This window comes from Pongo pygmaeus, chromosome 5 (genome assembly GCF_028885625.2).
Source record: "Pongo pygmaeus isolate AG05252 chromosome 5, NHGRI_mPonPyg2-v2.0_pri, whole genome shotgun sequence".
In the NCBI taxonomy this organism is placed as follows: Eukaryota; Metazoa; Chordata; class Mammalia; order Primates; family Hominidae; genus Pongo; species Pongo pygmaeus.
Genome location: NC_072378.2, coordinates 135,523,608 through 135,595,696, shown reverse-complemented (window position 1 = coordinate 135,595,696; position 72,089 = coordinate 135,523,608). Strand labels below are relative to the sequence as shown.

Genomic DNA, 72,089 nt, shown 5'->3' with positions numbered 1-72,089 from the left:
TTGATTCTGGTGATTAATACAACAAAGCGCCAATAAGTGACTCAATCCTCAATCCCTAGTCAGAAGATTTTATCAGGTGCTTGCTAAAAGCTTGCATGGAAATATGAATAATCGTTTACCTGAATAATATTCTTCCATGTATATGTAGAAAGGGGATGTGTTTCAGCATCTCCTGACTTAAATGAATACATAAATAGATCTATTTTATTTATTTATTTATTAAGATGGAATCTCACTCTATTGCCCAGGCTGGAGTGCAGTGGCGCAGTCTTGGCTCACTGCAGCCTTTGCCTCCCGGGTTCAAGTGATCCTCCTGTCTCAGCCTCCCGAATAGCTGGGACTACAGGCACATGCCACCACGTCTGGCTAATTTTTGTATTTTTAGCAGAGTTGGGGTTTCACCACGTTGGCCAGGCTTGTCTCAAACTCCTTACCTCAAGTGATCCACCTGCCTTGGCCTCCCAGAGGGCTGGAATTACAGTCATGAGCCACTGTGCCCGACCAGGTCTATTTCTTTTAATTTTCCTATATTTTCTTTGTCATCCATATTCTAGCAACATGCAGGGTCAATGAAAAGCTGCTCGTCTCCTTGTGAACACTGAAGAGTGGGTCATGTCTGCTGGCCTGGAGGTGTTGGGGTTTGCATTAGTTTCCTTCTCATCATTGTCTATGATTTGTTACTATTGTTAGGGATATAAAGTAACAGTAAAGAAAATTTGGAAGATGGACACAGTAAATCCCAACTATTTTCCCTTTTGAAAATTTCCATCTAATATTAGTTCTTCGGCATTCTCATTTGTTTACATGGTAGCTCATTTCATATGTGCATAATGATAGACCCTGTGTTCCTTTACTGAACATTTCACAGTGGCCATTTTACCTCCTTTATGTAGGCTACTATACATATATATATATATGTGTGTGTGTATATACATATATATATGTGTATATATATATAATTTTTAAAACATAGATAGGTTCTTGCTCTACCACCCAGGCAGGAGTAGGAGTGTAGTGGCATGATTACTGCTCGCTGTAGCCTCATCCTCCCTAGCTCAATCCATCCTCCTGCCTCAGCCTCATGAGTAGTTGGGACTACAATTGTACACCACTGAGCATGGCTAATTTTTTTAATTTTTTTTGTAGAGATGAGGTCTTGCTATGTTGGCCGGGCTGGTCTCAAACTCCTGGGCTCAAACACTCCTCCTGTATCAGCCTCCCAAAGTGCTGAGATTACAGATGTAAGCCACTGCACCTGGTCATATTTCAAATGGCTTCATTGTACCATAATTTAATTAATGCCTTATTGTTGAATGTATAGCTTGTTTTCTTCCTTTCTTCCAACTTCTTAACTTCAAATCCTGTCTTCTTCCTTTCTTCCTGTGCTAAATCCTACCTCTTCTTATTTATTTTGGCATTTTTATACCGAGTTTCCAGAAGTGGAATTATTATCTCAAGGCAAATAAAGATTTTTACTGTTCTTTATATAATATTGTTAAATTGTTTTCCAAAATATTAGTAGCAATTCACACTGCCAGCAACAGAAGATGAGAGTAGCAAAGTCCACACCCTCTTTTAACAGTTTGAATTGCCAAAAAATCCTCACACTTCGAGGCATATATTTTATTTTTAGTGAGGTTCATAATTTTAAGTCTTTTATTTACTAATTATGCTTCTTTTGTTGAAATATTCATTGATCTACTAGGATCTCTGTGTTTTTCTTACCAGCTTGTATGACTGTTTTAAATAGTAAAGAATTGCTGTATTTAACATTTTTGCTATATTCAGTTTTCACAGCCTCTTGTATGACTTTCTACTTTGGTTAAGGAAGTTTTTTTTTTTTTTGAGATGTAAATGCTTTCAACATTTCCTTCCTTCCTTCCTTCCTTCCTTCCTCCCTCCCTCCCTCCCTTCCTTGCTTCCTTCCTCTCTTTCTTTCTTCTTCTTTTTTTTTTTCGGAGTCTGGCTCATTGCCCAGGCTGGAGTGCAGTGGCGCAATCTGTGCTCACTGCAACCTCCGCCTCCCAGGTTCAAGCAATTCTCCTGCCTCAGCCTCTCGAGTAGCTGGGATTACAGGTGCACGCCACCATGCCCGGCTAAGTTTTGTGTTTTCAGTAGAGACAATGTTTCACCATGTTGGCCAGGCTGGTCTCGAACTCCTTACCTCAAGTGATTCACCCACCTCGGCCTCCCAAAGTGCTGGGATTAAAAGGTGTGAGCCATCGCACCAGGCCTCAACATTTCTTTTTTCTGTTGTTTTTTTTTTTTTCTCACTCTGTCAGCGGGCTGGAGTGCAATGGCACAACCTCAGCTCACTGCAACCTCTGCCTCTCAGGTTCAAGCGAATCTTCTGCCTCAGCCTCCTGAATAACTGAGATTATAGGCGCGCGCTACCACACCCAGCTAATTTTTGGATTTTTAGTAGAGATGGGATTTTACCACATTGGCCAGGCTGGTCTTGAACACCTGACCTCATGATCCCCCCACCTCAGCCTCCCAAAGTGCTAGGATTACAGGTGTGAGCCACCTCATTTACAGGTGTGAGCCAGCTCATTTCTTTAGCTAAATTTATTGACTTTTGGCATTCTGATTTCATCTTCTAAAGTTAATAAAGTAATCCAGCAATTAGATATTTGATAAATATTCAACTTTTTCTATAAATTAAAATAATATTTAGTTTTTTTACTATATCATGTAGCATATGATACAAGTATAAATGGATTTTTTACTCCAATTACTAACCACTAACCACTGTTCCTTTCTTTCCTGGTCATTTTATGCAGCCTCCCTTATGATATATTAAATTCTTATAAACACAGCGCTATCTCAACCCAGTGCTACATATGCATTTAGTGTCACTTTGGAATATGCTCCCTTATAGGGCAGTGCTGGCTTTCTTCTTCATCTTTTTCTTTTCTAGAATATTCTTTGATATTTAACATATTCCTTCTTTTAAATGAAATTTGAAATCACATCATCAACTTTAAAGCATCATGTTGGGATTTGGTGGTATTGCTTTAAACCTGAGAAATTATTTCTTGTGCTACCTGGGATAAAGTAACAAACGATGACTGGAATATTTTAGCAATGGATATTGTGAGCCAAGCTGGACTACACGAATTTTCGCTCAGAACAGCCTGAGGCAGATATGAATGGAGAGGCCAATATACATCATAGCCAGTAGGAGGATTGTAGATCCATATCAGAGAGAAATGTCAAGAATCAGGTCCAAGGGGAGTGAGTCAAGCCTTGAAAGGTATAGACTATTAAGACATTTAAAACCAAGGAGCAAGAATAGACCAGAAAACAGGTGCTACGTGGCCATCGGTGCATAAGCAAACCCTTGATTCTTCCTCCTGGAACTTTTCTACAACTCCATTGACTTTCCCTTCATCTTAGCAGTATTGTCCTGTGCCTGGCTATCATTTTTGTAAACTGGAAATAAGCTTTCCTGATCCATTGTAAACTGTCCTCATGAATGAAATCCAAGTATCTCTGAGCTTTCTCCAGCCTTCAATGTGATCTCAGTGTTTAATGAATTCTGTAAAAATCTCCAGCAAATTGAGAATGCCTCTTTCCTTGCAGCTACCTCATTCTGTATTTTTTTAATAGGTTGAAGAAACATTTGCTTTATAATATTCTGTAATATTTTGTTTCAAAATATGTACTCTTGGAATCACCTTTAAATTGTAATATATACCTTTAATAATTTTCCAACTTCAAAATTGCTTTTTTAAAAAAATAAAGAAGACATGATGCTCTCTTAACTCTAAACATTGTTTTCTAAGACTAAAATATTTTCAACAAAAAATTTCAGGTATATTCTATTTTCTTCAATCGAGATCAAGATAGCAGAGAATAGCCAGATAAGTTCCCCATAAATCTGTCTTTACTCAAATGCTGCTATGAGTTCAAACACATTTTATTTATGAATGGTTTCTGAAATTCTCCAGAGCTTTTTATTTCTATTAGAAACTCTTTTTACAAATGACATCTCCATGAGTAAATATTTAAAAGAACAAGTGTCATAAAGAACTGAATGTTGCATCCATTATAATACTGTATTCCAATGTTAGATCTCAAGACCAAGACTCCTTGAAACTTCAATGTTATCCGCAGAATTCCGGTTTGAAAGTGCTTTCATGTTCTTAATCTTTTAGGAGTATTTTTAGTAGACAATTATATTTTACCTGTCTATCACATTCCTTTGGAGGAACTTCTTCTCCTAGTTTTAGCCATGAGATCCAATGGTAGCAGCCATCATTTATGTCACCCCACATTCTTGGCCACATCGCTGTTCAAGAAGAGAGACCTTGAATCAACAGAGGATGCATGGAATTCCAAGGCACTTGAAAAAGCCTCGTGTAACAGACACTCTTGGTTCTTTGTGCCACTCCACTGGCGTACCCATTTCTGCATGCCTGTGCTCTTGGCTCTGTGTGCTTTGTGTCTAAGAGCTCACATCTGTGACTCTTTTCTGAGGTCTATCCTAGGCTACTGAAGATGCTTTGCCTTCATATGTTGCCTGCAGGCAAGTGCAAAGAGTCAGAAGCACTTGAAATTCATGCTCCCTGGGGTGGCCTTTAGCCAATGCCTGACTGCTTTGGGAGTTTAAAGCCCAGGAAACTTGTCTGGTGTCTGGATAACTCAGAGCATCATTTATACACTAGAGCGACCTTGCAGGATAAGCCTAAGACTGGAATTTTCCTGAAATCATGCCCTTGCTTGGCTTCTTCCCCATTCCCTGTCCTGTTCCCTGTACTTTCCCCGAGCCCCCTACCTCTCATTTCCTTTCTCTTAGAGCACTTTCATTATATTAGTTTGGTGCAAAAGTAATTGCCCGTTTTGTCATTACTTTTAATGGCAAAAAACCCCAATTACTTTTGTACCAACCTAATACATCACACTCGCACACACAGCCTCATGGCAGGGTCTGCTTCTAGGGAATCTGATCCAAGCAGCATGGACTCAGGCTGGGCCAGTGAGGGAATGTCTTTCCCTGAGATGTTCATACTTGGAGCTGGGAGGTAGCAAGCTTATCAGGATGTGAGTCTGAAGCTGCTGGTGGCTTGAGAGAATGAAGCTGACCCACAGAAGAAGCAGAAACAACCCTGACACTATTGTAGTCTCTGCCTCCAGCTGCCTTTGAGGCTATCCCCGTGCCTTCCTTCTGAAGATGTGGTTGAGATAGTTAAGTTAGGTTCCTGTCATTTGCATCCAAGAAAACCATAACTAAAGGGGTCAAGACTAAAGAGTTCTCAAATCCTAAAGACCCTTTTTGTGGAGAAAAGCACAGTTATACATAACTTTGTATGCAATCGCAGGGGTACACAGTCCCATTCCTTATAGTTCAGCTCAACTGTATTAGCATCTTACGTACACTTATGATTTTATGAGCATTAAATACTTATGGTTTGCTCATGACTTTTCCTGACAACAGAGTTTGCCTTGCTAATCTCTTAGACATTTTTGAGAAAAACAATAACCAGGACTTCTGTTTTGGGTTTTTTCCCAAAGTAAACACAGTCACCATCACAGAAATCACAACTGATCAAGTCAGTAAATAAGGAAGTTAAAAAAAAGTATGCGCAAGCAGAGTATATATTCAAAGCTGTGCAAATGGCCAAATGGCCAGGCGCGGTGCCTCATGCCTGTAATCCCAGCACTTTGGAAGGCGGAGGCGGGCAGATCACTTGAGGTCAGGAGTTTGAGACCAGCCTGCCCAACATGGTGAAACCCCGTCTCTACTAAAAGTACAAAATTTTGCTGGGTATGGTGGCGCACGCCTGTAATCCCAGCTACTCGGGAGGCTGAGGCAGGAGAATTGCTTGAACCCGGGAGGTGGAGGTTGCAGTGAGCAGAGATGGCGCCATTGCACTCCAGCCTGGGGGACAAGAGCAAAACTCTATCTAAAAAAAAAACAAAAAACAAGCAAATATTAACATGAATAGAAAATGCATGAAGACAAGGAGGCAGGAAAGATGTATCACTGGACCATTGGACTATCATCTCACATTCTTTTTTTTTAAAATTATTTTTTGTAGAAACGGGGTCTCACTATGTTTACCAGGCTGGTCATGAGCTCCTGGCCTCAAACGATCCTCCCACCTCAGCCTCCCAGAATGCTGGGATTACAAGCATGAGCCACTGTGTCTGGCCTATCATCTCACGCTGAGCAACATGGAAGTGACTGTAGTACATCTTTGGTTGGGAAAAAATATTTATACTATTGTAAGATCAATAGAACTATGACTTAAATCCCACAATTCCCCTAGAGTTTATGAATTTTGTCATTTTTTCATGTGTCCAAGTGAAAAAACAACAATTCTCTCAGCACACTTGGGAAAGCTCCTGTGTTCTCCCTGCCCTTCCCGCTTCAGCACCCTGACTCCACCCCCGACACAGTACATTATGTCAGAAAGATTAAGTAGCTTAGCACCACCAAGCCCAAAATGACAGAGTCATGTTCAGGGCCTACATTTCTTTTTTTCTTCCTTTCTTTTTTTGGAGATGGGGTCTTGCTTTGTTGCCCAGGCTGCAGTACAGTGGCACAATCATAGCTCACTACCACCTGGAACTCCTGGGCTCAAGCGATCCTCCTGCCTTGGCCTCCCAAAGTGCTGGGATTACAAGCATGAGCCGCTGCACCCGGCCCCACATTTCTTTTTTGAGTGCTAATTCACTTCTCAGATGCACCTCACATTGTTTTCTCTGAGCCTTCTGAAGCTCCCCTTCTATCACCAAGAAACCCTCATGGTGCTGAGCATGGCAGGTTATACCTGTAATTCCAGCACTCTGAGGCTGAGGCAGGAGAATCTCTTGAGGGCAGGAGTTTGAGACCAGCCTAGGTAACATAGTGAGCCCGTCTCTACAAAAAATAAAAAAATTAGCTGGGTGAGGCAGCACGTGCCTATCATCCCAGCTACTCCAGAGGCTGAGATGGGAGGATTGCTTGAGTCCAGGAGTTTGAGCCTGCAGTGAGTCATGATTGTACCACTGCACTCCAGCCTGGGCAACAGAGTAAGACCCTGTCTCAAAACAAAACGAAACAAAACCAGCCATGGGTTGGGGCTTCAGACCAGCCTGAAGCTAAGCCTGCTCACGGTGCTCTTTGGACATTTGCCTTCATCTCGCTGCATCTAGAGCAAACAGGAAGGTGTTAGGAGAGGCGGGAAGGCAGGGTTTCCATCAGCATCAGGCAGGAGGGGACAAAGGAGTTTTTCATGCCTGGCAGAATCTTCATTCTAAGATGGTAGGAACGTACAGTTACAGCTATATATCCCTTTGGGAAACTTTTTGGGAAGTAGGAAGATCTACCTCCATCTGACTGGTATTTTCTGCTTTATGAAAAGCAGAGATATGTGCTTTTCATGTAGCTTTATGAATGTAATCTTCTATCCTGTGACAGAAAAAGAAAGAGGAAGGAAGAAAGAGGGAGAAAAAAGGAAGGAAAGAAAGAAGAAAATGAAGGAAAGAAAGAAGAAAAGGAAGGAAAGAAAGAAGAAAAGGAAGGAAGGAAGAAAGGAAGGAAGGACAGAAGGAGAACTTGATATTTGATAACTGTGTTTGTGAGCATCTTTCTGGTCATCCTATCATCTTCTCATTTTGACAGGCACATGTCAAACTTCAGTGCTGCCTGATCTCTTTCTCTTCACTGAGACTTGATTTTATTTGGTGACAGTTTTCCTTTTAACCAGTTATCAGGAGTAGGCGGCTTGTATTCCCTTTCCCCTTTAAACTTCACACCTTTAAACTTCCTAGTCACACATGTTGCTACATAACATATTACCACAAACTTAGCCACTTAAAACAACCCTCCTTTATGAGCTCACAGGGATGTGGTCCACAGGCTAGGAGGAGAGGGCTGGTTTCTTAGGGTCTCACAGGGCCGAAATGGAGGCAGATGCTGGATGGAGCGCTTATCTGGACGTCCTGGGGAAGAAGAATCAGCTTTCAAGCTCCTTCAGGCTGTTGACAGAATTCAGATCCTGTGGTTGGTGAGGACAGAGGACTCCCTTCCTTGCTGGCTGTCAGGTGGGAGTGACTCTCAGCTCTAGGGGCTTCTCTCCGTTCCTTGCATGAGGACCCCTATATCCTCAAAGCCAGTAATAGGTGTGAATCCCCTCACGCTTTGAATTTCTCTGACTTCCTCTTCTATTACTTTCTAGAGAAAATTATTTTCTTTAAAGGGCTTGCCTGCTGGGCTAGGCCCACCAGTATCTTCATGCAGGGTGGCTGACTGGGGAGTTTAGTGACAACTGCAAAACTCTTTCATAGCTGTGCCTAGCTTAGCATTTGCATAAGTAGGGCACAGGACTCTGCATGAAGGGGTCATCTTTAGAATTCTGCCCACCACAGCTACCAACCTGGAAGCACTTTAGTCCCCTCTAGGGGTCCCGGATGAATATGGAGGTCTCCATGTTCCAGAGCTAGTAAGAGAATGTTCTCCCAGGGTGGCTTCCGCTTTTGGGGTTACTTGCTGCATATGGCTTGGATTTTGTCTGCTAGGCCTCTCTGTCCTCTTATTCTTTGTCTTCCTTGGGTGGGAGGTTTAGAGATTCCTCCTACATTTTTGCGAGGCTAAAAATTCTTTTTAAAAGTGTGTTTGTTGAAATGTATACAGGAGCTAGTTATATTGGACTAGGAGGGCATTTTGGAGTATATAATCCCGTATAATAATAGATTCAATGTCCACAGATTCTTTATTAGTCAAATGAATCTCTCCCTCTCCCTGTGTGTGTGTGCATGCGTGCATGCATGCGTGTGTGTGTTTATTTACCAGTGATATGGTATGGCTACTAAGCAATCAGAATGAACACCAACTATGAGTGACACACACAGCTAAATAACAGCCCTGCTCTGCTCCCAGTATCTAGGAGGCACTGTATTAAGTGCTATGGGAGACACCAAGATGAACACAAAAAAAGAGGTCTGACATAAAAATCTTGTGAGAAGCTAGACATGGTGGCTCATTCCTATAATCCCAGCAATTTGGGAGGCTGAGGTAGGAGGATCACTTGATGCCAGGAGTTTCAGGCTGCAGTGAGCCGTGATCGCACCACTGCACTCTAGCCTGGGTGATGGAGTGAGACCCTGTCTCAAAAAATAAATAAATAAATAAATAAATCTTGTGAGGAAGATGAAGTATGTGTATAAAGGGTAAAGAGAGATGAAAATATTCATAAACTGTTCTTTGAGGTGAGAGGGGAGAAGGATTATTTCTAGCTCAGGAGTCCAGAAGATTCCATGGGCTTCCTGCTCATGAGGAGAAGCCTGCAGACTAGGCACTCAGGACTTACACATCTCAGCTAGGGAAAAGCTGTTTCTCAAGGTTTCTCTAGAATATGCACACGAATGTACTGCAGAATATAAAAGGCCCTTTGATGTCCAACACAGGAATATCTCTGTTTTCTGAGTTAGACCTAATTTTGAATATTTAAAAAATAAATCATGACATCATGATGTCATCAATTTCATGACGACAGGAGACTCAGAGACTAGTGAACAGATTATCTATTGCTATTTTGTTCTCCATCCAAAGTAATATTATAGAATGTTCAGATGTTATCTTACTAGCCTTCCACCTGCTCACAAGATTTCCTTGTTTCAGGTTTCTCATCTTTTGATGAGCAATCTTGAAACTGGATTCTGTTTCAACAACTGCACTTATGCTTTAAAGGGGAAGACATGCTGACCCTTCTGGTGGCACCTTTCAGGGTGCAGAGGATTGCTGTGGTGCTCGCTTTGATGGATTGTTTGCAAAAGTGGCTGCAATTATTCAGCTCCCTCTGCAGTGGTGGACTCTGTGTCCACTCCGCTTGACTCTCAGCTGATCCTGTGGCCTGCTTAGACCAAGAGACTGCAAAAGAAGTGACTGTCTGTGCTGAGCGCTCATCTCTAGAGACAATGCATGCTTCCACCTGCTCCTTTCAAACTCTGCTGAGCCGCCTTGTGAACAGCCCAGGCTCCTCATCCAGCCCAATCCAGAGGCAGAGCGGATGGCAGTTGCTTGAGGGAAGGCATCTGAGGTCAGCAGAAGTGGAGATTCACCAGAAGGAATTTATGACTGTTATTTTAAGACACTAAGTTTTGGGTTGCTTTGCTAATATGATCATAGTTCCATTTCTCTTCGGAGTCAGGTCAAACGGATAAGTCCCACCCTGTTCTTGGGAGCAACATTAAACAGTAGTCTGGGACAAAGGTTTCTCACAGAAACTTCACAAGCATGATAGACTCCATATGTTTCAGTAACAGGCAAAGTATCTTTCTGTGAAAGTCACACTCAGATTTTGTGTAATTTATTGAAGAACTCCAGTTAAAAGCCACAATATTTTGTTTCCATCTTTTTCCTAAGAGTGGAAAAAAACCATTAAATGTATGATACATTTTAGGAGCTTCAGACTTAAAGGAGAATTTAATTGAGGGTCTTCAGGACCTCTGATCTTTCAAAATGCTCTAGTGGTGCCATTCATACAGCATTGACCAAATTTTGGGGGTCGTGTCTGAAACGTTTGGATAACAAAAAAGTCTTTTTATGTTAAAAATTATTTTACTTGATTTCTTTTCTTAAGTAATATTTACAGGGTACTTTATCTTTTTTACTTTATCTCTTACAGAACATTTAAACCTTATGACTTTAAGATGTAGGTATTATCCCCCAAATTCTCCCCCACAAAACACACATGATACATGAAAAAAACTGAGGCTCAGAGAGATGAAGTCACTTTCCATAATGGAAGAGGCAGGGCATGTTCTTATTACCATCTGACACCAAAACTCATCCTTTTTCCACATGTTAGTAAATGATCAGTGGTTTGGCATCAGATAGTATATTTCCTTTAAGGCCTTCAAAATGTTGATCATTTCTCTTCTTGCACATTTTTTTTTTTTTCCAGAGACGGAATTTCATTCTTGTTGCCCAGGCTGGAGGGCAATGGTGCGATCTCAGCTCACTGCAACCTCTGCCTCCCTGGTTCAAGTGATTCTCCTGCCTCAGCCTCCTGAGTAGCCTGGATTACAGGCACGCGCCACCACACCTAGCTAATTTTGTGTTTTTAGTAGAGATGGGGTTTTACCATGTTGTCCAGGCTAGTCTCGAACACCTGACCTCAGGTGATCCACCCACCTTGTCCTCCCAAAGTGCTGGGATTACAGGCATGAGCCTTCATACCCGGTCTAACATCTGTCTTTAATTTGGAAAATATGGAGTAAAGAAATCGTTAACTTATAACTATAAGCCATTAAATTTTTTAAAAAGGTCAAGTCCAGTTGCTCACATCTGTGATCCCAGCACTTTGGGAGGCGGAGGCAGGTGGATCACTTGAGACCAGGAGTTCGAGAGCAGCTTGGGCAACATGGCGAAACCCTGTCTCTACAAAAAATACAAAAATTAGCCCCATGTGGTGTCGCATGCCTGCAGTCCCAGCTATTCAGGAGGCTGAGGTAGGAGGACAGCTTGAGCCTGGGAGGCAGAGGTTGCAGTGAGCCATGATAGTGCCACTATGCTCCAGCCTGGGCAACAGAGCCAGACCGTGCCTCCAAAAAAAACAAACACATACACACGCACACACACACACACACAAAACCCCACAAAAAATCCCAAAATATCTCTCCAGTCTTACTTGTATGCTCAACTTTCAAATGTTTATAATGTACCACTAACCTTACCATTGCATGGCGTTCACCCTTCCTATCAACATTTTATTACGAATATTTTAAAAGTCCAGAAAAATCAAAAGTTTTTTCTTTTTTTTGTCAGAGTCTTGCTCTGTCGCCCAGTCTGGAGTGCAGTGGTGAGATCCCGGCTCACTGCAACCTCCGCCTCCCAGGTTCATGTGATTCTCCTGCCTCAGCCTCCGGAGTAGCTGGGAATACAGGTGCACACCACCACACCCGGCTAATTTTTATATTTTTAGCAGAGATGGGGTTTTGCCAGTGTTGGCCAGGCTGGTCTTGAACTCCTGACCTCAAGTGATCTGCCCGCCTCGGCCTCTCAATGTGCTGGGATTACAAGCATGAGCCACCGCTACTAGTGTCAAAAGATTTTTAAAGCAAACACCCATATACTTAGGCCTAGATCTGCAATTGACATCTTACACTACTTGCTCTAGCATAGCATCAAACCATCTAGCCATCCCTATCCATCCACCAACCTATCTGTATTCACCTTTAATTGGATAGGTAGGTAGCCCAGGACAAAAGACTGTTAAGAATATTGCTTTGTGAGCAAAGGTTTGTCACTTCACCTTGGCACCAGGTTCTGCAGACAAAACCACCAATGATCTGTAAGTCAACTTCAAAGGAAGGACACCAATAAAAGCGCCAACTGCAATCAGTTTCAAAATGACTTACATAGTCTGAATGGTGGCATTGCCTGCCTGCTCATAGGAAGGGTTGGCAAGAATGCAACTCCTGCCCGGTGGCCCAGAGAGTGTTCCTTCATTGAAGCTCTAATTTTGAGTCATATTTTGGGTCCGTCTTTATTTTCTTTCTTTTTTTTTTTTTTTAAACTCCCGGGGCTTCCTTCTCTATAGTGATACAAACAAAGATAAAAGATAAGGAAAGAAAATCATGGACTGGGGAGCTGTAGAAGGGTAGAAGATTATCTCACGGCTCTGCCAAAGGGATTAGTTATCTGGGACAGAGGGTGAAATCCACTGAGTAGAGAAAACTAAAAAACACATATAGTGGTGGAGAGAAGAGGTAAGGCAACTCCAGAAGAATGATTCAGCTATTATAGAAGTTAGGAGGAAGAGCAGTCAGCATGTGCTACAGAACTGGAGTTCTGGCAGAGTTCTGGAAGTGGGGCCCTGGAAATAACTCCACAACTGTTTTCAACTAGAATAAGGCCCACATAGCCCTATAATTGATTTTATGTCCCAAGCACATGCTACTTCATGTCCCAGACTACTCTCTTAAATAATAATTGAACCAAAGGGACCCCATAATCAGTATTATAAATAGATTTGAGACTTGTGACTTAGGGAGCTCCACAAATTTCAATATGTACTGGTTGTTTTTGTAGATGGGGTGGGGTGAGTTCTCTGGCTGCCTGATTGTGGTTGCTGGGAGCTTCTCCAGTGAGTGTAGTCCTGCAACTCCTCCTCTCCCTGCTAAAACCACCACCATCCTGCTTGGAGATAAGAAGATGTTTAAAAAATGTTAATGCCTACCAAGAGAGCACTCAGAGGAAAACAACCAGAGGAATGGGAAGAGGATGGAAGGAGGGAATTGTGGAGAAACTTACTCAATTGTCTTGCAGTAGTCAGTCAGGAAAAATTCTACTCCACCAAAATCTATTATTGGTGTAGTACTTTATTCATGAATCTCCCTGTGGACAAGATTACTGAGACTTTAGCTTAAAAAAAAAATGAGGGCCTCTGATACTAGTTTGTAAAAGAAAGAAAAAAGAAAAAAAAATTCGGCTGGGCTTGGTGGCTCATGCCTGTAATCCGAGCACTTTGGGAGGATGAGGTGGGCGGATCACCTGAGGTCAGGAGTTCAAGACCAACCTGGCCAGCATGGTGAAACCCCGTCTCTACTAAAAATCAAAAATTAGCCGGGTGTGGTGGCACATGCCTGTAATCCCAGCTACTCGGGAGGCTGAGGCAGGAGAATCGCTTGAACCTGAGAGGCAGAGGTTGCAGTGAGCCGAGATCACGCCACTGCACTCCAGCCTGGGTGACAGAGTGAGACTCCATCTCAAGAAAAAAGCAAAATTCAAAAATTAAGTCCAGATCAAAAACAATCCTGTCACCTCATTGGCTATGAAGATAATATGAGGCTGTAACCATTTTGAGAGACAGGGGGCGCTCTTAGTGGGCCTGCAGACCTGCGTGGGCAGAGGGAACAGCAACTGAGCCACAGAAATGAAGACTAAAGGGGAAATTGTGCCGTCAGAATCACTGCAGTATTCCAGCTAACCAACCTACCAGCTCAAGGCCTGAATATTGTTTTTTATGTTGTATTTTTTATTGAGACAGAGTCTCTCCCTGTAGCTCAGGCTGGAGTGCAGTGGTGCAATCTCGGCTCACTGCAACCTCCGCCTCCTGGATTCAAGCAATTCTCCTGCCTCAGCCTCCTGAGTAGCTGGGATGACAGGTGCGTGCCACCACGCCCAGCTAATTTGTGTATTTTTAGTAGAGACGGGGTTTCACCAGGCTGGAATCAAGCTCCTGACCTTGTGATCCACCTGCCTTGGCCTCCCAAAGTGCTGGGATTACAGGCATGAGCCACTGCGCCCGGCCTCAAGGCCTGAATATTGCTGCTGCTGAAACCCTTTTTGTTTCTCCCATACTTCTCTTTGTGTCCTTACAGAAAGGCCCCATTAGCTGAGACCACCTGAGTCTGAATGTGTCTTGGGTCTCTGCAATCTTAACTAGCTCAAATAACTGGAAGTAGAGACCTCTAATTCTAAGGTGAGCTAGCACTCTGGACACTGTATGTGTGTGAGGTGGGCAGAGGAAAGAGCTATATAACCTTCACTCACACCTCCACAGCCTTCCTCTTGGGAATTATGAGGACTGTAGATATATTAGAGGCAATCTAATTTCATAATTGATTAAATAGGCCTATGTTTATAGCCAGTGGCAATAAGAACAAAGTAGGAACCTAAATCTGACTCCTGGTGAAGCTCACTTTTTACTCTTCTTTTTATCTATCAAGCAGTGCACGTGCTCTCTCTCTCTCTGTCTTCCTGCACCCACACAACTCATCAATCTTTCCAAGTGAGCATTCTCTCCCTGTTTTCCAGTTGACCTAGTGATGATAGACCTTGGCAAAATGCTATTTAAAAGAGGGATTTTCAGAAGGCTGGGAAGCCCTGGGCTCAGTGATTTCTATGGGCCACTACAGTGTTCCATACTTCCCTTTTGTAGTATTCATACCCACTCTTGAGGTCATGTATTTCTCTCTAGAGTGTATGCTCCATGAGGACAGATACTGTTTGTCTTGTTAACTGCTATATCCTAGCACCTAACACAGACGAATCACCAGCATAGACTCCGCCAGAATTCCATTATCTGTTCAGCAAACACAAACAAAGGACTTACTATGAGCTAGGCACTAGGCCCATGGAAGATGGTAATGGTACAGTGGTTCTCAAAGTGTGGGTCCTGGACCAATGGTATCAACGTCATCCGGGAATTTGTTAGAATTACAAATGCTCAGGCCTCAACCTAGACCTACAGAATCAGAAACTGAGGGGTTGGCACCAAAAATCTGTGTTTTCACAAGCCCACCAGGTGACTGGATGCATGCTGATGTTTGAGAACCACTATGCAGGCTTGCCCCAATTATTTATTACAATTGTCCACCTTCTTTTCTGCAGTTGGAAGGAGTCTATAGCACCCAGCACATGCGTATTGCCAAAAGCCCTTGGTAGTTCCATAGTTCTCAAGCCTTACTGCACTTCAGAATCACCTGGGGTGCTTTCCAAAATTACCAAGGGCTGGGTTTCTCCCCCTTGAGATTCTGCTTCACTTGGTCCTGGTGTGGCCTGGGCATTAATTTTTTTTTCAAGTTCTTCAGGTGATTCTAATACACAGCTAAGATTAAGAATCACTGAGGTAGCTGGAAGACTACAAAGGGAGCGGGGAATTTGAACACACTGAAGGAAGCCAAAGTATTAGGTTGAGTCACATGAAGTTGACCACATATTGTAGGTCAAATCAGTCAAATATTGGCAATTTAACCTACCAGATGTTCTCAACTCCCAAAGAGAAGCAGTCATGGTGTGTAGCCAACAAAAGGACCTAGGTAATAGAAAAATCACGGCTGGGTGTGGTAGCTCACGCCTGTAATCCCAGCACTTTGGGAGGCTGAGGCGGGCGGATTACCTGAGATCGGGAGTTCAAGACTAGCCTGACCAACATGGAGAAACCCCATCTCTACAAAAAATCCAAAATTAGCTGGGCATGGTGGAGCATGCCTGTAATCCCAGCTACTCAGGGGGCTGAGGCAGGAATCGCTTGAACCCAGGAGGTGGAGGTTGCGGTAAGCCAAGATCACGCCATTGCACTCCAGCCTGGGCAACAAGAGCAAAACTCCATCTCAAAAAAAAAAAAAAAAAAGAAAGAAAGAAAAGAAAAATCATAAGCTCAATTACACTGTTTAACTGAAGCAGAATCCATTATCTTCACCACTAATACTGCTATTGTGATTTTTGTGCTATGGATATTTCTTCTAGGGCTGGGGTCACAAACTTTTTTTCTGTAAAGGGCCAGATAGTAAATATTTCAGGTTTTAGAGGTCACATGGTCTCTGTTGCAACTATTTCACTCCACCATTGCAGCAGACAACTAACCATAGATAATATGGGAAATAAAAGGGTGTGGCTGTGTTCCAATAAAACTGCATTTATTAAAACAGGAAGTGGGCCAGATTTGGCCAGGAGCTATAATTTGCCCACCTCTGTTCAACAGTATTGGTTTTTCCGTAAGAATGTTGGAAAGTAGATGTAAGTTGTTTTAGACTTTTGCATGATGAAACAGCTGGCTTGTGATATGAACTAGCTGTAAGACATACAGAAAGCTTCCTGATGTTGCACAGCCTTTAAGTGACACAACTGATTATTGTTGGGTTCCTTCGACTCCCATTTAAGCAGAAATTTTGAGGCTTGGGGATAGAGATGGGAGGAGACCCAAAGTGTGGAAACGCCTCCCTTCCTTTACTTGGTGTTTAGCAAATGTTATCAAAGGCATTACCTTCATGAGCAATATACACTTCAAACAAACCCCTAAAATCACTGTAGTTTTGTTACCGGTGGAGGGTGTCCAGGTTCTTGGTGTCTTGGACAAAGAATTGGACAAAATGTGCAAATAAAGCAAGGAAAGAATGAAGCAACACAGGCAGACATTTATTGAAAATGAAAGCATACTCCACAGGGTGGGAGCAGACCTGAGCAAGTGGCTCAGGAGCCCAGTTACACAATTTTCTGGGACTTAAATACCCTCTAGAGGTTTCCCATTGGTTACTTGGTGTACACCCTATGTAAATGAAGTGGTGGCCTATGATCAGTCTGATTGGTTGTGGGAGGGGATAAATTAGAGGCTGAAGTGAAGTTACAAAGTTATACTCCTATGCAAATGAAGACTTGACCCATGATCAACCTGATTGGTTGCAGGAGGGGACCAATCAGAGGTACTTTCAATATTTCATCTGCCATGCGGAAAAAGTTGGGGGGTTGTAAAGGGAGTAGCCTCTGGTCCTTTTGATAGTTAGGCATGGCAAGTTGGGGGTTTTCCTTTTGATTTAGTTCTAGGAATTAATTGTGAATCAGCCCTAGGTTCCCTGCCTCTAGACCCTATTCTCCTGCCTCAGTTTCCCATATCTTCATGACTTCATTTACTCAGAGATAATTAGAGTTGGAGGGAATCCATGGCTGAGCTGATCCCAATTAATTTATAGCTGAGCAAGCAGAGGCCCACAGAGATGAAGTGGTTGACCATAGAAACACATGTAGGGTGGAGGTGAGACCACTCACAGATGCTCAACCACATTCATACGTGGATTGTCTGAATATTTACTGAGCACTTATGTCATGTTGGGCATTGGGTTAGACACTAAAGAAAAAAGGGAGTTTCCACCCTGAAAAAGTTCAGACATGCATTAACCCATGAGCCACAGTTAAGCATGTGGCTCTGAGTGTCTGGAGACAGTGGACAAAGTTTTTGGGGAGCAAAACACCTGCTGGTTTCATTACTAATGAAAGTTAGGTGAGATCTCACCACTGCACACTCCAGCCTGGGTGAGAGAGTGAGATTTTGTCTCAGAAGAAAAAAAAAAAAAGAAAGAAACCTGAGGGGTCCTTTCTGAAATTTCTGCTGGTTAATTTCCAAGCTTTTCCTTTATTTTATGGTATCATCAATTATAAGACTCTATGGGTTTAATACGTTTTCAACAAAAGAAAAATCAGACCATGTTAAAGACACAGTCTGATGTCAGAAATGGTAAAAGATGAAAAAGAATATGTTAAAGAAATATAGTTGTTAAAAAAGCAAATTTGAAACAAGCCTGTTTCTTAATACATCTGTGACTATCCAAGAAAATATTACTCTGCCAGTAACTTTATATATATGTTATATATTGTTTATATGTAAACATATATGCTGTATATGTAATACATATTTAATTGTTTTGAATTCTGTCCTGCTTGCAGAGGAGGTGCTCAATAAATATTTTTGAATAAATAAATGAGTTATAGGCTCTTGACAAATAATCTCTTACCTGTTGTTTTCTTTAACTTGTATATTTATGCCCCTTATTTGCTGATTCATTGTCATTTAGTGAAATTTTGTGATGGAGTGTCATTCATTCGTATTTTCAATCACCGTATTTAACCAGAATATGTGTTCCTAAAGTCTTTCATTTTGTAATATTTGAAATGGGAAAGGAAATATATTTGGGATGTTCAAAGTAAGGCCAAACTGGCGAGTACCCTAACCAATGACCACTTTCCAGAAGGCTTCAGGTCATACACTGAGCACTGCGCGCCTTGACTCGGAAACTGACCAAGGAAGGGAAGGGAGTTGTCTGTCCATTGTTAGCTATTTAGGACCATTAAAGAATAGGTGGATGGATTTGTATTCTTTAGAAAACTGACCGAATGAAAACAAATCCTGACTCTGCCTAACATCTGCCCCCAAACATAGGCGAAGGGTGATTTGTTAACTTACAAGTTCATTTCAGAGGATGTTTTCTAGCAGGAAAAACTCACAATTATATCGTTGGTATTCCAATGTCTCTGGGCTACTAAAGCTTTCTTTCAATTTTGTCTTTGATCAGAGGTTCTCCCTGGGCTTTGTAACTATATATAGGATTAAATACTTACCCCATTTAAATAGAAATCCCAAAGCACAGAGGAGTAAAGTGATTTGAAACAAGGGTTTTCAGCATGTTGATTAGAGACTGGTTTAGAACCAAGGATTTCTGAATGAAAATGTGTGTGTGTGTTTTTTTCTTTTGGTCTTGTTTTGTTTATGCGCTTAACTTCGTGAGATATAAATTCCCTTATGACAGATCATATGCAATTGAACCATATTTCTAAAGAAGTTTGGATATATACAAAATTATGCTTCTCCATATATTATAAAAATCAAACAAAAGATGGACCAGAGGCCAAGGTTACCCTTTATTACTACCAACATCTGGAACATAATAATTCCCTGGATTTAAGAAAATCTACTTATAGTTAGGGTCTTAATATTTTTCTAATACTCTATAGACAAATGGGCATTTTAATTAAAAATTATGGGCCCCAAAGGAATTGAAAGCTATTGGGGAGTGTTTAGACAGAAAACACAGGGTTGGGGGGAGTAAGGCAGGGTGTTTTAGTGTGGTCCTCTCAGACCACCTGCATTAGAATCAGCTGCAAGCTTGTTAAACATTCCTAGGTCTACACCTGACTCATAAATCGGAATCCCTGAGGGTGACGTCAAGAATCTCCATTTTAAACAAATTTCCAATGTGTTTCTGAGGATCATTGACTCTACAAACGCATTCTAGATTAAAGAGTAAAAGAAAATATAAAATTAAGCTAAGAACACCTTCAAGAACAAATATTGGCAGAATTTCTTAATGACCAAAATATCAAAATATAATCAAGGATTATTCCATATGAAAAATTCAATAGAAGATTTGGCTTTTGAAAATGATGGGGAAAGTTTTAGATAAATTATTTGTTGATAATATTCTGCTCTTAAAAGAGAAAAGTGTTTTAAGTAATCAGTTCTTCCTGAACTACTTCATGGACTATAAAACGTGAAAACAGCCCTTATGAACTTTGGATCAAAAGATATGTCTTCAATAAGATTTTTCTGGGATTAAAGCACATTCTTTTGAAATTAAGAAGCAGTAGGAAGTGCACTATGTACAATCCAATTAACTGAGTACAAGATTCAGGCTCTGCCAGCATTTGGCCTTGCTAACCTAAGGTTTAATTTTATACTGTCCATGAAAAAGGGATTTGAACAAAATTATTTATATGAATCAGCTATAAATAAGTAATTTTAATCCCTGCCGAAACCATTCCATAACTCCCCATATCTCTACGAACAAAGTTCAAGCTCTATTTACACTGCTTTTCTCTCCGGCCTCATATCTTTTTTTTTCCTCCAGGTTTCTCTTTCAGTTTCTCAAAACTCACCTCTCAGACATCACCCTTCTTCTTCTTTTCTCTCTCCCTCTTTCTTCTTCCCTAGCATATTGTGAGCACTTCATAAATATTGTGTCGTTACTAATAATATTATTACAGGTAATATAAAAAGCAGACATATTTAAGATACATTTTGCAGATAGAATATTCAGGTCTTTCTGAGCATTTGAGTGTAAGGAGGGTAATAAGGTAAAGAGAGAAACCAAGGATGATAAATTTTTGGCTTGAGAAATGAAAAAATTAAGATACAAGGGCCAATTACTGCTAATGAGAAAAAAGCATTTAAGTGATTATGAGTTCTGGTTTTTTCATACTTAATCTAAGATGCTTATATGGGAAGATGTTAACATGGAATAGGCTGCAGGAGTCTAGAATTTCAGAGCGGGCTCAGGGGTGAAGAGATGGTATTTAAAGCCACAGCACTGATGAAATCCTTTAGGAAGAATGATGGAGAGAGAAGGAGGAAAGGGCCACTTGAGGCCCAAAGTGAGGAGGAGCAGCGAACAGAGGGAATCAGTGAGAAGCAGGAAAACCAAGAGAGTCATGCCTGAAGCCAAGAGAGAAAAATGGTTCAAGAAAGGGGGGGTGTAAACTCTGTTGACTGCTGCCAATAAGTGAACTAAAATGAGGCCCAAGAAGTGACTAAGGATTTGGCAAAGTGGAGGTCACTGGTGACACTGAAGAGGCAGGCATGGCAGAGTGGGGGCAATGAAAGTTCATGTGGAGTGGGCGGGGGGAGGCAACCTGGGGAAGTGGGGACCTGCCACACAGAATTCCCTTAAGCAGTTTTGCTGAGGAGCAGATAAATGGGGTGGTATGATGGGGTATATAAGGGGATATTGTCCACTTGGGTCCAAGAGTTTGAGACCAGGCTGGGCAACATGGTGAAACCTTGTCTCTACAGAAAGTACAAAAATTAGTGGGGCTTGGGAGCACGTGCCTGTAGTCCCAGCTACTTGGGAAACTGAGGTAGGAAGATCACATGAGCCCAGGAGGCTGAGGCTGCAGTGAGCCCTGATTGTACCAATACTGATTAGCCTGGTATGACAGAGCATGACTCTGTCCCCCTGCCAAAGAAAACGGAAAAAGAAAAAAAATGGAATCATACTGATGAGGGAATATTGTCTTTCCTGCTGGGAGTTGTAGACCATGTTAGTGAGATGGAATAATTGGGAGAGAGGAAGACAATGATGATGTCGGGGAGAGAGAGAGTATTCACAAGATGAAGCCCCTGAGGATACAGAGGAATGGCTTGCAGAGGCCAAATGGATGGGCCGGTCCATGATTGCAGCTGTGCACGCTCACCCATGCTAACAAGAGACAGAGTAGGCACGCAGGTGTGGCTGTTGATGGCTTCTCTTTTCTCATTCGTGTAGAAGTCAAAGTTATCTGCTGGGACTGGGTAGAAACGGGATGGAGAGTTTGAAAGCGGTGTGAAACTGTTTGGAGCATGGGAAAAAAATATACTAACTAGATATACTCAGGTAGTAGAATTGCCTGAGTGTCCAAATACAATATATCATCATGAATTTAAAGATAAGTTGTTATATTTGGGTTTTTTATTCAGCAAGTTTAAGAAGTCACATCTTACTCTACTGTCCTTTGCAACTTTTGCCTGACTTTATCTGTCAGTCCTGCCTAGCTGTCAGTTCTGTAGGAAACCTGTCTTCTTCCTCCACGTCTAGATCTGGTGCTCTCCTGTGGTCTCTGTTATCCCTATTCTGATTATATAGTAGTAACCTTTACTCATCTGTACCTCCCATCTGAACATAAGCTCACAGAGGGCAGGGACTTTGATCTATGTTGTTCTGAGCTCTAACCCCAACTTCTGACACAGCACCTGGCACAAAATAGAGCCTCGACATGTACTAGTTGAATTAAAGAAATATAGTCTAAAGACAAATATCAAACAACCTCTTTAATTTCCATATTAGCATCAAGATTATTTTCTTTTCTTTCTTTTTTTTTTTTTTTTTTTGAGATGGAGCATTCCTCTGTCACCCATGCTGGAGTGCAGTGGTGCAATCTTAGCTCACTGCAACCTCCACCTCACAGGTTCAAGTGATTCTCGCGCCTCAGCCTCCCAAGTAGCTGGGATTACAGGCATGCACCATCACACCCCACTAATTTTTGTACTTTTAGTGGAGATGGGGTTTTGCCATGTTGGCCAGCCAGGCTGGTCTCGAACTCCCGACCTCAGGTGATCCACCTGCCTTGACCTCCCAAAGTGCTGGGATTACAGGCATGAGCCACCGCACCTGGCCAAGATTATTTTCACTGAATAGTAATTTTAAAAAATTATTAACTGTTTATTACCAGAACACCAACAAGTTCCATAAGATTTATAGTTTAGCTTCCTTTTGCTATAGGGAGCAAAGTTACTATGTATAATTGTATATAAGTAAACTTTACTTTCGAAATTTATTTATTTTCAGAGATGGGGTCTCTCTGTGTTGTCCAGGCTGGTCTCAAACTCCTGGGCTCAAGGGATCCTCCCACCTCAGCCTCCCAAGTCGCTAAACTTTACTTTTACAAAGAGATTTGTATTTTAGCTGACTTCCTTTCCTCAACTCTACCCTCTAAAAATGGTGACTAAGGAAGAATTGATTTTTATAATAGTAATGGTTCAAAGGAGAAAAATAAGCCCCAAAATTGTAAGTATTTTAAGTGGAGTGTAACAGACCTGCACATCGCATTTTTTTTGGATTAGAAAGCAGCAAGCTTAAGGAAAAATATGCCCCCTACTTCCCACATACATATTTGTACAAGGAGGAGAAACATATTAACTAAAATGTTAGAATGATTAGTAATATTTTGAGAAGATATAATTGAGTTTTAAAGTAAGTTTTTAACAGAATAGTCTTAACACACAACTGGGGACATGGGTCTTGGAAGTATTCACTTTCCCATCGCTGGGTAACAGACATTTTTCGCTAATTGATCGTAAGTCATCATGGTAACTTATCTAATCAACAGGCACGGCAACATTTTACAGAGATGCAATAATGTATTTACTTGCAGAATCTTCACAATAACAACCTTGACTTGAGATGCATTTTTATCTCCAGTATAATTAAAATATAAGTAAAATGAAACTTTGAGAGATTAAGTAAAACATACAAAGTCATACAGCTGGTAAAGGGTAGGGTCTGAATTCAAATCAAGATTGGTGGCCGGGTGCAGTGGCTCACACCTGTAATCCCAGCACTTTGGAAGGCTGAGGTGGGAGGATTGGTTGAACCCAGGAATTTGAGACCAGTCTGGGCAAGATGGCAAGACACCACCCATATTTAAAAAGAAAAAAAAAGATTGGTCTGGCTTCAAAACTGATTTTCTTTCAATAAAGCAAGACAGTGAGCCCCTTATGGGAAGCCCTGATGATATCTAACTTCCCTTTCAGTTCTAATATTGTATAATTTCTAAAGAAAGAAGGAAGTTTATCCCTGGGCATCTCTCTTATCTTGAATTTTCAGTCCCATCTAGAGGTCAGGGACACATCAGTCTTCTCAGTGCCTCTCCTGTTCTCTGGATGGACATACGCAGAAGCAACTTCACACACAGTAACTCACAAGTGCAGCCTTTCATTTAAGTCGTATACAATACTGTTTTCACTTGTACTACCTGAATTCCTGCCGTAGAGAGCAGGATGATTTTCAAAATTGATCAGAACAATCAACGTTTTGGAGATGCCTGTGAACTGGGAACATGTTCTGTGAGTGTGAGTATTTGACCATAACAGCTAAATTTACACTCCTTTTCATGAAGTTAGGTTTTTAGTCTCTAGTTATTGGGTTACAAGCGTGTTGGAAATATAAATATCTATTTCAGTTCTGTAAGATGTTGAGTTCACTCTTGTCATTAATAATTAAGTGACCTCTCAATCTAACTGTGTAATTGGCAGTGCACATTATCAGCAAGATGGGCATTCGACACACTACACAGCAAGCATCACTGGACTGTGGTAAGTGTACATAATAACAAACATTTGCATAGTGCATTATTTAATAAAAGTTTCACTGTGGGAAATAACTCATTGCCCAGATAAGGAAAAAAGGCTCAGAGATGTGAGTGACTTGTCTAAGTTCAAATTGCTAGTAAGTGGCAGAGTCAGCGCTTGGAAAAATACTCAGAGAGGGCACGAATATAAAGAGCTTCCTAACACTGGGAAGACGTGTCATGTCATCTATCAGCAGGACAGTAAAAGTCCACCAAATTGACTTAAAAACTAGTAATTAGGCGTAACAAATCCTTGGCTCTATGAACACCAAGTGTATCACGCCCATGAGAATTCAGAGTTGGAACAGAGTGAGTAAAGGAAATTTAAAGGAATTTATGTTAAAAGGGGTATTACAGCATAGTGAAGAGAACAATAAGCTGAAGATGGAGCCAGCAGAGATTCATCTGTGAAATGGGGCTATTTTGAACGAACGACTCCGCATACCCTTGAAGGATCACAGGCTGGCTCCCATACTGGAGCTCCCTTGTCCTCCAGCTTCTGGTTGGTTCTGCCAGTGAGGACCCCTGGGCAGAGATAGGAGAAATGGGGAAACAAAGTTAGGGTTTACCCTTGGCTCCCTCCCTGTGGGGTCTCCTTCGATGGCAGTGGTCTCGTCAAAGGCTAGTGCTCCTCTCAAGGGCTCCTGCTTTCCTGACTGTCCCCCTCCAGGCAGCCTTCCAGGTTCCTTCAGGCCTGCACCCTGTTGCTCTCCTAGCCCCTGCCCATATCTGTGGTATCAGTACATTTGTGAACGAATTTCCCTTACAGCATCCGCACTCAAATGCCGCTAGACCCTGACTGATGCATTCTGGAAGATTCCTCCCCATTGTCCATGTGATTGTTTGTGAATTATTTAACTTGGTGTGCTTGTTCTTTCTTCTCCATTGTAATGATTCCTGGCTTCTTCACACGAAATGCATATGGTGTGCAATTATTAGAGGAAAGTGCTTTGAGTCTGCTCCATTTTCTTTAAAGTGTAACTGTTGTCCATAGTGACAAATAAGAGAGAAAACAAAAGTAGGTAAAATAAGGGCACATCTTTATTTTGCTACAAGGCAGTAAGTACACCGTCATATCTCAAAAGTTCAGTGCTGGCCATCTTGCATCAAATGTTCTTAAGGCAGTGACTGGCTATCAACCACAGTTTCTGTCTCCCCAGTTGCAAACACAGGATCCATGCAACAGTTCTGAGACCATACACTTAGAAACCACAGGGGATGCGGATCTAATGCAGAACTCCCAAATTATAAAACAGTCAGGCTACACTCAAAACAAAACATAGAACATCAACAACACAGATCTCCCAAAAAAGAAGTGCAATGCATGCTTTTATAAACCAACAATAACAAAAAAACCACAATAAAAAATGCAGAGTCTCCCAAACAAGTTTTCAAATGTATTACAAAAGGAAAAAAATGTATATATATATAAAATTAAAAAGTCTGAAATACTAGTGCATAGTCAATTACCTAACACCAAGTTTCTTTTCTTTCCGTCCAAGCTCTACTGCCCCTCTGATACTAGCAGCATGTCTACAGGCTAAGACCATAGCAGCAAAAAATGTTTTTCATTTGGCATTTACAAAATTAAATTACTGAATAAAAATATAATTTTTTATAAAACTATTTCTTACAGTAATAATTTTTAAAGCAAGCTAACAGAAAACTCATAAAATGGTTTGGTACAATAAATGTACCTTCAATGTCATTAACCATAAATGAGCATTTACAATCTGGATTAAATGTCTCATGGTATTAAGTCTACACTTAGAGTAATGCTTTTACTGATTTTTAAAAATATATGCATATGTTTAGTGATCGAGAAAAGTGAAATACTGGAGTACCTTTTATGTGTAAAATTTCAAAAAACCCATCACAGGAAAAAATACTGATCTGTTGGATCCTTTAAAATACAGATAAATCATTTTATGTTTTTTAAAAAAATCTGCATTAAGATATTAACAACTGGCTACAATTCATTACCTAATAATTTAGGTAAGACTGTTATTTATTTTTAAAAATCCTTTTAGTTGGGTGAAATCCAATAAGATTTCATTCAACTAAATGCACTTGGTGCTGCTCTCAACTGTTGTACCACAACAAAAATAGGTTCTTCTCCCATTCATGAAAAGTTTCATGTTGAGGAATGATATATCCCAAGTCAACTTGAAGTGTTCTGAAAACCATAATGCTTTTCTGGAAATGTCTCACATGACCAGCGTCCGGGCTGAGAATGCATTCACGTATTTACGAGCTTGACTGGAAGCTGTCATCTGCTCCTCCATCTTTCCACAGGATGCAGGTTCCCAGGTACTGCTACAAGGCTGATGGAGAAAGGGACGGCAACAGAAACGTCAAACAAAGAAGCTCATTCTATAGACCCAGCAGGGCCAGTATTGACCAACAGATGGCAAGTGGTTGACACCAGGAAGGCTTTGTCAGATAGAGTCTTACCTCCCTGGCCCCCAGAAATCCAGTGTTCTTAAGGGATATGGATGATCAGAAATTATTTGTTAAGAGGGAAAACTCATTCCAAGCAGCTTCATAAGATATAATCACATCTTCATATTTTAATGCCTTCAGTCTATTAGGCAATTTTACAAAGCTGGAGACAGGAATGAGCATTATTCTCCAGATACCTAAGGTGAGCTATGGCCATCTACTCACTAAGCAAACTGCTGAGTGCCGTAGCCGCAGTGCAAAGCAGCTCATGCACGCGCTGGAATTGATCCACACCTGCTAAGTGTCATATATATGTTTTCATCAATTACTTTAGAAATATTTATCAGTATAGTTTAATTTTTTTCTTTTTTTTTGAGACAGAGTCATGTTCTGTCATACCAGGCGGATCAGTATTGGTGCAATCACAGCTCACTGTAGCCTCAGCCTCCTGGGCTCAAGTGATCCTCCTACCTCAGCTTCCCAAGCAGCTGGGACTACAGGCATGTGCCACCAAGCCCCACTAATTTTTGTATTTTCTGTAGAGACAGCGTTTCACCATGTGCCCAGGTTGGTCTTGAACTCCTGGACTCAAGTGATCTGCCCATCTTGGCCTCCCAAAGTGCTGGGATTACAGGCATAAAGCCAGTATAGTTTAATTTTTAAAGATACACTAGAAGACACAAGATGGACCTAATACCTAAGGACAGCATCTCCATGCCAGGGACAGTGGCACTTCACATTTCACATGCATTATTTCATTAAAACAGCACAATCACCCCAGGAGGCAGGTTCATTCTCTCTCTAGACAGGCTAGAGAATGGAGACAGAAAATAGAGGTAACTTGCCCAAGGCCACTCTGTAGGTAAGTGGTGGACTGGCTTTGAACTTTGCTGTCTCCAGCTCCTGCGATGCCTCTGTGTTGCCTCAAATGCAAACACGTACTATTTATGCCCCACTTGGTTTCCAAAAGGACGTAAGATGATTACAAAAGAAATACAAGACAACAGAGTTTAAAAATGTGTATAAAGCAGAGTAATAGGGAAACAAGTTTGGAAAAAATAAACCCAGTTGGCCCTCTGCATCTGTGGGTTCCATATCTGTGGGTTCCACATCCATAGAGTCAATCAATGGCAGATCAAAAATATTCAGGAAAAAAAATTGCTGTGTATTGAACATGTATAGGTTTTTTCCTTGTCATTATCCCCTAACAATATAACAACTATTTCCATAGCATTTACATTGTATTAGCTATTATAAGTAATCTAGAGATGATTTAAAGTATACAGGAATGAACGGTTACAATGTACGTTATTCCAGTGATAAATACACTCACAGCCTTGACTTTGACCACTATGCAATATATCCATGTAACAAAATTACACTTGTACCCCATGAATGTATACAAATAATAAAAAAATTTATATGGGAAGATGTGTATAGATTATATGCAAACACAATGCTATTTTATATCAGAGACTTGAGCATCCCTGGACTTTGGTGTCCTTGCAGGTTCTGAAACAAATCCCCCATGGACACTAAGGAACAACTTAGTTGTTCATAACACGAAGATGGTATGAGATTTGCACACAAAACACCTGCCATAAAGCACAGTGCCCCAGCTAGATGTAACCTCCCGCTTGACTCTGATCTCTCTAGCAGTCAATGCAGAGAGGGGAACAGAAACACAAACAGACATAAGATTTGGTGGCTGTAAGCTCAAAAGGAAACCAGTGGGTTAGAAAAGGCACTATTCCTGGTATTGCTATCTGGAGGGATTATTTTCCATGGGACAAAAGAATAAGAAAGGCCTTAGCTCTTCAGAGCCTACAGTGTCCTTTATGAGACAGAATGGACACAGGTGAAACAGGAGGAATAATAACAGGCCGTGTGTGCAGGTTTGTGGTGTTGCCCATGGGAAGAGAGGATGGGACATGAGGAACTGTCAAGGCAATGCTATGGGGAAAGGGTGAAAACAGCTAAGATTAGGGGAGAGAGAGGTGGAAACGCAGGGATGTCATCCAGGGAGCAAGATAGCAGGAAAGAGGCAGGAAGCTGCAATTTATACATTGCCAGTGGGAGGGGATGTGGAGGGGCGGAGGGCAGAGAAAGAAAGGGTTACACGACAACATAAAACAAGCCCTCACTATATGCCCCGCATGCCTCTAAGTGTTATTGATATAACTTCTCTCATTTAATTCTCACAAAAAACACCTGTGGCATAGGTACCATTCACTGCATCCATTTTACAGACCAGGTAATTTGAAAGGAAGAGAGGATTTAGGCGCCATACTCAAGGTTACCCAGGTAAGAAATGATGGAGCAAGAATGTCACCCATGGGAACACATCCCTAGTGAGTACCAGACGCTGCCTCTATTCGAGTTCTTATCAGGAACAATAAAAGGAACCTGGGAAATTGTGTGCTCAGGGCACCAGGGCCTTGGAATCCAGGATAGTGTTGAGATGGGGTGTGAGAGTCCCTAGACTTTTTAGCAAAGAAACATAATTCTACTAAAACAAGGTATGGGTACAGTGGTAGGGTTTCCTTGCCTAGCTGCTGGAACAAAGTTTCCTGACATAGGGTTTGCAGTGTAATGTTCTAGCTTTTAAACTTTCCTAGGGCACAAAGCTTGTGCCATCTCCCCACTGATGTCAACAGCACTGTCTACGAATAGAAATGTTCACTCTGAAAGCTCAGAGGCTCAACATATAACTTGAAATACTACACAGCAAGATGGATTATCATAATATTTTCCATGAACTGAGTATCTCAAAAATGACAAGACAAAGATAACAGACAGGTATTCTGAATTGCCTTCTATTCCGAATTTAATGTTTTCCTAAACAAAATTACCAGGTTAGTTACAGTATTTGAAATAGTTCTGAAGAAATCATGTTTCTCTAGCCTCAAGCATGCAGGTGAAATACACATATCTCTCTGGTGTCTATCTGTCCATACAAATTCCCGAAACATGAAATTGACACAGGAAACCAATTAAAAAACAAAATTTAATGTTATCTTTTCAGTTACTGAGCTTGCATTTGTAGTCGCTACAACAGTGTGACATTTAATAGTGACTACTTGAGGGTGAATAGTTCAATATGGTGAATATGAAGTACGATGCAGGGCTTATAGCAATGATTAGATGCACATGGAGCCAAGGACTTGGATCTTAAAGAGCAAGTGACAAAACAGGAAGCAGAATGAAATATCTTCATATCATAATATCTTGTATGTAAATTTAAATTTACATAAAGACACACATAGAAAAGAAAAATACTTGAAACGAATGGAGGGGAAGGGGAATGAAGGTGAGAATGGAGATGTGAGAACCAGGAAAGAAAGGACTGTTTCTGTTTTACTCTAGCTAAGAATTTTTCCAAAGTCTTTAAAATGGCCTATTAGAATTTTCTTTTTCTATTTAGCTGGGCTTCAATCAATATAGAATTTTCTTTTCTATTTTTCTTTTTTTAGATATAGGGCCTCATTCTGTTGCCCAGGCTGGAGTGCAGGGGCGTGATCACAACTCCCTCAAACTCCTGGGGTCAAGCGAGCCTCCTGCCTCAGCCTCCTGAGTAGCTGGGACTACAGGAGTGTGTCACCACGCCCAGCTATGTTTTTTTAAAAAAATTTTTTGTAGAGAGTGGGGGTCTCGCTATGTTGCCTAGGCTGGTTTCAAACTCCTGGCCTCAGGTGATCTTCCTGCCTTGGCCTCTCATAGTGTTGGGATTAAGGATAAGCTACTACAACCAGTCAGAATTAATTTTCTAAATGTGTAAATTATCTTAAATGCTATGTTAAAACAATCTTATGCTTGCTATTACTATGCCTCTTGTTAAAAGTCAAGTTCTGTGTCTTTTCTGTTTTTGTTTTTGAGAGAGGGTCTTGCTCCTTGCCCAGGCTGGCACAATCACAGCTCACTGCAGCCTCCATCTCCAGGGTTAAAGTTGATTCTCCAACCTCAGCCTCCTCAGTAGCTCAGACTACAGGCAGTTGCTACACTACACCTGGCTAATTTTTGTATTTTTGGTAGAGACAGGGTCTCACTGTGTTGCACAGGCTGGTCTCAACCTCCTGGACTGAAGTGACCCACTTGCCTCGGCCTCCCAAAGTGTTGGGATTACAGGCGTGAGCCACTATACCTGGCCTAAAAGTCAAGGTCCGATCCTTTGTAATATAGTCCTTAGGCTGACTCAGAATTCCCAAAGTCGATTCAGGAGAATCTAGTACTAAGTATTATCAACTGAATCTACTTTCAACTTGAAATCCGACTGTGTTCCTGTGAGATCCCCTACATGGCTCATCACTGTATTCATATTTAGCTCTTCCTCCAGGACTAGGTATTTAAAAATGAGATCAATATAAAGAAGGTACCATTTATTTTTAATTAGAGTTCTGAGAGACCTTTCCAAACAGTTAGCTTCTCCTGAGTCAAGAGAGAATTTACCAAGAAACAAATAAAAATGAAATATCCAAATTCCAGAAAGCATAGCATTTCTGAGTCATATATTCCCTGAAGCTCAGAGCTAGGGCAGCCAAGATGACTTGGAACGCCTGATTCTCCCAGTATAGACAAACACCAGGATGTGGTAGCCACCGTGTACGAGAACCACTGTGTGTAGGAACAAAAAGGCCACCAAGCATGAGCGAGGCAGCTCCTTTTCTGCACCAGGAAAGCACAAGACAAGCACATCTTACCACAATAAATGAAACAAACTGGTCAGAGTAGACATATGCCTATGTCGTGAAAGTCAAGGAAGATCAGAAGATTGAGTACTTTGGTACAAAAAAAAAGAAATGCTCCCTTTCTCCCATCTTACCTGAAGCCTGGGAGCCCCATGCCAACTTTTCATGCAGAAAGAATTATTTTGACAAAGGAAGATTAATGTCTTTGTGCTGGAAGAACATTTTTAAATACTGTCATACATATCTTTGCAAATTCTCCTTGTTCTCTCTCCCTAAACTTTAGTTTCATTTACCCTAAAGAACTGCTGAGAATTATGGGTTTCTGCATATGAATTCTTGTTAAGTTACTAACCCATGGTGCTCTTGCAGACATGTCACTCTATCATAATTCATTTCAACATTAATAATCCTACCCACACATCCTCCTCCTGTGGCCGGGGAGTCATCTCGCTTATCCTGTAATATGCCTTTAATTGCCCCTGGGCAGAAGTGAACTATAAACAGTCTGTCAAAGCTTTAACTGGGATATCCTGTTAAAGCACTTTAAATAAATATTGCCATCCTTTGTAGAAAACAGAAGAAATAAAAAGAAACAAGACCATGTCCACAGGTGGTTTTCTGTCAGAATTAGATGATCTTCACATTTTCATTTAGAACATGAATAGTTTTTTCATCAAGCTGAACAAAAACGGTTCTTATTATTATATTCATACAGCAACTTCACCCAGTATCTGCTGGCTTCAAAAGCCTTGGCAAATTATGTGTTTTACAATTTGCTGACCTAATAAGAAACTTGTATAAACTAAAAAAAAAAAAAAAAAAAGTAAAACCAAAGCAACTCATCAGATGGTATTATGTTTTTATTGTGTTTTGTTTTAAAATAAGCAGGCATCAATGGTATCTAAAACAGTAAAAAATAAGAATTTTCTGCTTATTCTATTTCACCTATCTGAAAAAAAAATACTTCCTCTGGACTAAAATTCTAAAAATGAGAATTCCTTCCCAAAGGGACATCTTTTGAAAAAATGGATCAGTTATAAGAGAGACTGTAGAAATCTTTAGTTGTCTCTGGAAAGTCAGGGATAAGCTTAAACTGAAATGTTGCTAAGGTAAGATTAATGGTTACCAAACTCTTCTCGAGAGTAAATGCTTCCCTAGGTTGGCACAAATCAATTAAATGAGTCCAACTTCAGCAATATTGATTGTCTATAGAAAATAATCTTAAAAGTTACGGAAATAAAAATCGAGACGGTGATTGGAAGTTGCCTCATCCACCAAAGCCTCCACTTCCCAAGCATAAATTAACAATTGCAAATGTGGATGGACCTTTCCCAAATTTGGAGTTTGTCCCAGATGTCTCTAGAGGTTTCTTCACCTTTCACATTGATAGACTTTCTAAGTTTATATCATATAGCCTAGGGTGGCACAACTTTTTGCAATATCCTTTTCCTTAGTCACATATGAGTTCCAAACTATTAAGATTAAGACCAGTGCCAAATTGCTCTAAAGCAATTCTATCTTTGCTGGCCTGCCCAAGGAAGATTTTATCTCAGAATGTTTATTCTCTCTAAGTGTCACCAAACAAAACAAATGAAAAATCCACATCTCAAGATGTCTGGGGCAGGGCATTCTGACTCTGAGCTCAACATAGTTTCTCCCTTCACTTAGCCCTTCTCAGTTCAACCCAAAAGCTATACACAGAAAAGCTGCTTAATTTATAACATTTTTTGAAAGCAGGTCACTGAATTACTACTGACAGCCACGTGAATTTCTGCCAGGGTAAGTGGAAAAAAGTGACCAAAAGGGAGAACCAAATGAGTGTGCAGGCATCCAGGGGAGCGGGTCAGCACAGCACACTAGATGAAAAAGGCTCAGAAAGATCTCTGTCGTGTGCAGACGGTTTCCATGTCTGTTTAAATGACAACACGAGCAGCAGAAAAATAGAGAAAACCAGTACATCTGTTGCTTCATCTCCATCATACCGTGAGGTCTGACTACCTTTATTTCAAGGAATCAGTTGAATCAGCTCTCTCTTTTGGTGACCCACTGACACAGTTCTGTAAGAGTGGGACAGGGAATAGCATGCCAGAGGAAATAATATACCACAATGAAAAAAACAAACAAAAACCCGAAAAACAAAAAACCACCCTGGCCTTTGGTGAGGGCTCCTTGCCTGCATTTCAAGGACAGGGACTATGTGGAGCCTCTGCCTAATAATACCACCAGTGTATAGTGGCAAGTGTGCCGCCATCTTGAAAGCAATATTATACCCATTTGATCTTCACAGTAACCTGTGTGATGAGTGAAGGATATTCCACGGTCCCAAACTTATAGTTTGCTTAATTGTGTTCACTTGATGAATTAAAGTCATGCCATTTGAAAATGGTGGAGTCTAGCCTGGAACCCAGGTTCTGTTGCCCCCATGCTTGTTTATTATACTGCTCAGCAGTGCCTCTCAGGCAAAAAGGGCTTGCCTTATTTTTTTGAAAAATATAAAAGTTCACAAACAAATAACATAATAGGAGCAATCTAAAACACGCTGAACTGAAAGCTGAGTGGAGTATCAACTGCTAGCAATATTTTTAAATTCTTTGATACTGTGTAAATGTGTTTAAATAATAATGGCTGGAGAAATTTCTTTAACTTAAACTCCTTGTTTTAAAAAAGTCAGGCCATGGCCAAGCCAAGTCAGGAAATTAAAATTTAAGGCTGTCATTCTGTGGTTACGAAAAAGAGGAAAGTGAGTGAGTAGAAAGCCTATGAACACATCTTTTACACTTGGGTTTTAGATAGGAATAAAAGGAAATTATAATTTAAGAGAAAAATACAGAAGTTCAGAAGGCTTATAACTTAAAGTACAGTTTTTGATCTACCAATAAAAATGTCTACCTTAAGAAAAGTTGATTAGCATAATGTGCTTATTTCAAAACAAAGGAAATGGAAAGCACGCTGAGGAAAGCAGGCAACTCTTTTCTCCTTGCTGAGGAGGGAGCTATGCGTCTGCCTCGGTCTCTCTCGGGTAACTACTGAACGGCAGAATCCAGCAGCGTTCCACAGTGCCTTTCCTACCACAAATGCACGCTTTCTAGGCTGAATGTTTTCACTACTTCCTCATTTGTGACCATTTTATAAGCTTCTAGACTCTATCCTCTACCCCACACAATGTGGAGAAAAGGCTGAATACTGACAATGATATGACATGAAAATCTCATATATTCTGAGCCACATGAAAGACACAAATATGAAAAACATCTCAGAACATTTTTATTGTAAGAATATCCTGTTTGCTTTTACAATTTAAAATGAAAACAACTGTGAAAATATAAAAGAAACATAACAATTATAAGATTATGTAGCTGTTGCAAATTCCTTTTGGAAAAAGACTAAGTAATTAAAAAAACAAACATAACATGAGTGTACATAACGGCTTATAAAAGCCTCTATTTAAACACTGTAAATTATAGATTGGGGATACATGGAGAGCTCTGGATTATTAAAATTCACTGAGTCTTGGCTGGGTGTGGTGGCTCACACCTGTAATTCCAGCACTTTGGGAGGCTGAGACAGGCAGATCACCTGAGGTTGGGAGTTTGAGCCTGGCCTGGCCAACATGGTGAAACCATGTCTCTACTAAAAATGCAAAAATTAGCTGAGTGTGGTGGTGGGTGCCTGTAATCCCAACTACTTGGGAGACTGAGGCAGGAGAATAGCTTGGACCCAGGAGGTGGAGGTTGCAGTAAGCCAAGATTGTACCACTGCACTGCAGCCTGGGTGACAGAGTGAGACTCTGTCTCAAAAAAAAAAAAAAAAAAAAAAATTATTTGTATCTCAATGACGAACCACATAACAATGGACAGACTTAGCACCCTGATTTTGGTGTCTATGTACCATTTATCACTAAGAGGATTCAGAGCACCATGGGGAAATGGCTGATTCCAGTAAGAGAGTAAGGAAATGTGGCTATTAAATTAAAGCAACTTAAATTCATTCAAATTGAAAATTCTGTTCCTCAGCAGCACTTGCCATATTTCAAGTGCTCAAAAGCCACTGGCTATCATAGTGGATAGCAGCATATTAGATATTTCCTTCACATCACTGTAGAAGTTCTATTAGACAGCACTGGACTAGAGAGTAAAAGAGATTTAAGAGGCTTAACCAAATGCAATGTGTGAAATTGTTTCAATTTTGATTCCTTTTTGGATTAATGGGAAAATTTAAATATACCTGAGAATGAGAAGATTAAAGAATTATTGTTAAATATGTAATGATGGTATTAGGTTATATATAAAAATGTCTATTTTTAGAGACACATCTGGAAGTACACGAGAATAAAATGTTATATTAGTTGGAATTTACTTTAAAATACTTCAGGCTGGGCAGGGTGGCTCCTGCCTGTAATCCCAGCACTTTGGGAGGTCAAGGCAGAAGGACTGCTTGAGCCCAGGAGTTTGAGGACAGGCTGGGCAACACAGCAAGACCCCATCTCTTAAAAAAAAAACAAAAAAAAAACTAGCTGGGCATGGTGGCATGTGCCTATAGTCCCAGCTACTCGGGAGGCTGAGGTAGGAGGATTGCTTGAGTCCAGGAGGTAGGCTGCAGTGAGCCATGATCTTGCCACTGCACTCCAGCCTGGGTGACAGAGCAAGGCCTTGTCTCAAAAAAATAAAAAATAAAAAACTGGCCGGGGGCGGTGGCTCACGTCTGTAATCCCAGCACTTGAGGCGGGCCGATCATGAGGTCAGGAGATCGAGACCATCCTGGCTAACACGGTGAAACCCTGTCCCTACTAAAAATACCAAAAATTAGCCGGCATGGTGACACGCGCCTGTAGTTCTAGCTACTCGAGAGGCTAAGGCAGAAGAATCACTTGAACCCAAGAGGTGGAGGTTGCAGTGAGCCGAGATCGTGCCACCACACTCCAGCCTGGGTGACAGAACGAGACCCTGTCTCAAAAAAAAAAAAAAATTAAAAAATAAAAATAAAAACTTCATAAAAAAGAGATGAGGTAGGCCAGGCGTGGTGGCTCACATCTATAAGGCCAGCACTTTGGGAGGCCGAGGCAGGTGGATCACTTGAGATCAGCAGTTCAAGACCAGCCTAGTCAACATGGTGAAACCCTATCTCTACTAAAAATACAAAAATTAACCAGGCAGATGTCTGTAGTCCCAGCTACCCAGGGGACTGAGGCAGGAGAATCGCTTGAACCTGGGAGGCAGAGGTTACAGTGAGCTGAGATCGCGTCACTGCACCCCAGCCTGGGTGACAGAATGAGATTCCATCTCAAAAAAAAAAAAAGAGATGAGGTATATATGGCAAAATGATAACAACTGTTGACTCTAGAACATAGTATATTTTCCATATTTCTATGTGTGTATAAAATTTATAATAAAATGTCAACCACACAGCTTCTCGGCATTTCTAATTTTAAAACAGCAAACGTAATTTATACATATTGCATGTGCATTTATATGTATGTTAGAAGCAAAACCATAATGGCCCAGTGTATGGGCCTCAAAAATAGTAATAATTGCTTGTCTAAAATGTTATTGCCATAATCAAGCCGGGATGATTAAAACTGAAATGATAAAACACAGAATTGCGTAGTTCCTGTGTTCTTCAATAAACTGTTCTTGCACCTAAGTTATTTAGACAATTTAGAGGGATAGATGATCAACTGCATTACACCAGTTGCAAACATTTTACATTTTAGAAGTATTCAAATTTTAAAATATTTTGAAACTCCTATTTTGCTGTTTTAATAAAAGCATTATGACAAAAATGTCTAGATGGTTTGGCTAAAATCCCACTTAATATTTGATTTATTATAAGTACAAATTACAAAAATTACAGATTATATAAAGTACTCTTAAGTAAAATACATATCATTTAATAAATGTGCAATATGTTCAATAATACCATGTGTGAGAAATATGCCTAATTAGGTCAAATTGGATTATCAATAGAAATATATGAAATAGCACTGTGTTTTAAACAAACAAAATTACCAAACTGCATGAAAACATCTATAGAAATATTATTGAGTCAGGATTATATGAAATACAGGCGATGTATGTTTAAATATTTAGAGTCACTTGATGCATTTTCCAATACTTATCACAATAGTCTGAAACATTTTAGAAATCACATATTTCTGTGGTATCAGAAGCTAGAACTCCAGGACATAAAATGAAGGAGATACTTGGTGTATAACATTCATTCATTTAGTGAATATTTCTTTTTTCCTCCCAACTGGCAAGTATGTAGAACAACATTCACTAAGTATGTCTTAAAATAAATTAGTATCTATTACAGCAGATTAAATTTTTTTTTTTTTTGAGATGGAGTCTCACTCTATTGCCTAGGCTGGAGTGCAATGGCGTGATCTGGGCTCACTGCAACTTTCACCTCCTGGGTTCAAGAAATTCTCCTGCCACAGCCTCCCAAGTAGCTGGGATTACATGTGCGCACCACCACGCCCGGCTATTTTTTTGTATTTTTAGTAAAGGCAGGGTTTCACCATGTTGGCCAGGCTGGTCCCAAACTCCTGACCTTGTGATCCACCCACCTCAGCCTCCCAAAGTACTGGGATTACAGGTGTGAGCCACCGCGGCTGGCCTTAAAAAAATTTTTTTAGACACAAGGTCTTGCTCTTGTCTCCCAGGCTAGAGTGCAGGGGTATAATCATAGCTCACTGTAACCTCGAACTCCTGGGCTTAAGGGATCCTCCTGTCCTAGCCTCCCAAGTAGCTAGGATTACAGGTGTGTACCACTACACCCAGCTAATTATTATTATTATTTTTTGAGATGGAGTCTCGCTCAGTCACCCAGGCTGGAGTGTAGTCGCGCTATCTCAGCTCACTGCAAGCTCCGCCTCCTGGGTTCACGCCATTCTCCTGCCTCAGCCTCCTGAGTAGCTGGGACTACAGGTGCCCGCCACTACGCCTGGCTAATTTTTTTGTATTTTTTGTAGAGACGGGGTTTCACCGTGTTAGCCAGGATGGTCTCAATCTCCTGACCTCGTGATCCGCCCGTCTCGGCCTCCCAAAGTGCTGGAATTACAGGCATGAGCCACCACGCCCAGCCCAGCTAATTAGTTTTTAATAGAGACTGAGTCTCGCTATGTTGCCCAGGCTGGTCTCAAACTCCTGGTCTCAAGCTATCCTCCAGTCTTGGCTTCCCAAAGTGTTGTGATTACAGGCATGAGCCGCTGCGCCTGGCTTTACAGCAGATTATTAAAATATATCTGGTCAGTGTAAAACAGTAAACTATATAGTTTAGGCAGGAGTATTGACTCTAAAATTAACTTTCAAGTCTCAATTATTCAGTTTGATAGAATTGACAAATATTACCTTCACCATACACAACTTAATCTCAGTGTACAGATGTTACAATCAATAAAGTGCCAATATGACTCACTGATAGACAGGAGAATACGGATTCATAAAATAGAGCTATAACTTAATTTTGAGTTTCAAAGATAACCAATATTTCCATTAAATAAAATACAAATATACTGATAAAGTTCAATACTGAACTCTGGGTTTCAACTTATGTAATGGTAATTGTCCCCAAGTATATTTATGTGTTGGCTTTTTGAAATTTAGAACAGACTTTTTCTATGCTACTACAAATACAAGTTGGCCCCAGACTAGGTTAGAAAATATACACAAAACTTAATCTAACTTAATTAAAACACTAATAGCAGTAGTTGAATTCTGTTCTCTAGAAACCAAGGGCCAAGTAACTTAGGTGGGAATAATAACAAAAAAAAAAAGCAAAAGCTTTCCTTCTGGACCTAAGAACTGCTCTCAGGAAAATTTTGAAATGGCTACCCTTTGCCTTGAAATCTTTGTAACTCCCTTTCTGGGTTCCTCTTATGTCTGAGTGGAGTTCATTCTCTTCCTCCTCTCCCAATTCTTTGTGATATTCTTTTTTTTTGAGATGGAGTCTCATTCTGTCACCCAGGCTGGAGTGCAGTGTCACGATCTCGGCTCACTGCAGCCTCTGCCTCCTGGGTTCAAGTGATCCTCCTGTCTCAGCCTCCCGAGTAGCTGGGATTAGTAGAGATGGGGATTCACCGTGTTGGCCAGGCTGGTCTCAAACTCCTGACCTCAAGTTTTCCGCCCGCCTTGGCCTCCCAGAGTGCTGGGATTACAGGCATGAGCCACTGCGTCCGGCCTCTTTGTGATATTCTGAGTCTTCTCCACACGGGGCCGACTCTAGCCTCACTGACGCAGGAACTTGTCCAGATTCCCCATAAATACTGACTCCCTGTCTCACACTCCAGTCCACAGCCATTTTACCAAAACAATTGCTGTCAGAGAGAGGCCAGGAAGGAAGCAATCTGATTTAATTAAACAAAATGTGCTTGCAACCCTTATTTAAAAATAATACTAAGTACCAGCCGGGTGCGGTAGCTCACACCTGTAATCCCAGCACTGTAGGAGGCCTAGGTGGGCAGATCACTTGAAACCAGGAATTCAAGACCTGCCTGGCCAACATGGCAAAACCTCGTCTCTATCCAAAAATAAAAAAAACAGTTGGGTTGCTGGGGGCTCACACCTGTAATTCCAGCTAATTGGGAGGCTGAGGCACGAGAATCACTTGAATCTGGGAGGCGGAGGTTGCAGTGAGCCGAGATCACCCCACCACACTCCAGCCTGGGCCACAGGGTAAGACCTTGTTTCAAAAAACAAAGCAATATCAACAAAAAACCCTGAAAAAGTAAGCGTCGCAAATACTTAAACAGGGCAAGTTTTCAGATTCTCACAATTTGGAACGAGAAAGCATCACAAGGATGGGAAATCCCTTTAAGGGAATGGGCAGACTCTCAAAGGCTGCTGTCCTATGATCGTGCCATTTAACTTACAGCAAGAAATATGACTTTCAGCTTCTGAATCCAGGCTCTTCACTTCCTCTAGGGTTATGAAGTTTCCCTCTGCATGGCACAGGGGGATGGAGGAGAGGGCTCTGCAGGTGGCTGGGTATTGGGCTATTTAATGTTAGAAACTGCTTTAAATAATTTAGGGAAGCAAAATTTGCATTCTTATTTACATTTGGCTCAGGATTAATTTGGAATTTGTTATATTTCATCAACACACACCCACTTTAGGGTTACAAGGGAAATCTCTTTTGATATTAAAACCTGACAGCAGATGGTCAACTTCAGATTGGCCTCACAACATTGACAGTTGACTTTCTTATTCTGACAGTCAAATACATTGCAATTATTTTCTGTCTGACTAATTTCAGACTTCATTTAAAATTGGAACAGTCTCTGAGCTTTGGTTGCCTAGGGATACAGCATAAAAAATAAAAAATTTGGAACATAAAGTAAACTATATCGATATATTTTTATAAAACATTTGAGGGCAGAAGAAGATAGTGACACATGTGTAATACATCTTAGTCTCACTCACAATAAGAAATGTTTCATTTCATCATGCTTTGGGGAATCTGCACTCATAAAAATTTCTAGCATGTCTCATATGAATAGCAAAAAGGAATTATTGGATTTTTCTAGACATCAAGAATTGTATAAAAGCATTACTCCTCTATGTCTAAAACGTTGAAAACGAAAAACAGACCACCAGCACTACCATCACCACCACCACCACCACCACCACCACCGCTGAAGATGACAGTTTTTCAGTGAATTAATTTTAAAATACTAATGTTGGAATAGTAATTACCTGCAAGGGGCTCGCCAGGGACCTGTTTTTAGGTACTGTAAATGCTTTGAGAACATTGTCTTCATCTTCTGATGCTGGTGCCATTAAAACGGAGCTTGTAAGAATATTCTAAAGGGAAGAGAATAATTTGAAATTTAAATGAGGTTGGCTAATATGAGAGCCAACATTTTTCTAACACTGTAGAGAGTAGATTACTATGAGATGATACACATTAGCATAAAAAAATGCAGTTATCTGCCAGAAATTCTCCCCACTATGAGCTAAAAGGAGAACTCAACTATGTCTGAACCTTAATCCCATTGTGGCAAACATCACCACAACACAAAGCTCCTTTGGGATCCCAGAGTTCTAGGCATGTGTTAGGCACTCAAAAAACATCTGCTAAATGAATTAATAAATACATGCCTTTCAAAATAGAAGATTTACTAAGTTCTGGGGAGAGAACACTTTATTTCATATATTGGTACAGAACTATCAATGTTTTAGAGCTATAAATTATTGGCAAAAAATGGTGAAAAGTAGCGAATTTAGAACAAGACCTTCTGAATTCCGACCCAGCACCATCCCTTATTAGGTATATAATCTTGAGCAAATGACTAAGCCTCTTTGTGCCCCTGTTTTCCAGTTGACATAATAGAAATGATAATAATACCCACCTGGCTGGGTGCAGTGGCTCATGCCTGTAATCCCAGAACTTTGGGAGGCCGAGGCGGGTGGATCACCTGAGGTCGGGAGTTCAAGACCAGCCTGACCAACATGGAGAAACCCTGTCTCTACTAAAAATTCAAAATTAGCCGGGCGTGGTGGCGCGCGCCTGTAGTCCCAGCTTCTCAGGAGACTGAGGCAGGAGAATCGCTTGAACCCGGGAGGCAGAGGTTGCGGTGAGCCGAAATCGTGCCATTGCACTCCAGTCTGGGCAACAAGAGCGAAACTCCGTCTCAAAAAAAATAAAAATTAACAAAAATAATACCAACCTTACAGTATAATTGTGAGAATTAACTGAATCATTTCATCGAAAGCCCCCAGAACAGTACTTACCACTTAGTACCCACTAAATAAATCTTTTTTTTTTTTTTTTTTTTTGAGACGGAGTCTCGCTCTGTCGCCCAGGCTGGAGTGCAGTGGCACAATCTCGGCTCACTGCAAGCTCTGCCTCCCGGGTTCACACCATTCTCCTGCCTCTGCCTCCCGAGTAGCTGGGACTACAGGCGCCTGCCACCACGCCCAGCTAATTTTTTGTATTTTTAGTAGAGACAGGGTTTCACCGTGTTAGCCGGGATGGTCTCGATCTCCTGACCTCGTGATCTGCCCGCCTCTGCCTCCCAAAGTGCTTGGATTACAGGCGTGAGCCACCACGCCCGGCCCTCACTAAATAAATCTTAGCAGTTGTTATTAGCTCTGATTTTTCTTAAGACATAAGGACAACCATTCACAAATTATAAACTTTAAAAATGGTGGTAGTAACCCAAAGCAATTGGGTACAATCCTGGGCATCTACTATAGACAACGTGGTTGATACCATATGAGATCCTACACAAACCAAACAAGAGACAACTTAACAAGAAGATAATATTATTTAGAAGACAAATAAAGGAAAATATATAAATGAACATAGTTTTTATATCCATGTAGCAGATTTTTTTAAATGGCCAAGGCACTCAAATAATAAGAAAACAAATAATGAAAAAGTCTGCAATGTTTCTAATACATGAAAAAATCTCAACTTTATACTCTACATTAATAATCATTTTTAAAAAATCACGTGCAGGAGAATATTTAGAAATAAGATGCCTTAAAGAGGGAGTGCTGAAACCGCAGCAGCCCCACATGCCACACACAGGATTTTGTGAGGCACCAGCGTCACATAACAACTTGGGGGCTGGTGCACACGTACTTACCGGTGCATCTGCCACAGGCGAGGTCTGCGTGAACAGTTGGGTATTCAGACTGTCCCCTTCCCAGTGGTGTGAGCAGAAGAAGTTTCCTGATTTATCAGTTGGAGATTCCACCTAAAAGCATATAGAAAGTGCTTTGTTGTTTCTAGAACTTCCTATGAAACATGTACAGTCAGGAGTATATTTCTGGCCAGTCCCTCAAATACTTAAAAACTATGTTGCTAACTTACACTATCAGCTCAATTTGCTCTAAATACACTATCAGCTAAATTTGCCATCAGTGGATTCAATAAAGAACCACTGATGGCAAATTTAAAATGTGACTAGCTCCAAATTTACTGCCCCTATAAAGCTCCTACATTTTCAACCAATGTCCTGATTCTAGGTGTTTATTCTATTAAGAATATATTTTAATGATACACCTAGTAGTGTTGTATCTGTCAAGGATTTTATTTTGGTGACATAAAAGATCTTTTGGTGACAAAAGACTGGTTTTTAATCACACTTCTGGTAAAACTCTCCATTACTAAATAAGCAAATCAGATTTTTAGCTATAAAAAAAAAATACTTACTTTACATGAAAATAAATTCAAGAAGCACTGTATCTAACCTGCTGGAAAACAGCTGTTGCCAACAAGCTAAAACTTTGATCCTTGCAGGTTAGATTCCCTTTTTTAATTTTAATTTTTATTTTTTTTGAGACGGAGTCTCACTGTCGCCCAGGCTGGAGTGCAGTGGTGCGATCTTGGCTCACTGCAAGACTTGCCTCCCGGGTTCACGCCATAATCCTGCCTCAGACTCCTGAGTAGCTGGGACTACAGGCACCCGCCACCAAACCTAGCTAATTTTTTTGTATTTTTAGTAGATACGGGGTTTCACCATGTTAGCCAGGATGATCTTGATCTCCTGACCTTGTGATCTGCCCACCTCGGCCTCCCAAAGTGCTGGGATTACAGGCGTGAGCCACCGCACCCGGCCTCCCTTTTTTTAATACAATTAATTAAAGATACTATTATTTTAATTTAAATTCCAATTCTTCACATCTAAAAATGAAATATCAACTTTCTATAATCAGTAATGTTTAAAAGTACATTAAAATCCTGTTTCCCTCCCTTTTCTTGATACTCTCTAGCATGTTTTCTGCCCAAACATGAAGTAGATAGAGATGGCTTGGCTTCCCAAAGGAAAGGTTGATGATGCCTACAGTCTGGCAGTGCCTTTTCGCTGCACCTTGTATGAAAATCTTGCATGAAAAGTGGTGGTGTTGCACAGTGCCAATGGCAGACACATCAGGCTGCTCACAAGGAACAAAGGGGGCAGGATTCTCAGCTTGTTGCTTCCAAAGGATTTCGTGTTTACCTCTTGTTTGATTTTCTTCAGTAAGGGTGGTCCATTTTCTTGAAACTCAGCAACAATTCCAGATTCATCAGATTCCTGTTTGATCACATCCTGCAGATCTTCTACTAGATGAGAGGGTGTCTGAGGCTAAAGGGAAGAGTGGGTATTTTTGCATCAGAGAGAACTCCTGATGGGACTAATAAACCAATGAAACCCAAAAACTTTTCTAGAACTTACTAGCATCTTCAGGGGACCATATTTAATTTCTTGAGCTGCAAGTGCATGTTTGAATGGTGTAGGAGTTCTTGGAGAGCTTTCCAAGATTGACCTTTTGATAGCTGGGGTTCTAAAACTTTAAAAAGAAAACAAGCAGTGGCTCAATATAAAAGAATAAATGTCCCTACATGGCTTTACCTGTTACATTTAACATTTTTCCACTGAATACAATAAACTCTGTTCCGGATATGGAATTGGGGTATGCTGATTAATCATATTATTCGTTAAGAAAAAGAGAATATGCATATCACATATTTTCAAATATTTCAAAATATTATACCTCGAAGACTAAAAGCATTAAATGATTTAACATCTTTCCTTAATGGCTCTGAAGACACATGTAGTGCCTATGATCTGTATAAGACTATGAGCATCAAGAAGACCTGATGTCATTTACAAATCAGTTTTCCCTATTCACGAAAACAGAGCCCATACTACAAAACATGTTAACCTTTTAAAATTTACTTTTTGTACTTCGAAATAAGAGTGCATTTCTTTTCAAGCTTTCTGACAATTCACACTTTCTCTACCATTTCTCTGAATTGATTAAGGCTTTATTGAATAAAAATGACTGCTTACTCATCCCTTGGCTTCTAATCATATAATATTCCTGGGGATGTCAGAAGAGGTCCTATCTACACATAAATTCAAAAAGAAAAAATAAGATTAAAAAATACAAACTAAAAATAAATAAATAATAAACAAATAAAATTAAATAAAAATACAAACTAGGTAAGAAACCATACTCGTTCTTATTCTGAAGCTTATAATTAGAGAGGAAAGGAGGCTGAAAATCTGGCTTTCATAAGAAGGCCTTATGGTGGGAACAAACAAACTGAATGGAAAAGTTTCATGAAAACTATTTGTGCATATATAGGAAATTTTGGAGTAAGTTACAAAAGGAATCTAGTTTATCTTCCCATCTTCTACCTGTAGGTAGTTGTAATATGCCCAGGACAGATATATTCAATGTGGGAATAGACATGATTATATATAAATGGTCAGTAAAATCATGCACATACAAGTGGATCAGACATCTGGGGACTATATTCCATTAATTAAATATAAGTAAATAAGATAAATCATTTTATTCCTGAACCAAAGACTTACACAGCATTTTCCTTTTGAGTTTTCACAGTCTGGTCTCTATGAAATGGTGTTGTAACAGTCAATTTGTGACCAATGAGGGGGGTGGAAGTTAAAGAAGGCATTTCCAAGTCTGAGTTTTCATGGTTACTGGAAGTGTTTAAGAACTAAATATGGAGAGAAAGAAAAAAAATACTTAGATTAGATGGTAATTCTTTATTCTCCCCAATTTAAAAATCACACCTAGATAACAAGAATGTTTTACTGACCCACTATATTAAATAATAAAGATGCTAACAAGCATGTTATGTTGACTAGGGTATTGTTTTATTTCAATTGAGCACCCAGGATTTGGGTGTGGTTTCCAAGAAATAAAATTTAGGGTCAATGCTGAAAAACTTGCAAAACTGTGAGAAAATACTCTCAATAAATGACACCTGTCATTAAAGAGAATGAGATGTGTTCTTTATTAACATTTAAAAGGCTTTAGTGTTTTTGGGGAAAATAATAGTTAATAATTAATAGTTTCCTTTCATACTTTGTTTTTTCTCTTTAATAATCTATGAACCAAAATTAGTATTACAGAAGGTTTACATTATGTGGAAAATTCTTGAATAATAAATTGTGTGTCTCAGAACACTAAAGTTCTGGGAAAAAACTAGGTATTCCTTAAACAATTCCAAGGTAAAATAAATTTGGGAAACACAACATATTGTAATCTCCTCCTGGAAATTCACAAGGCACAATGGTGTATTAATAACTCTGAGAAGGCCTGCAGTTAAAAGAAAAAGTTTTTAAAGAAATGGGGTCTCGCTATGTTCCCCAGGCTGAACTTGAACTCCTGGGCTCAAGCAATCCTCTTGCCTTAGCTTCCCCAGTAGCTAGGACTACAGGCCCATGCTACTATGCTCAACTAAGAAACCTACTTTTAACTTTGTTTGATTCAGTGTTTCCCAAATGTATATACCTATATCATACCTAAATCTGTTCTTAAAACAAATTCAACAGATACAATTGGAAAAATGTTTTAAATGCCAAATTATCTATTAATTTTAATTATTTAAATAATTTAGGAACACAAATCTCTGATAAGAATTGTGATTTTCATGCCTTAAAAAAGCTGTATGAAATAAAAATATTCCTTGGCAAAAACTGCACTAGTAAAATAGTATGGCACAACTCAAAAGAGCCAGTGTTGAGAAACTGAAATTAAAAATATGTTCTTTTCCTTAAGCATTTGTTTCTCATCCTCTTCCCAAACTCTTCCACTTAAAGATGAATTGGAACCTTTAAATTTTCTAGCTTTAAATTTTCTAGTTGCAACCCAAATGTTATATAAACACAATTGGTTCCCTCCTCCCCTGGGTCAGTGAATCACATAAGAATAAATGAACAACAAGGAAGAAATGATGTTAACAATTTTAAAGGGAGGGATCAGATGGGAGAAAAAGGGACAGAAATGTTAAACTCTAGTGTTGAAGGAAATAAAAGTACATCTCATGCAACTATCTTTCAAAACCACCCAAAAAGTAAAAGAGAGAGAATGATGCCAAAATCAACAGTTAGCCTGCAGACAGCCTAAACTTTGGGAGGCAGTATAACTTAGCAACAGCTAGATTCAACGACAGAATGAAATCAGCAAAGGCAGCAGTAATTAGTCATTTGTTCCGAAGTATTAGTTTCTAGATTATTAAGGCTCAGGTGTCTGTTGAAAATGAGTAACAGCTGTGCAGAAATTGTGTTCTACCTGCGAGGGAGAGAAGGGTAGGCTTTTGACAGGGGAACGCTTGGGAGTTGAACTGCTGACGTCAGCAAATATGAAGGAGCTAGAGTCTCCAGTGGCTAAGGGGCTGGCCTGGCCCCGTTTTTTTCGAAGGATGACCAGTGGAATTGTGCTGTGCCTTGCAGGAGGTAAGACCTTGGGTGGGTCAAGTGAACTGTCACTCAACATACGTTTGTTCACCCTTGGGCTAGGTTCTCCTGCAGGTTTAGTCCCATTGCCCTCTCTTTGCTGAAGCTGTAGGGCTTTGCCTGTGTGATGTTGGCTAGGTGAAAAATCTGCTTCTTCAAAGAATTCAAAACTGCTGAGATCACACCATGATGAAGAATCCTGAAACAATGTGGGAGGCACAGAACTTTGAGACAGTGTGTGCCATCATCACCTGAAACACAGCACTGAGAGAGAGATGCTCGATGCAAAGCAAACACTGGGCCCATTGGTTTGGCTTCTTGAGCAACAGCTTCAAGATGAGCAGTTGCTCTATTATACTGCAGTAGAGCGGGGTCTAGTGGGCTGCCTCAAGGCTGGCCCTCTGATGTGCTGCAGGGACCTCCTGACACTACATCTGCATGCAATGGAAAGCAAAATGAAGACCTTTTCTAGATGGCATATTATGGCAATGGTCATCTCCTATCCAATGAGTGTGCAATAAATGATTTTTAATCAACTGGGAAAGGAACCAAGTGTTCGCTGAGAAGGTACTGAATACAAATTTGTTTCACGAAAGATGATTCATCTCAGTGAAGCAATGGGACCAGTAATCAATAATCAGCATTTTGTGGAAAGAGCCAGGTATGACCAAGTTGCTGATTATCACTTCAAATACACTAAAAGACTGCTTTCAGCTCTGAGTAAGCCAAATCATTAATGTGCTGTTCAAAAGCAAGACAAAATTCTAGAGAAGCACCATGAAGTAAGCAAATAAAAAAAAAAGTTACAAGTAACTCAAACACCATTCCGTTCCCATAAGCCAAGCTCTTCCTTATAAGTCATCAATTTGACTATTTTTAAAAATATGACTTTTGAAGGAAAAGTGTGAAAATGTGAAAAAAAAAAACTCTTCCTTCAAAAGTCCTATTTTGTAAGTATTTATAAATACTTTTGTCTCGGTAGGCAATGAAATCAGGTCTTTGAAAAAACATATTCACGAAGACGAAAATCATACTTCTACCTTTACATTAATATATGCTAATAACATCTTGGCTATAGAAAATGGCAATGATTTAAGAAATGGGTTTTCTAATTTATCTTCCAGAATCGTTAACCTCCCTTCACAATTCTACTTACAGAATCTATAAATTGGAGTGTTTCTGCAAATTCTAAGAGGTTCTTAACATTATCCAGAATGGTGCCCTGGTGGACGATCATGCACCTTGCTGGCGAGGCGCTTTCTTCAGGTAGGGAGCCAGGATCCGCTGGCAGAGATGGAGTGGAGTGGTGTTCTCCCAAACAGGAAACAGGTGCACTGTCTCCATGAGGTCTGGTGTGGTCAGCAATGGTGGTGCTGTGCCACCCGGGGTAGCTGCATGTGTGGTTCTGTGTCTAAGGAAGGGGGAAGGGTGTAGAAATAAAGAGAGGACAGAAGAAAGGGAGAAGGAACTTAGCAATGAAGTTGCACAAGGTATCAGATGCTGTTGGAGGAAAGATAAGAGTAGTTGCATCATCCCAAACTTACGCCTATGAAACAGTTGTCAAGATGTTTCCTTTTATCAATGCAAGACCCTGTTTTTAATAGTGCTAGAGGTTGTACCTATATGATTACCTTGTTATCATTTTGTAAAAATGTCAAATCATAGGTCTATATTTCGAAGTATAATTATCATATTGTCTTAAAATTCCACTTTAATATAATTTACCAAAGGTCCATAAATGCTTGCTGTGAGTGAAGAACTGAAGAACTGTCCTATTTGCATTCTAACCACAAAAAAGCTAGAGGACTCAGGAGTTAGAGTTGCTTTGATCTACACATATTCTTGTTGCTTCTATCCCTTTCTAATGCTACAGATTGCACTGATGCAGTGAAGCGCTGCCAAATCAACGTGGTTAGGAAAGCAGAAGAGCAAATTAACAGAAGTCTCCTTACAGTATGACCACACAACAGGAGAAATTGCAAAACATTAACTAAAGTTAAAAAGTGGTAGAACTAGCATGTGCACATAATCATCTTATTATTTAACAAAAAATAAATTTACACCTAGGAATACCTACTGGGCGTCACTTCTCTTTTATTGTCTTTGTTGGTTAATTATATATGTTACAAAGCACAAGGAGCCATCCCAGTTGGCTGCCCAGTTGCTAAAGATGTCAGAATTCAGTAATGGCCCACATAACTTTCACACATGCAAATAAAAGAGAGCAGCTAATGTTATTTATAAAGAGGTTTTATATATAACCTTTTACATGTATACACTGAACATGCATCAAATCGTGTCTGAAATTATAAAATATGAAAATATAGGTTAACAAAATAATAGAAAAAAACCAAAATGGTACCATATAGATACATAGCTCTGTAGAAAATGCAGATTTTCATTCATTTTATCTTTGCTAGTCTTTAAACTGATTATAGTCCTTCTGAAGAAAAAAAAATTGATGATAACAATCATAAGTGGATATTGCATTTTTATTGCAATTACAAAAAGACTGCTTCCAATTTAATCAGCATATAATCTGATACCAACTACATTTTGCTACAAGCAACTTCTTGTGTTGAGACATTCTGAATGGATATATGGAGCCTTGCTAAGTGTAATATTTAGAAGAGAAGAGCATTTAGGTAAACTGAGGCAAAGCTGCTATGCCCTCATTCAAGCACATGATGACAGTCTTACTGGTAGCGCCTGCTGTCCTTTTAGCTCATTCTCGGTTGACATTAGGAGCAATTCTAATTCCTTTATTCGCTTTTCCTTCTCAGGGTCTTCATCATTATAGTGTCTCTGAAATTACAAGGTAAGGGAAATAAAGGCAAAGGTCTGATTGGAAGCTGCAAATACAATGGGTGTAGCCAACATGGTCATGAGGTACCACACAGCCCAAAGAGCCTCGCTGTGACACCACCACCAACCAAATTTGGCTCCTGCAGAAATCTTTGTGAATGTTATTTCAGACTTAAGGGAGTGATGTGAAATCTCAGGCTACAGTGGATGCTGACTGATGAGTTATTTCACCTTGCAACATCAAAGAATCAGAAAATTCCAGAGCAAACTCATTCTAGAAGACAAGATTAATGGATTGCTGGCCAAGACTCTGCACTCCTCTCCATGTTCCCTTTCCTTTTTACTTCAGTTGCTCAGGTGAAAATATGTGTTTAGATGAAAGAAATAAGCATTTCTTAAAAGTGGTGCTTTGAACAGTGAATGATCAATGATCTTACCTGAATGGCGGCGGCAGCTGGCTGAGGGACATTGACTATATTTACATGTAACGCTACAGGGTATGGAACATGACTGGAGACCTAGATGGAAAAGACAAAACAAAGGCCACGTCATTCAGGGCTACATATGCTTCAGGGCACTTGGCTTCCTGAGGTTTTGTTCTGGGACTGAGAGAAAAAAAACACTTTACTGATAAAATACACTAAACAAATTTTTAAAACCTTTTAATGTGAAATTTAGCCAGGCCTTTAAAATGGCTAAACAGCTAAAGGAACATAGTGAAAAATCCTTGGGAAGTGTTGATGAGCACTTTAAATTTTGGGAAGTGTTCCTTAATTAGAGAAAAACACAATGAAAAAAACAATAAAAAATATATTCTAAAATACATTAATGAATGTTTCAAAATTGTTTCTATGGGAAAAACTGATGGTACCAGCTGTTTGTAAATAAAAATATTTTTCTTGGAATAATTTTGAGTTTTAATAAAAAGCACAGGACTTCTTAAGATAATTTATTCATCTGAGACCTTTCTGTAAAGTTTGTAGTCAAATCCATGAACAGAGAAGAATAAAAACTATTTATGAACATGTTTTGCATATAATTTGCATATGAGCTCTCTATTCTTGGGTAAGTTTTATCATTTATTATTGTTAGTCTTAAGATTAAAGTTTCTCGATTTTTTTCCTTTCTTCTTCTTTTTCCACCTATTATGGATTATCTCTTTCCCTAAATATAAGTATCTAGAAATAAGGAAGGGATCACACTGATCCAACGGAGACTAAAAGGAGACATCAGAAAATGAATGTCACAAAGTTCTGCTCCTGACTCAGAGTAAGAAGGTAAACACTTACTGAGTGAATAAATTAAGACATGTCTGCCTGATCACTGCCAGAATGAAACATACCATAACCACTGAATTTCAGTGTCAAACTCTCTCCTCTTTAAACATAATACTACCTTCCCTTTTCGTTTTGGAAGAGAAAAACATTACATCTACAAATGCGACTCCATTCCCCTATTCTTCAATAGTACCTTAAGTAAATTTACATTCAAAGGTTGCCTTCAAATTAGATTTGAAGCAGCAAGTTAGAATCGGACAGCTCATTTTCTACTCAGCACTATTTCTATGAGCTGTGTCACCCTGGGCAAAGCACTTACCATCCTCGTTTCTGGAGACATAAACCAGGGGTAACAAACAATACCTACACCCTATCTACTTCAAAGGGCATAGGTGAAGACTGGTCATAATCACGCTCAGGAAAGTTCTCTGAAAAGTATACAACTGCAAAGTATGATTATTACCTGGAGCTAAACTAACCATCTCTCTCATTAAACTAGATTCACAGGAATGGCTTACATTTTGTGCTTCAGAAATGTGGTAATAGGAATAGTCGTTGTTAACAGTGGGCTGGCCAGTTGCAGGGAGTTGAGCTGTAGGTGGAGCCTGAGCAAAACCCATCAAATGACTGTTCTTCTGGAAGCTTGTGGCCACTGCTGGCTGGCTGGCTTTTGAAGACTCCTGCAGATAACCTTCCTGTTCGACCTTCCGACGCATTGTAGAATTCCAGTGGTTCTTGATAGCATTATCAGTTCTGCACAGAAATATATCACACAAATTTCACAAACAAAAATTTCAATTCAGATTAAAGTGAATTGACAGAAAACTGTTTCTAACAGAGACCTTTCCCTTGGGACTAATAGTTGTTTTCTCTTTTTAATTGTTTCCTTCTTCTCCACCTGCTAAGATCAGGCTTTCTCTATTGCCTAGTTAGAAATCCATAGATTTTTCTTAGCTACACAATCTGGAATGCATGTCATTTTCTAGAAATATCAGTATCTTTTAACCATTTCATTTCCTTTGTAAAGGAGTACTTTCAATACAATAACGCTTCATGTTTATTCTGACCGGTCACGGTACGAGACTCCAACACAATGTAAAGTTCCAGCTGCCTTGGAGAAATTACTCCTTTGAATGTGGCACAGCAGGGCCTACACACCACGAGAGGGACATGGTGAAGTTTGGTGGATGATAAGATGCTGCTGATGAAGAATACTTCACTCTTTATCTCTCAAAGCACTAGTGAGTACTTTTGAGACCAAAAAACCTCCTACCCTTTGAAAGCCAACCCAATTGTTTTCTGAATCAGACAGAGATGAGAGTGGAAAATGGGATCCCTAAGGGAAAGATCCTAACCCCCAGTATATTTTCAAACGGCAACGCATTTTTACTAAAGTCTTTCCATTCTCAGGAAAACAGTTTCTCAATTCAAAAAAACCGTTTAAGCCTCCTTTTTTCTATTTCAATGGGGGTGGGGGAATGTATGCTAAAGAAAGAGGAAGTTCAATAGCCCTGTTAATTTTGAGAAGAATCAGCAGTGTATCCTCTCAGGCCATATGGGAGGAAAGGCCTCTTTTTACCAACCTCTTAACATTTCTAAGTTTATACTGAACCACAAGGGTGCAAATGCTCTGGAGCATCACTAGAGAATACTATATAAACTTTTTCCTGGATTATGAAGCTCAAGAATAAAACTATTTTTAATATTTTCAATCTACATCATTTTAATGCAAGATTTACCATTAAAAGTATTGCTTTCCAAAGTAACAAAATCTGTTATATACTACTTAAGTGGGAAAAATGGGACAAATACGAGCTTCCATAGTTATCCTTCATAATGAGGTCATTTTCTTGCCTTGTTCATTAAAAAGAAAGCATTATTACCCTGACATTATTTAAAAACCTGGAAGTAGTATGATAATTCAAGAAATACATTATTTCTTTAATCAATGAAGTAAAAAATTAAGCAAAGTGGTATAATGAAATGAATACTGGTGGCCAGGTATGGTGGCCCATGCCTATAATCCCAGCACTTTGGGAGGCGAAGGGATTGTTTGAGGCCAGGAGTTTGATACAAGCGTGGGTAACATAGCAAGATCCCATCTCTACAAAAAGTATTTTAAAATCAGCTGGGTGTAGTGGGGTGCACCTGTAGTCCTAGCTACTCAAGAAGCTGAGGTGGGAGGATCCCTTGAGCCCAGGAGTTCAAGGATATATTGAGCTATGATTATGCCACTGCACTCTGTCACTCATGTGTGACAGAACAAGCCTCTGTCTCTAAAAAATAATAATTAAAAAAAATTAGAAGAAATGAATGATGGTTATCAGGAAAATGGTAGCTGAGTTCCTTTGAGTCACTTAACCAGCTACGTGAACTGCCAGAGACAAACTGTCTTCAGTTTCTTTCTATGCATTTAGAGTTTCATAGTTTACCAAGTCCTTTGACATTCATTTTACTTGATCCTAACACTGGCCCTGTATGTTTCATTTTGGAAATGGGGAAATTGAGGCTGGGGAAAGCTAAATGTCTTTACCCAGGGCTCACTGTCAGGTGGGAAGTTCGCAACCAAATAAACTCTAAGATGTCCTCAATCTCTAAAAGCTATGTAGCTGGTTTATCTAAAAAAACACTTACGACTGATGAAATATAATTTACTCACCATACATTCAAAGCAGAATGTTCAATACCCACTCCCTCATTCTTCCCGATCAATATATTTTTTGACATATTATTACCGTCCAGGCAGTAGCTTTGCGATTTCTGCCCATCTGTTCCCCAGTCTCTTGTGTGCCTGGTAAATAATTCTGTCTTCCTCTTCTGTCCAGGAGGTTTTCTTAACTTCTGGATTCAAGTGGTTATGCCACCTCTCCCTACATTGTTTTCCAATTCTCCCCTTTAAGTGCTTGGCAATAACAGACCAACGTTTCGGACCGTATTTCTGTACAAGCTCTATCACCTTCAGATAAACACACAAAAATAACCTATGTTTTAACGTTATGTAATGAGTCAGTATAATCATTCTTCAGTGTTACAAGATCTTTAGAAAATTTCCAAAATTTGCTTTCATTCATTGGAAATATGGCAATAGAGTCCTCTATTTCCTGTTTGCCCATTTTACCTGCTTCCTCAAATAGGAAAATATTCAGCATTTTGGGAATATTCTTAATTATGATTCACACACCAATGAAGAAAGAACTTACTCTCTGATCTTCTTCTTTGGTCCAAGGACCCTTGATGAGCTCAGGGTTTAGTACTTTCTGCCATCGGTGTTGGCACTGCACATCTGTTCGATTCTAGACAAATAAAGTATGCACCACCATAAAGATATGATGTGATAAGCACGTGAATTTTTTGTTGTAATGGGAATCACACATAGACCATATGCAGTGAAAATATTTAAGAACATTTTAGAGCATGTTTAGAGCCCATCTATCCCTCATTACAGGCTACAGAACACGCAAGTAATATATCACAGTTGCATCTAAAATTAAGACACTCTGCCTCCTGAGAGAAACATTCCTGCCACATGATCTAAAGGACCATCATACTACACATGTGCCTGCCAAGTTAACCTTAACCTCAGATACTTTTGCAGAGTATCTACATAGCCTGAGGCTTGATAGAGATTCTGTGTTGTCAGGCTTTCATGGAAACCACCCTAAAAGACTAAAGTTTGCTTCCCATTCAGACAAGAGATGAGCTTCAATCCAGGACCAAAGTATTTATATTGCAGAAAGAATAAAGATGCATAAAAGATAGGTCCTATGTTACAGGAGTTTGTAATCTTATAAGAAGGAAAAGACAAGTAGATGACTGACTATCACAGAGGCTGAATTTGATTCATCTGGAAGAAAAGACCAAAGCAAAATGATACTGAAATGAGGAGAGAAGCATCTTCTTAGGAGGAGAAATGGTTTCCTTGGGAGGAGTCTTGAAGAGCTCTTCATAAGGACTTTGAAGGATGGACAGAACTTTAATTAGTGACATAAAGGGAGAATATTCTAGGAGGTGGGAAGACCAGGAGCAAAAGCCCAGAGGAGGGAAAGCAGAAATAAATTCAAGCAAACCTGCTTAGAGAGAGGAAGTAGGAAACAGAACTGGAGCTGTAAGTTGGGGCAATAGAGGAGGGCCTCTGTGTGCCAGGTCAAGGCAGTTTACTTAATTTGTGAGATTCTGTCACTGTGGTTGGTTTTGAAAAGATAAGGGACAGCTGCATTTTAGGAAGTTCCACCTGCCAATGGTGTTTGGGATGAATGGAAAAGTAGAAAACTGGCTGGGCATGGTGGCTCATGCCTGCAATCCTAGCACTTTGGGAGGCTGAGGGGGGCAGATCACTTGAGGTCAGGAGTTTGGGACCAGCCTGATCAATATGGTGAAACCTTGTCTCTACTAAAAATACAAAAATTAGCCAGGCATGGTGGCAGGCACCTGTAATCCCATCTACTAAGGGGGCTGAGGCATGAGAATCGCTTGAACCTGGGAGGCGGAGGTTGCAGTGAGCTGAGATCGTGCCACTGCACTCCAGCCTGGGCAACAAAGCTAGATTCCATCTCAAAAAACAAAAAACGAGAAAAAAAAGAAAGAAAAATGGAAAACTACAAGTGGGGAAGCCAGTTAGGAAGTTATATGATAGTCCAAATGAGAGGGCAGGAGCCCAACCTTCAGCACAGCCATGAGAATGAAAAGGACGGGACTGACTATAAAGGAATTCCACGGTCCTTAGTAACTGCTTAGATGTAGGGGTTGGGGGAATGTGATAAGTCAAGAAAGGTCTCCAGAATTTTAAACCTTGGTGCCAAAAGTATTGCTATTGACAAAAATAGGGAATTTAGGAAAAACTGACTTGGAGGAAATATCAAGTTTAATCATCTACCATGTAACAAATCATCAAAATACTAATTATCCTATAAGTGAAAAGATAAAACAAGAAGCAACTGTTTTTAAAATTTGATAATCTAAATTATAATCGATTCTAATAATCTAAATTCTAATAATTTAATTATATGCATTATAATATAAAATATAAGTTATGGGTAGGGCATATCTCCCACTTCTTAAATGTGAGTAAATTATACACTATCTTAATAACTCCTGCTAGAATATTTTATAGAAATCTTTGGGAGAAGCTTTCCTTTTGTTATAAGAAAAACTTACTAACTTACCGGGAGATAATTGGCAATAACTTTCCAGTCATCTGTTCCATTCTGTTCCACCAGCTTCTTCAGTTTTTCATCCTAAGACATTTAAAGGTAATCCTAGGATATCAGTTATTTACTATATAACTCTGTTCAAGTTAAAGTGAATGAGGGAACGAATCTAGAATAAAAAATCTCTCTAAAGTATCCAAATACAGCAGATATTAATGTAATATATGGACTTGGGAGTATAGATTTATTTAGAGTCAGACCAGAGTTGGCATCTTGACTCAATTATTAATTGTGTAAAGCGGGTATACCATTTTACCTTTCTGGGCCTTAGTATTGCCATCTATAAAATGGAAATTAACAGGGTTATTTGGGGATTACATGAGGCAATTTATTAACATGAGGCTGATATTAACAGGGTTATTTGGGGATTACATGAGGCAATTTTGCAAACATTTATCATAATGCCTGGCATATATTGAGTGTTTATTATAAATAACTGCTTTACTCTGTTAGGAAAAAATGCATTCCAGTGCTAGATTCAGTACACATTTACCTATGGTAATAAATAGGATCTTGAGCAAGAAATAGAATATTTCCAGTTAGTTTAACCTTTTATAAAGAAATAAAGACCATTTTTAAAATTAAATTTGAAGGCTATATAAGAAAATCAGTTAGATTTAGATAGGCCAAATGTGTTAGAACATAAAAGACACCAAACATTTCCAGCTAATCAGTTCTTTTAGTTTATATGCTGTTCGCAATCCTACCGGTTCATAAGTATGTAAATGCATTCCTTCTTATGTTTCTGCAAAGGTAACATTCACACACAGTGGAGGTCCCCGGTACAATACAGACACAAGAATTAGGAAACCAATGTTGACAACAGAACTTCCGTATCATAAGGATTATCCCAGTGGATAATCTTAATAGGTAAAATATGAATTTCCTATGGGCCTCTCTGGGACTCCTACCTGCCTGTTAAAAGGAGCTCTGGTTTAAATGAAGCAGAGAACAGTGAAACTGAAGAAGAGCCAATACCGTTTATTGTAACATGAATCATCTAAAATTAGTTGCAAAAATGTTAAGAACATTAGAGAAACTTTTCTCCACATATTAATAATTTCGCTACTAAAATATTTTTCCATTCCTACAAAATCAAACTTTTGATAAGCCAGCTGAAAAAGAAACGGGAGAAGCAGATGTGTCTCCATCCATTATTGGATGCTTTTAAAATATACCTTCATATAGCTGGCTCTGTTAGGTATATCAAGGATATTAAATGAATACACTGTAAAAAGATGAGTTCTCTGAGTGTTTTGTTTTATTCTTTTGTTTGTTTTTTTTTTGGGAGTAGCAAGTCATTCACTTATTGAGAGAACATTTATTAATATCCTACTTTGGGTCCAAGCACTTGTGAATTCAGGAAACACAAAGATGAATAGACATGAGCCCTGCCCTCAGCAGACTTGCAGTCAGCTGGAGGAGGTATATATGTCCCAGCAACAATAAAGTAGAACACGCACCCATGCATGGGATCACAGGAGGATGCATCCAATCCTGTCCAGCGAAGCCAGGGATGGCTTCACAGAGGAGGTGATGCCTTCATGGGTAATGTAAAAGTAGGAAGAAGAAGTGGGACAAAAGGATGAGAACTCAACAGGCAGAAGGAAACATAGATGAAGCCTAAAATGAGAAGAAGAGGACATTCAAAGAACTGCAAATAGTGTGGAAATGGATAATATAATGAAGTGGGGGGCATAGGGCACGCTGCACATGGGGGCTAGGATAAAATCTCAGGGAGCCTGCTAATGAGCTTGAGCACCTGTAGTTTAGTTGAAATTTTGTTTTTTATAAATTGTACACTCTATCTATTTTCTGCGTCTTGATAAAATGATTAGTTACCTCTTCCCGGGTCCACCTTGTTTTCCCCAAGTGACGCTTTCCAGACTTGGGAAGCAGCCCATCATAGTCATGGTCACACATCTCAAAGTCCTCATCATCCTCGTCACTGCTATATATGCTGCAGAAATAAGAATGGGTAGACGTGGCCTGAAACAAGAGGATTTAGACTACTACTGGATTACAAAACTTACACAAAACTCCTCAACAATCTTTTCAAAGGTTATGAAGACAAAACTTTGAAAACTTGCACAACAAGATTGTTTGCTGCATTCTGTTGCTCTAGTATTGTAAACTGGTTCTGCTGTTATGGGTATCCACAGATACGGCCAAGGACCTGGCACCTTCCTATTCCCCTGCGTGTCTGAACCTGCTGTTACTATTAGACCAGGGACAAGTTACACATTTGGCCACCTTCCAACCAGTGAAGGTTTACATTGAAAACTTAAGGTTAAGGACAAGAAAAGGAACAAGAACCCATGTCCTTTATATAAGTGCACACTCAAAATCTTTGGCATTTGTCACATCGTTTAAATAATATTTCTCAAACATAATAAACAATTCAACTATGCTATTCCAATGGGGTTTCTGTTTTATTAAAAGAAGAAAAAAATCAAGAAGTAGTACACCCCAAAACAGAATTATAGTGATCCCATAAAGTCTAGAGGATTAGGAGAATCTAAGAGGAAAGGATTTTAAAACCGAAGCTAAGATAAGAACATTGAGTGATCAAACTTTAATGTTTTGTAAATAAAATTAATACCAAATTGCTCACAACTCCAGGCCTGGTTGATCCAACTTGTGCCCATGTTTACAATAATTAGTTTCTAGAGTAACTAAGTGAATAATTAGGCCACTTGTTAGTCAGAGTCTTAGTTACTCTTATTTTTTCTGTCTCTGACGGAATGGTGTTTGAAATATTATAAAATGTAACCTAATCCAGAAGGGATTTCCCCAGAAGAAATCCATGGATTTAAAAGAACCCATTACTATTTTCGAAACCTTTTTCTTTTATTTAGTTAACCTAACCTAGGAAATTTTATGGCTTTTGAAGAAGTAACTATATGCTTACTGTTTGTTAATCATATACTGATTAGATGACAATAATTTTACAGACACAGTTTATTTTATAGTTTTTCTCATAAAACTTAAAATAGGAAAAATACTATCTTAGAAACTTCACTAAAATTTGTCATTGCAATGTTGGGAAACCCATTAAACTAAGACCAATAAAAACAATGATATAAAGCCATATCATAATGTAAATCATTGTTTTTAAAAAGAAAAGTTACATTCATTACAGGTTTTGTCTTCCTAAACTAACTCACATATGCATATTACCAGCCCCCTACAAGTGAAGTTGAAGTGCTTACCAAAAATCCTGAATTGGGGGTTCTCATAATTTAAAGCTATTATTTTAAGCAACAATCTGATAGTCCAGGTTATATGGTGACATGATGTAATCCAAATTTAAAATACCACCACCACCAAATAAAATCCCAGGAAATATATATTTATAATCTGTAATAATTCCTTTCATTTAGTGTCTGTGTTTTGAAACAATAGCCTAGTTCTGTTTCCACTGTCAACAGGAGGCACTAAACAACTTCTGAACAAGAACTACAAAAATGTAAAACACGATATGATAAAGCAAAAAAAAAAAAAAAAAACCTATAAAGCCCAGAGATGTAAGTCTGCATCTTTTGAAAGATTCATAGGGAACTCCTTGGAAAGCCCCCAAATGCAGTCCCTTGTGAAAGAAGGAAAGAAAACCAGAGGAATCTGAAACTGCAGTCATAGATTCAAGTCGAATTAACTTTTCAGGTTTGGCTGGATCTAGAGGTCACATTTTCAGAACTGAGGACATTTTTCAGAGTAGTCATTGAGCACCTCTCTCTCGGCAGCAGTTTAACAACCCAGGAACAAGCAACCTATTCAGTCGCCCGCAGGGGGCAGCCAACGTCAGGTGAGAGCACGGGAATCAACAGGACTAGGGTTCTGGAGGCAAAGGTTCTAGTCTAGCCTCCACCTAGCTGTATGACTTGGACAAATCACTTCCTCTCTCTCAAGACTTCAGTTCCTCGCCTTTACATAAGGGCTTGCTTGGATCCCATTTCTAAGGTACTTTCCAGCGCTAATACATGACCATGCCATGTCCTTCCGTGCCTCTTAAAAGCTAAGCACAGAGGCAAAGATGTGCAAAACCAAGGTCTTTGGGGCAAGGTGGAGAGTGACTTCTGCAGGACCTGAAGGGGCCAGGACGCAGCAGGGCGAGTCCGGGGCTGCTCACGCGCCCAGCTCCTGAGTCTCCCTGCCAGGCTGGCCACCCAGGCTCGCCTTTGAACTTTGCATGCGATTTGCTTGCTCTAAGTCGTCCTAGTAACATGATTAATTTCTACTAAGGAACCTGAAATAACTTTTCCTTTATCTGCTCTGACAAGATCTCAGACCCAACAGTCAGAGGATTTTCAAAGGCTGATTTCAGGGTTGATGCACTCCACTCCCCACCTGCTAGACCCGGTGTGGTTACAAGAGTACAACTATGAATGTTACATTCTGTCAAGGAAACAAACCGTGCAAAGAAACGAAAAAGAGGTGCTGGGGGTTGGGAAGAGGGAGGGGAGAGGGAGGAAGTGCCTTGTGGCCGCTACTGTGATTCGGAGGGGTTCAAACTCATTTCGCTGACCTGGTTAATATAATCCCTGCCGAGTTGACGCTCGCCCTTGCAAGAAACGGCTCCGAGCCCGCAGTCGGGTTTCTCTTCCCCCTGAGGCAGGTTCAAGGCTCCCGCCCCTCCCAGCCGCCTCCCCTCTGGGCTACCTGGAGCCTCAGGGAACCTGCGCGGCCCCGCCCCGCGGGGGCGGCCGAGACCTCGGGGCGCTGAGCCTCGGCCGCGCCTCCTCCCAGCACCCCTGCCCGACTCCCTCCTCCTGCTGCCAGTTTCAGCTCTCGAAAAAAAAAAAAAAAAAAATAGATGACCCTCGTAGCTGTCCTGTGAAGTCCTAAAGGCGAAAAGTGGAGCCCTCGAGGGGCAGCACACCGCCCCGCGCGGCCAGGCTCCGGGAGAGGCATAGGGAACCCGGAGCTCCCCCAAGTCGCCCTCTAGTCCCCAGAGCCCAGCCAAGCCCTGGCGCTGCTCCCCGCCCAGCCCAGCCCGCGGGTGCTGCTGCAGGGTCTCCACCCACGCTCTTTGCAACTTCCCAGCGCCGCGCGAGGACCAGCGCCCGCAGGCTCAACAACAAACCAGTAGGAGAAAACCAAACAACCTAAGGAAAGGCGAATGGATTTGCTTTGCCTCCACGGACTTCTCCCTAAAACTCCTTCGCGAGGGTCTGTCCGGTCACCGCGCCTCGGCCGGGGCGACCTAAGGCGGCTGAAGGAGGGTGCGAGGAGGCGCGGCGACCTCAGCCGCATCCACGTGTGCGCGCCGCGCTGGGACCTTTCGCCTGGGGGCAGAGCCTGCGGGGATCGCGTCCCGGTTGGGCGGCAGCGGCCTTGGGTGCTGCCGGCCTCGGTCCCCTTGAGCCGAGTGGCGACCGCGACGGCTGCCGAGCTAGCCCTGGCACCCGCCGCTCGCAGGGAGCCCCGGCGTGTGCTGCTGGGGAAGTCCAGAGGCCGGTGGAGGCTGGGGAATCAGCAACTGACAGTTCGGACGAGGATTTCCCTCCTCCTCCTCTCCCTCTTCCGATCTGTACGGCCAAAAATGTGAAGGGATTGCACCCATCTTCCCGGCGAGCCTCCCTAAGTGCAGTGACATGTGCGACGCCGGCGCGTGTGGGTGCGCGTGCAATGTTTGCAGTGGAAATAAAAGCCTTTCAGAGAATAATGATTCGAACCTCCAAAACCAGGTCTTAAGACAATTTGCAAAAGTAGAGACCCCTTTATCCCCCTAAAATCTGCTTTTCAGCCGCCTGTCAGCTGACACTGGTCCTCGCCTCCATAAAGAATGAATGAAATTTAAATGAACTACCTGCAGCTACTAAACAATCCAGCATTTTCCCTGTATCTGCCATATGCTCTGCACTTCCAAGTCCAAACATATCTCAATGCATCCAGCAATTACGCCGCGGATCCCCCGCCGACACCCGCGGCATCAAGTCAGGCACCTTGATGGGCTCCCCGGGGCTGGTGGGCATCGCTCTGCCCCCGGCTGGAACGTGCTGTTTTCTTTTTCCCCCTAAAGAAAAATGTATCCCCATGCAACTTGCAAAATGAGCCGCAGGGCGTGCTTCCCAAAGTCCGGATACATTTCCCGCAAAGACTCTTCCATTCATCAGTCTCTGGAGCGGCTTCTGCTGCCGAGGCAGGGGCTCCAGGTCCTCGCAGGGTCTGACAGCCCCTCAGATGATCCCGGAACGAATTCCCACCTGATCCCGGGAGGCTGGCGCCCCGCGCGCCCCCGCGCGCCCCCGCCCTCGGCCGCCCGCCCGGCTCCCCGTTACCTGTGCCGGGGTCTTCGGGCCATGGCGCGGCGGGCGCGGGGCTCCGCCGAGAGCCGCGGGGACCGCACCGGGCTGCCGCCTCCCGCTGCCCGCCGCCTGCCTGCGTCCCTCCCCGGCTGCGCAGCGGCGCTCCGCACCGCCGGGGCGAAGTTTCTCAGGAGAAAGAGGAGGAGGAGGTCACGGAGGAGGAGGAGAAGGAGGAGGAGGAAACAGGTTGATATTAAAGTGTAAACTCTGTAAACAGAGATGCCATCAAACAAAGAGCTTTGGACACTCCCCCTCCCGCCAAATCTGGCGCCCCTGCAGTGCGCACGCGCCTTGCCCGCCGCCTCCGCGGTCGCCCTGGCTGCCGCCCGCGGGGCTGCCGGGCTGGCCGGGCCGCCGCTCCCATTCGGCGCTCGCGCCACCGCGGTGTGCCTAGCGCGCCGCGAGGCCCGGGAGGCGCGCGGGCGGGGAGCCCGGGGCCGGGGAGGGGTGGCCGGGGACCGCGGCGGCGCCTTTTCCTGAGCAAGCCCCGCTCCCGGGCCGCGGCGGCGCCGACCCGCGCCAAGTCCCGCCGCCTCCCCTCCTCCCCGGCCGCCGCACCGCGGTCGCCCGGCTACGCGTGCTCCCGGGCAGCGGGACCAGAGCTCCTCCGGCTCCCACTCACTGTCGCGCGGGCGGCAAGCAGTGGGGGGAAATTCCCGCACAGAAGATTGGATTTTCGTCAAGGTTTACAACTGTGCCCTCTGGAGACGGGGAAATTAGGAGTTGGAGGAGTAGGGGATGTGAGCGTATGTATTCATAGGATGTTTGGCTAGGGTTTTTTTTCCTTCTTCTTAAATAAATAACATCTCTAATTTAACTTGTTAGTGACAAAGGACGCTTCAATACAAGTGGGCGGCAGCTATCACCGCTCACTAATGGAGCGCCCCGGCGGAGCTCTCACTCCCCTCCCGGATCCTGCAGCCGCCACCGTCGTATTGTCACATGTCCTTCACTCTCACCCCAGCACACACCCGGGCCCCACCCACCCCGCCCCGCCCGGCCCAGGCGGTGCCCACCGCACACCTCTGCTTCCCTCCCTGCACAGCGCGCGCACCCTGGATTGCACACCTGCAAAAAAAAAAAAAAAAAAAAAAAAAATACACGGGGGTCCAGACAGCCCGCCCCTAGCAGAACTCAGGAAACCCCACGTTTGCATGCATGGTTTTAGAAGTAAAACAGTTTGTGATTTTGGATGTCGGTATCCCTGCTTAGTGTCATTTGAGGGCTCTATTTTACGAGATAAAAGTCAGCAAAGGCTTTCGTGTTGTTTAATGAGGGTCTCCAGAAATAAAGGAAGAAGATAAGTGCTGAATTTATAAGGATTGATGATTGGGGGGATTTTAGGGGAGTTTTAGTTTTACTTCCGTTTATAGATTAGAACCATTGGGGATTTTTTTTTTTTCATTCTCTGTACACACTAATGTATTTTTCCTTTAATCTTTTAGGAGTTTGAGACTTCTGCTGACTGGGTTTGTGGGTGTCCCATGTGCCCCAGCAGTTCAAACTTAGCTCAGAAAGCATTTTTTCTTACTAAAAAAGCATGTTCTTACTAAAATGAGTCATAATTTTATTAAACGGTGAAGCATGCGCGGTTTCAAGACTATCTATCTGGTGTTTTAGACTTTCTTTAAAATTGTTATATAGTTTAAATCTTTATCAAGTGTTAGTTGCTAGTAAGGTTTTAACATTCCTTTCCTCCTGAGAAGAAAATAACACTGAAACAAAATTATCGTGAGATATTTCGGATCACAATTACAAAGGACAAGTCAAATTAATACTTTTAAAGCCAATATTTATTTCTAGATTCTATAATAATTTTCTTTCTTCACATCAAAAATAAACAAATCTTTTAAAAATATCCAGAATAAACATCTAGAAACCATCCCTAAAGAAATTGCATTCTGGCTTTCGGATTGCTTTATGAATCTAACTGGCGAGATTCCCAATTGCTGAGTCTCTTGGACACAATGTGAGTGTCTGAACCCTTTGTGAAGTGAGTTCATGGCCTCTTTTCCAAGATTTTAGGAGGTGTAACTACTTCTAAGTTCTTGAACCCCTTTAAAGTAGAAAGATACTAAGTTCAATTTTCCTTTTTTTCCCTTTGTAAATCATTTTCCTATGTATCGTTTTGAGAATTTCTAATTTTTCATTTCCCAGATATAGTTTTACATTTTTCCCTCAGTTGTATGACAGTAATATGTTTGGGAATATGCATAGTCCAATGAAGAATTCACATGCAGTAATTTTATTAGGCTAATGTTGGATATACTGCTATCTGATAAGCTTATGGAAAAACAATCAAAAACAAATGGAGTTATCAAAATTCTTGTATGGATGAAACTATATTTTTTAACTCATTACAGAATGTTTGTATTTATACATTTTCTCTCTCCATTTATAATTATTACAAAAATATTTTTAGATGACAACTTTACACATTTCGTCACTTCTTTTTTTTTAAGATCTGCTTGCTACATCAGTTATTTCAGCTGTGGCAGGGCTGCACTGGAGCTAAATTTGGGTACAGCCTTTCATTTGCTAGACTAGAAAGGGGTCAGAAAACTCTTCTCTAAAAGACCAGATAGTAAATGCTTTGTAGGCTATGTTGTATATTCTTCTGTGTCTTTCCTTGTCTGTCTGTCTTTCTTTTTGTCTTTTTTTACAACCCTTTAAAAATGTAAAAACCGTTTTTAGCTCAAAGGCTGTATTGAGTCTGCAGGCCAACACTAGAGTAGTTGGCCAACACTAGAGCAGTGATCCTCAATCTTTAGAGCCCAGGAGTCCAATCTTTTGGCTTCCCTGGGCCACACTGGAGGAAGAAGGGCCACACATGAAATACACTAACACTAACGATAGCTGATGAGCTTAAAGAAATATCGCAGAAAAACTCGTAATGTTTTAAGAAAGTTTACAAATTTGTGTTGGGCCACATTCAAAGTCATCCTTGGCTATATGCGGCCTGCAGGTCACAGGTTGGACAAACTTGCTTTCGAGTGTATCAGAATTGCTGGGCATACCCATGAAAGATGCACAGTCCCAGGCTGTCCCCCTAGAGACCATGATTCAGTAGGTTTGAGATGAGGCCCAACAATCTGCCTCTTTAACAGTAGTTTTCATGGAAGGTCTGCAGAGCACTGGTTGATAATCTCAGTATCAGAGTGAAGGCAGACTGGTTTGATACACTTTTACCTTTTTTTCAAATAAAAAAATATATATTTTTGAGACAGGGTCTCCCTCTATTGCTCAGGCTGGAGTCCAGTGGCACCATCACAGCTCATTGTAGCCTTGACCTCCCAGGCTTAGGTGATTTTGCCATCTCAGCCTCCCAAGTAGCTAGAACTACAGGCATGCACCTCCATGCCCAGTTAATTTTTAAATATTTTGTTGAGAAAAGGTCTCACCATATTGCCCAAGCTGGTCTCAAACTCCTAGGCTCAAGCACTTGATCCTCCTGCCTCAGCCTCCCAAAGTGCTGGGATTACAGGTGTGAGCCACTGCACCCAGCCCACTTTTACTTTTGACATTTGTCTTTCACCACCTTCCTCTCCCTCATTCACTTTCACCTCTCCTGGGCTAAAGATTCAGGCTCTCCATAACCCAAACTATTTTAACTCCATGAGAAAGTTGGTGCCACTGACCAGAGGGCTGTGGCTGCCTGTTCCTTCTTCCTTCGCTACTGAACTTCAACCTCAGCTTGAAGGAAAAGGAATCGCTTGATCACATGCTGCTCATCATTAGGATTCTCCTGCTGAAAAAAGCAAGCACTTAAGAGATTTTATTTTACTCTAAGCACTGGAGAAGGGCTGAAGGACAAAATATGTATAAAAGATACAAATTCCAGTTTCTTTGCTTCTGATTGCTGGGAAATCCTGGGCACTTGGTGGATCTTTAATCCTCGTGATCCACATCCCAAAGATGAATGAGGCTCATCAATGGTGAAAACAGACCAGATTAGGGGGCTCCATGTCTCTACCACCCACCTTTCCTCACCCACTCAACCCAATTTGGCTCAGGGCATTAAGAGGGAAATAGTTACAGTAAATGGTTAAAATGCAGACAATTCTTAATTATTTCAGTTAATGAAGAACAGCTGTGGCATGTATAATTGAAATCCATAGGTTTGAGATAAATCTCATGTTGGCTCCCCCAGCAACTCTTTTAGTAATGACAATGGACTAAGTGCTACCCCAGTGTAGTATGTTTCATAGAACCTCCATAACAGATAGTGACCAAATAAATTTTTATTTTAAAATGATTCCTGGATTTGGCACTTGTTTGTTTCCACTCTCCAGATTCTCATCAACTTATATATTCCTATGACAACAAACCCACATATTTTTATTGTCGTTTGAGCTGCCTTGTATAAAAGATATGAGTCTTTCCATAAAGAGGGAAGGACATTCCAGAGAAAGGCAAAAGTGAGAGCAAAAACACACAATCAAAATCCGCAAGGCATGTTCCCAGCACAGGAAAGAAGGAGCTAGCCAGATGGCCTGAAGCAAGGAGAGCTTTGAAGGCCGGATTCGTGTATGTGCATTGAATAGCAAAGCTATATTATCAGAGCTGTGTGTGTGGAAGATTAATCTAACAGTATTGTCAGATAGATTGGAGTGAGAAGAGACAAGGGGAAGAGGCTAGGTAATTGTCTGGGGTAGGACAGTAACTGTAAGTGGAATGAAAAGGAGGAGGCAGATCAGAAGAACATAGGCAGAGCCTTCAAGACTTAGCAACTGATTGGGTTGCTAAGGATATTAGAGGCACCATTAATAGAAATAGGGAAGTCAAGAGGGGAAGAAAAGTATGCACTGGGAGATTCAAAAAGGAAAGTGTGTTTAGATTTCGGTATGTTAAGTTTGTGGTTTCTTATGGAAGACATCCGGGTAGAGTTGTTCAGCAGGTGGTAGAGTGTGGGATCAGAGCCTGCTGGCGAAGTCAAGCTGGGTCAGGAATACGCGGGAGCTAAATTTTGTGAGCTAGTTGTTAGACACAGCCATTATTAAAAAGTAAATTATATAAACTTACAGTTAAATATATATTATTTTAAAAGACAATAAATATTCAAAACTCATCACTTCCTATTTTATGACATTTTCATATTATCTACATACTTGAGGTTATATATGTCTATCACACAATGTAATATGTGCTGTTGTGCCTCTCTTTCCAATTTCATATGTAGTGATGTAATGTTAGTAGCTTGAAATTGGCTCTAGTTGGAGTATTTACACCACAGGAAATGGCAAGTGCTACAAATAAGGGCTTTTTCTTATTGGAAAACTGATTGTTAAACATTCACCAGTAACACATCAAATAAATGCTTTATTTAAGAGTTTATTTACATGAAGGCAACAACTGTGCTATTTCATGGAGTTGCTAATGTAGAGATCTGACCAAGGGAAAGTCTTTGGATAATATTTAAGAGGTTAAAAGACAGGGCTGAGACTGAGAGGTAGAGGCTGGGTGGAGAGACCTGTTGGGGAATAAAGAAAGTTATATATATATATGTGTGTGTGTACAAATATTTTCTTCTTTTAATAAAATTCTATATTTTTTCAACTGATTTTGAAAGCTTTGATTTATTTGAGGAAAAGGTGGCTTTCAAATACACACGCACATACATATATACATACATGTTTTGAGACAGAGTCTCGCTCTTATTGCTCAGGCTGGAGTGCAATGGTGCGATCTTGGCTCACGGCAACCTCCACTTCCTGAGTTCAAGTGATTCTCCTGCCACACCCTCCCAAGTAGCTGGGATTACAGGCACCTGCCACCACGCCCAGCTAATATTTTGTATTTTTAGTAGAGACAGGATTTCACAATGTTGGCCAGGCTGGTCTCGAACTCCTGACCTCAGGTGGTCCACCTGCCTCCGCCTCCCAAAGTGTTGGGATTACAGGTGTGAGCCACCGCACCCGGCCTCAAATATTTTTATATATGACACAATAAGAAGCGTCTTACATCCCATCTCAACGCACACGCACACACGCACACACACACAGAGCTAAGAAAAGTTCTGGCCATGTGTGGTGGCCCACACCTGTAATCCCAGCACTTTTTTGGTATGCCGAGGTGGGAGGATTGCTTGAGACCAGGAGTTTGAGACCAGCCTGGGCAACATAGTGAGAGCTTGACCCTATTAAATAATAATTTTAAAAAGTTTCACAAAACAATACTTACCCCTTACTACCAAGCATGCAATCTGAGACCTCTTCTCTTCTCTTCTCTTTTCTCTTCTCTTCTCTTCTCTTCTCTTCTCTTCATTCTGGTCAGGATCCCAAAGTTGTTTTCGGGCTCTGTTTATAGGTAGTGAATCACAGTTTGAAAAACATTGCTGTAGAGGATTAAGGTCTTACCTCTTTCTGCTTTAGAATATCTGTTTTATGGAATCGTTAACTTTTCTCCAAGTGACAGTCCTATCTTTTTAAAGCTTCGGGGGAAATTCTTCGAGACCAGTTTACAGATGTAATTTATTTATTTATTTATTCCTTCCTTCCTTCTTTCTTTCTCTCTCTCTCTTTCTTTCTTTCTTTCTTTTTTTGACAGAGTCTAGCTCTGTCACCTGGGCTGGAGTGCAGTGGCACGATCTCGGCTCACTGCAACCTCCGACTTCCTGGTTCAAGCAATTCTCCAGCCTCAGCCTCCCAAGTAGCTGGGATTACAGGCGCCTGCCACCACGCCCAGCTAATTTTTGTATTTTTAGTAGAGATGGGGTTTCACTGTGTTGGCCAGGCTGGTCTTGAACTCCTGACCTCGTGATCCGCCTGCCTAGGCCTCCCAAAGTGTTGGGATTACAGGCGTGAGCCACTGCACCCGGCCTACAGATGTAATTTCTCTCCTATCTCTTCTCACAACTGTTCTTAGCCAATTCCCCTCCTTCTCTATACTTTCCCACATATGTTATAAATGTAAAATAGCAGCTTTCAAAGTTAGTCAACAAAATAGTAAGCTTTTATTAGTAGAAATGCTAATAGAAACAACAACAACGAAAGATTAATAACATTTAGGGGCTTATTGGAATAACAAAAACAAGGTGTTTAAGGCAGGTTCATCAAATGTATGAGCAGAACACAGTTTCTCTGAGCCTCATATTTCAAACCTTCAATCCATGGAGGCTGCAGTAGAGATCTTTAAAAATGTTTCCAGTCTTTAATATTCTGTTTCTTTCTTAAATACTCAGGTCTCTCAATTTATTTTGTATCCCTGACAATGTTTCCATAGTTCCTTATAGTTGATAAACACATGTGTTTACTTAGTGTTGGGCACTGTGCAAGGCTTGGGCCTGCAGAAAGAAAGAACTGGAACTTTTACTAGATGATTCCTGCACATTCAGGGCCTCTTTTCTCTTTCTATTGTCACCACCTTTTTCTAGGCTATTATTACTTCACCCTGAACTACCATAACAGCCCTAATTAATTTTCCACCCTGTGGCCACTTTTTCCCCCATGCATTCTACATCCCACTGCTCAATAATCTCATTATACTCACTTTTAGCACGTTAGTCATCTGTTTAAATACCCTTAACTGGCTCCCTAATGTTGACGAGATAGAGATCTGAACTCCTTAACTTGGCATTCCCTATATTGAGCTTGCTCTGGCCTCTGTGCCCAGACAACCTTACCCCCAGGGGTGATAGTATTTAATACCTGAAGTGGCTCACGTATTGGCCAATCAGAGTGGGCCTGGCTATAGACAACCTGCAGGGTTTGACGGGCACACTGACTGAATGCCATTTTGCCTTACAACACAACCTACCTTCCAGCCTTATCTCTTATCATACTCTGTTCACTCTGTTTCCTCCCCAGAAAACCATTGGCAATCTCAGGCCTTTGGTTACAAGCATGCCTCCTGCCTGCAATGCCTTCCTTTCTCCCCTCTGCTTATGTAAGTGCTACCCATTCTTCAGGCCCTGCTGAAGTCCAAATCTTCCTTCTGAAGCCTTCTTGGGCCTTGCTAATCCACAGTCATCTCTCTTACCTGTGAGTTGTGTTAATACCTACCTTCCCTGACTCTTATTGAGTGTATGGCCTATGTTACCTTTCTTTGCTATCATCTATCTATCTATGTATCTATGTATCTATCTATGTATCTATGTATCTATGTATCTATCTATCTATCTATCTATCTATCTATCTATCTATCTATCTGTCATCTATCTATCTATTACCTATCTATCTATCTAAGCATCATCTATCTATCTATTTACAAATGTGCTTTATTTCATCTGGAGCCTTCATTATAGGTCAGAGAGAGGAGACAGTATCTTTTACCTTTCTACCTACTCAGTTCCTAGAACGGGGTCTTGAACATAAGCATGTACATAAATCTTTGTTGTGCTGATGACAACTGATGAGAACTAGTTGGAGCTGTTTTATTTATTTTTTATTTAAGATGCTTAATAGCGCGTTGTATTTGGCTTTAGAGACTACAACAGGCTGTGCCATATATTATATCATTTAATCCTCACAGCAGTTCATGCCTTTCTGCCTATGTCTCCCACGCAGGTATTATTTTCCTCATTTCCAGGTCAAGTAACTGAAATTGAAACAGGTGAAGTAATTTGCACAAGGTCACACAGATAACATTTACCAGAGCTGGGACTGTTTAAATGAAGGTTTTTTGGTCCCAAATGCAAAGTTCTTTCCACTACTCTCTGGCAGCCTTCAACTTTTAACTCCTATGCCTTTATGTTCTTGTAATTCTTCCTGTATTGTGAGTCCTTCAAAGGGATTCAATTCTGTCCTCAGATAAAGGTTGATAACCTTACAAATGATAGCAACATCATTATTTTAAGCTTACTTGTAGTGCTTTATTTCTAAGATTTGGGTAGATGGCTGTCTGTTTGGCAATATGACTTTGGAACTGTTTTTCTTTTAAAGCATGATGTTTCACATATTATTTTTCTGAATCTTATTTCTGTCTCTCCTACTTTATCATTGTATATTTATCTGATTGTTGACTTTACTACGTCTTTATATAATATTGAATTTACCTCAATGGGCCATCCATTTTAAAATTA

At 40.8% G+C, this 72,089-nt stretch overlaps 1 protein-coding gene across 2 annotated transcripts; it reads right to left on the bottom strand.

Annotated features, from left to right (window-relative positions):
- Positions 1 to 25,167: 25,167 nt before the first annotated feature.
- MYB (MYB proto-oncogene, transcription factor) lies at positions 25,168 to 63,319 on the bottom strand. Of its 2 annotated transcripts, XM_054492449.2 has the most exons (16): positions 63,044 to 63,319; positions 58,605 to 58,722; positions 56,718 to 56,789; positions 54,756 to 54,848; positions 54,291 to 54,511; positions 52,074 to 52,308; positions 50,716 to 50,796; positions 50,174 to 50,278; positions 48,630 to 48,884; positions 47,310 to 47,672; positions 45,587 to 45,729; positions 44,438 to 44,552; positions 44,222 to 44,347; positions 42,866 to 42,976; positions 40,968 to 41,075; positions 25,168 to 26,472 (listed from the first exon to the last, which is right to left on the bottom strand). In XM_054492449.2, exons 1-16 carry the CDS (start codon positions 63,064 to 63,066, stop codon positions 26,356 to 26,358), a joined length of 2,286 nt encoding a protein of 761 aa, XP_054348424.1. In that variant the 5' UTR covers positions 63,067 to 63,319; the 3' UTR covers positions 25,168 to 26,355. The 2 variants fall into 2 exon arrangements, with proteins under 2 accessions (XP_054348424.1, XP_054348420.1); XM_054492445.2 differs by lacking the exon at positions 47,310 to 47,672.
- Between the last annotated feature and the right edge of the window lie 8,770 nt (positions 63,320 to 72,089).

What these genes read in the sequence shown, in the direction of transcription:
- MYB (XM_054492449.2), bottom strand. Translation starts at nt 63,066, where the DNA reads ATGGCCCGAAGACCCCGGCACAG. An exon ending in AAGGACAGCAGGCGCTACCA is followed by an intron (nt 48,885 to 50,173) that starts GTAAGACTGTCA and finishes CCCCTTCCTTAG; the next exon opens with ACACAGAACCACACATGCAG. An exon ending in CGCCTGTGGCAGATGCACCG is followed by an intron (nt 41,076 to 42,865) that starts GTAAGTACGTGT and finishes TCTTCCCTTTAG; the next exon opens with AATATTCTTACAAGCTCCGT.